Here is a 72089-nt window from a genome sequence, read left to right as displayed (position 1 = left end):
CTTCTTACACTGGGTTACATTTCTTTTGCCTTCTTTCTCCAATATTCAGTGAGAGTCAGAGGCAGAATGCTAGTCCAATGCTAGAGAATGAAAATCCTGCTAATTCTCTTAAATTAGAATTGGCTGCAAAAATGGCCTTGGGGCACACATTGCAAATTGAGTGAAACCATGCAGTTGGAGGGGAAAAAAATTGTCTTTCTTTAGGGAGAAAAGACATTACATATTCACACTTCAAGCATGCGTATCATTGCTAACTAATCCTTCTTATACCACAATGCTAATTTCAAAATAGCATTTATATGGCATGGTTTGCTCGGGAGGGCATGGATGAATCAGTTAGTTGCCCTTTATAATAAGCCCTATGCAACTGCTTCCTATGTTGCTCTTTTCTACAGCCTTGCCTTCTAGTAATCTCTGTGCCACATGCTTCTTATTCAAAGGGCAACTGTTGAATAACCATGCAGCAAAGTCACAGAGCAGGGGCAATAAATAAGGGGAGGCACAAGCGCACAGTACAGTTCAAACTACTACTTTTCTGTGGTCTTGCTGCAAGGGCACGTGGATTCTGCTGAATGTCAGTGCTGATGCTTGATGAGGAATGATAAGCCTATAATTTACTTGCATGGCTGTGCAACTTCTTCCTGCTGAGTGGGAAAGCCTAGAAAAGTGTTGTTATTCCTAATATTGCTGCAGCTCAAAGCCGTCCTTTGCACCATGGGCATCACAAACACCATTGGTTAAATGAACCATACAACACAACATTTGCTTTAATATTGCTGCCCAATAGCAGTTGAGAAGTCCAGAAATTGCAGAAGAAATATGTTTGCAGCCAGCTGATGTAGAAATAGCTTCTGATGGGTCTGAAATGCCGTACTGATTTGGAAACCTACCAATAGAGAAAATTACATCAAAACTGCACTGCATCATCAAAGACACATACCCAAAGTGCTAGCATTTTGCATTGTCAGAATGTAAGGAGATGGTTTTGCTTCACTTGGAGCTTTATTTAAGTTTGTTAACTCATTATCTTTCAAAGAACTGAAACATTGGTGAAAGAATCAAAATTGGAAGAAATGCAAAGAGCAGTTGAGCACTGGGGTCAGAATAAAGCCACAAATTCTCTTGGGTCCCAGACTAGATGATGGAGAACAGAAAGATATGTTCTCAAAGTCGAGGATGGGATCCTGCAAAGAATTTTTTTTTTTTTTTAAATGAGAGCAAGTGGGTCTGCATCCAAATTTGAAAAAGGCAGGCAAACTAATGTTTATCAAAGCATTCTCGTCAGTCTGCAGAATCCTACCTTTGATCCTTCTATGGATTTAATCCCTTGGAAGAAGGAATAAGGATTTGAGAAATAATTCACAGCAGATCCAACAACTTACCAGCAAATCAAAAGAAATTGAAAAGACATGAGATTATGACTAGAATACTTGCAAAGTTTTTACAAAAACACGATTGCACTGGATATAAATAAAGAGTTTAAAATCCTCAATGAAGTTATTAAGGAAGGACAGTTTTGCATTTTGTGGTTTAAAAAGTGGTGACTACAGAGTAGAATCTGTTCCACTTAGTAACACTGCAGGAGAGGGCAGAAAGGTTTACCATCTCTTATGGTTTTTAATAATATATTTGCTAAAACTGCTGTGAAATTCTTAGAATTAGGTGAAATGGCACGTCCTGCACTAATTTCTTTGATACACAGATGACCTTACTGTTGTGAGACAGGCAGGAAGTCTCATACAATCTATTGCATCAGTTGAAAGAAGTGACAGGAAAGATAGGATTTGAAATCAGTTATAAGATTGACAAAGATAAAACAAATGCTTCCTAAAATTTTTACATGCAGAAGAGTAGAGTTGTAGTCCAATGCTGAGTATGTCTTATGTTTTCAAAGTACAAAATCATCCTCTAATTTTCCTGGGATGTGAGACCAGCGTACCTACACAGAAGGGTGTAGATTTCTCTTAGATTTCCTGGGAAACAGCAAGACAAATTTCAGGCCAGTGAGGTTAAATTGTGTGTGAAGAAGATCTAGTAAGAGATTGCAGGAGTTTGACGAGATGGTAAAAAGGTAGATTCAGCAAAGTCCTGATATTTCTAGTAGTCAAGATTAAATAAGACAGTAGCTAAACAACCCTTGGGAGACCATTTGATTTTTTGGATGAATAAACATAGAAGGTGGCAGCACTTGCCAAAGGTCTAAGAATTAATAACCTTTACTGGTTTTCAGGCAACAGTACTAATGTGCAGTGTGTTTCAGCAACTTCCCTTTCTCTATTGGATTCAGCCTTGGTTTATTAATTCCCTGTCGTTGCAGGAAGGTTGGAAGACCTAGAGGGCATCACAGTGCCTCAAGCTATGTTTTGGTAACTGTTGGAGCTTAATGCAAGAGGGAAAATGACTATGCTGCACTCTGTTCAATGTTAGAGGCTAACAGTTAAGCTGGAGTGTGTTGTGTAATGGAGATTACCTGACACTGTAGCATCTTTTCCTCTTTTTTCTTGGTGCTTCCGTGATGTTTTGTTTTCATAGAATCATAGAATCGCAAGGTTGGAAACGAGCTATAAGATCATCTAGTCCAACTGTCTTCTCATTACCACTGCTACCACAAGCTACTAAACCATTCAAACCGTTTTCTCTGATCTTCTTTTTTTAGCTTTTATCCTTAAGAAGGGATTAGTAACATTTAAAGTTTTTGACTGAACTCAGAATTGTTCTTGAACAGAAGGCCATTCAAGTCTTATCTTTATGCTGTGACTAACTTTGAGAAAGCAGGACACACAAAGTTGGCTTTTCTAATGTTACAAAGACTTATTTCCAGTTTAGAAAGTACCCAAGGAAATAGCATGCAAAAAGCTGTGCTGAGAAAACACAGATTCCTGACTGCAGAGAACTCTAGAAATTGAGGAAGCTGAGAATTACAGTTCTGAAGCAGCTGAAATTGTATTCCCTTGTATCTATCCTTAACAATAGAACCTTTCAATAGGTGATCATATGATACAGATAAGATTTTCAAACTCTCTGTCATTTACTATGGAACATTGTTCATACCTGTGCTTAGCTTTCATAACAAACAGAGAATGAACCATTTCTTCCTCTCTGCTGAATAAATTAGGGTAGAATTACCTTTCATATTTTACAGCATACAGTAATAAAATAAATTTTAACTTTTCCCTGCTGAGATGAACACATGAGAAGATCGTCAAGATGAGCATACTTATCTTCTCTGATGCAGGCAGTAGATGAATGCTTTTCTCCTTTCTCCCTCAAGCTGAAGTAGACCTTTCCACCTCCATTGAGTATTGCATTTCCTGTGCTATTTTGTTCCATAAAAATCCCTGTTCACTTGGATGCAGGTCCTTGTCACCTCGCTTGCTCCTTCTCACCACGTTTTTCAGGATTGCATTTCCCTGCCTCTGACCTCAGCCCACATCTTGTTGTGCCTCACCTACTGGACAGAGAGGACTGGCAGCTGTGGATGGCAACTACTCCAAGAGGATGGGAAAACCTGGGTGAACTGTGAATGTAGATTGTAGGGCAAAGAATGGAATGAAGCAGAAGTGAAGCAGGACTAAGTCCTCTACTGTGTAGCAGTGCTAGGCACTTTTTATGCCACTAATGTTGTATAACACAGTTCTGTCAAGTAGTGAGGGGGACTGTATGGCAGCCTGGGAGATTAAGCTGCCTCACCCCAGAAAGCTTCTCTTCCTCCTTGCCACCAGAATCACTTGTGGAAGGAGCTAATCCCCTGGATTTACACAGTAAGAAAATTCACTGTTAAGCTTGGAGCTGCTTCTAAATCTCCAGTAAGACAGGCTCCAGAAACATGGCTCTGTGTCCCATGGAGCTGAGCTAAAACAGGGCCTTTCCCTGCAACGCAGTTTCCATCCACAGGGCAGCAGGTTTGGATTCCTGCCTGCGCAGTTCTGGACTCTTAACAAAATTCCATCTGTGTTTCCTGCCCTCCGGGGTGAATTCTTTTGGCTAACAGTGGGGTCCTGGAAAGCAAACAATAATCGCTGTACCAGGGCACTACTGCGAGGGCTGTGCATGGTGTACCTCTGTCAGTGTAAGATAAATCTTTTTTAATACACACACATGCCAAGACAGAGCTCTGATGCCATTGGAATGAGGTGATGAGGAAGCTGAGCTGTGGGATTCTTAACTGGGAATTTCCGTTCTCCAATATTGATAATTTTATAGACCAAACTGAGCACTTCTATCCTGTAAGAGACCTATCTGCAATTCATATAGGTCTGATGCTAGATTTCTTAAAAATCACTGGTGGTCCATCTCTGGCTTCAAGCAGGACTACTTTTGGGGAACTCTAACAAAATCAGGCTATGATAAGGCCTAACTACACACCAGTTGGCTGATCAAGCCCTGTGCTCGGTATTTTGGATAAGGGACTCTTCTACTTTAATAGGACACAGTGAGGTTTGTGCTGTGGAACTCACTGCAAGGGGACAAACCCTCTGCATGTGCCATGCCTGTTGGACAAACTGAGGGACATGGGCTTTCCTCTTTCTGTATCTTGTGTCCAACCTGAATGAAGTCACAATGGGGAGCGCTGCTTTTTAGGGCCTTAAGGTGGGTGTTAAAAATGCTTCAGCTTTTATTTCCAAAAGAACCACAGTGATTCTACTCATATGGATGTTTACAGTCTTCCTGGCCATTTAACTCTCAGTAGAAACTGAATAAACTGAAGAAACTGCTCTACTATCTCCTTGTATAGCTCTGGAAATGTGAAAATAGGTGAAAATATCCTATTGGTTCAGTCCAGTATCTCACAATACAAGCACTCTTCTAAAAACCCTCTCTGTGGTTTCTGGAGCCTGCTGCTGTGATCCTGATCAATACATGGCCTGGTCATCCATCCCTGTGACTGAAGCATGGCCACAGTCAGAAATTCTTAATGCTATTTCCTAAAAGTCTGAAGGTTAGGTAAGATCTGATCTATCGGATGCAGCTCCCATGCAGCACTGTAGTGTTAGGGGAATGGCAGTGTATCAGTGAAAAAGTCAGGAAGGGATTGAAACAGCACTGGGATGGAATCCTCTACTTTTCTTGTGCTATGAAGTTGGAGCAGGACTCACGTCTTAGTGCACGCCTCTGTCCCAGTCCCATCACACCCAGAAGTAGGGACAGCATGGACATTACTTGCGTGGCACTGTAAGGTGACCAGACTGGATGCTGGCAGCAACTTAGTCACGACACTGCAGGACTTGACTACAACAGATACAGAGAAGGCTAAGGTACTTGAGGATTTCTTTGCTTCAGTCTTCACTGGCAGCCAGGATTCTTATGTCCCTGAACCTCACAGCCCTGAACCTGAACCTCTAGATGGGAACTGGGGAGCTGGGAAGCTGGCTGATGTGGTTGCTGAGCCACTCTCCATCATATTTGGAAAGTCATGGCTGTCAAAGGGTTGGAAAAAGGGAATAAGGAAGACCCAGGGAACTACAGGCCAATGAACCTCACCTTCGTGCCTGAGAAGATCAAGGAACAGATCCTCTTGGAAGATATGTTAATGCGCATGAGGGATGATTAGGGGATCTGAGACAGCTTCATCAAGGGGAGGTCATGACTGACCAGCCTAGTGGCCTTCAACCAATGGAGTGACAACATCACTGGACAAATGAAAGGCAACTGATGTCATCTACCTGGATTTCTGCAAGGCCTTTGACGTGGTCCCCTATCACATCCTTTTATCTATGTTGGAGGGATATGGATTTGAAGGGTAGATGAATTCACTGGGTGAGGAGTTGGTTGGAAGGCTGCAGCCAGAGGGATGTGGTCAATGGCTCTATGTCCAGGTGCAGTAGTGAGCAGTGTCCCCTAGGGGTCTATCTTGGGGCTGGTACTCCTTAACATCTTTATAAATGGCACAGATGATGGGATTGAGTGCATTTTCAGCAAATTTGCTGATGACACCAAGCTGAGTGGTGTCATTGATACAACAGAAGGAAAGGATGCCATTCAGAGGGACTTTGATAAACTCAAAAGGTGGACCCTTGTGAACCTAATGAGCTTCAACAAAGAGAAGTGCAAGGTTTGGCACTTGGGTTGAGGTGATCCCAGATATCTATGCAAACAGGGAGAAGAACTCCTTGAGAGTAGCCCTACTGAGAAGGACTTAGAGGTTATGGTCGATAAAAAACTTAACATAGGTTGGCATTGCATATTTGCAGCCCAGAATGCCAATGGCATCCTGGGTTCAATCAAAAGAAGAATGGCCAGCAGGGTGAGGGAGGTGATTATTCCCTCTCTACTCTGCCCTCATCAGGTCCCAGCTGGAATACTGCATCCAAGCCTGGGATGCTTGATCAAAGGATCGAGCCTGGGGATCTCGACAAAGGAAAGATGTGGAGCTTTTGGAAAGGGTCAAGAGGAGTGCCACAAAGATGATCCAAGGACTGGAGCACTTCTCTTATGAAGATAGGATGAAGGAACGGAGCTTGATCAGCCTGGAAAAGTGAAGGTTGCGAGGAGACCTCATTGCAACCTTCCAGTATTTCAAGGGAGTTTATAAACATGACAGAAATCAAATTTTTACAAAGGTAGATAGTGATAGGACAAGGGAGAATGGTTTTAAACTAAACGAGGGAAGCTTTAGATTGGATGTCATGGGGAAGTTTTTCACTGAGAGAGTGGTGAGGTGCTGGAACATGTTGCCTGGAGACATTGTGGATGCCCCATCCCTGAAGGCATTTAAGGCCAGGTTGGATGGCGCCCTGGGCAATCTGATCTAGTACTTGGTCTAGCAGCTGGCAAATCTGCCTGTGGCAGGGGGTTGGAACTTGATGGTCCTTGAGGTCCATTCCAACCCGAGCCGTTCTATGATTCTGTAACTTGGAGTAAATGATGGGGCCAACTTGAGAAATAGGTAGGCGGTCCATCTGGGTTACAGCTGGTTCTTGTTCAAAGCTTGCTTTCCTGAGTCTGTGCTACAGCACAAGGGACTGCTGTGTGGACCCAACAGCACAGATTGAAAGGTCCCTACAGAAGAAAGACGGGGCTTCCTGTGTCATCCTGCTATATATTTGGTTTGGCTTGTAATGTATTGTATTCTCCAATGGCAGACTGTTACTACATGGACAATAGTAGTGGATAGGCTGCCTGCTCTCATGAAGACATTTTTCTTGTTGACACATAAACAGATGAGATTTCATTTTATTGAAGAGTTATGATATTCAGCATTAAGCTATTCTGGTATTTAACTATTGTGTTTGCATTTTTTTATGATTCTGAAGCTCAACAATAATTAATAATGACATGGGAGTCGTAAGGACCATTCTTTGTGCATGTTAAAATCTTTTTACTCTTGGTTCCACCCAGATATTCGAGTTTGAATATGCCACACAATTTACAGAAAACCTCTTTTTTCTCTAATAATAAAAAACATGGAAATTTTTGAGGCCATTGCTTATTTTGCTTCCAATTGTAAAGCCATGTGTTTTCAGTACTGTGACCCAGCTGTGCGGTACAGGAAGAAAAGCAGAATTCACTGGGAATAAATGCAGAGCACCTGTGAGTTGGCAACAGTTACAAATGTCATGTGTATTCACTGTTGCAGAGGATGAGCTACCAAGCAGTTGTTAAAGACATTGAATGAAATAGAGCATTCCTGGACTGGCATTTTTGGAAGTCTTCCAGATAAGTTATCAGAATTTAAAAGACTCAATACCACATTGACATTGTGACTATTAAAAATCAGGGTTTCGAAGCCATTTATTTCAACTTGATGAACATGGACAGTCTTGTCAAAATAAACCAGGCTCTCCTTTTTTAACTTTTAAACTCAGGATTAACTGAAATCTAAGGTAGCATAAGTAATCCTTATACTGGAAACCACACTCCCCGGGGAGATTCCTGGATATATCTAAAGCAGGCTAAAAAAGGAGTTTGCTCATAGTGGTACACTACACTATTTTGTGTCAATAGACTTTAGATGACTGAAAGTGAGGCCAAATGAGACCAGAGTTGGATAGCTCCTGAGGACACTAAAAATGCAAATGGCCAACAGAGGGATTTTCAGGAATGCCTATTCAAATGAGGATCCTAAAAAATCTTTGTAAAATTGGCTTTTTTCCCTTCAGTATGAAATTTGGCTAACAAAAGGCAAGGCTACCACTACATGTGGAACATATGAATAAAGAGAAAATCCAATCTATCTCGCAATGAAAGCAAGTCGTTCACTTCAGTTCTGTTTATACTGAAGCTTTAAATATCCTTAGTAACAGGACTTTCACAGTGCTTCTCTTGAAAAGACGCCTCTTCAGCTCAGCTTGCTTACCACTAGGATGGTTCCTATAGGCAAATTATCTTCCTTTAACTTGCTTTTATTTAACTTTTTCCGAGGGATCAGCCTGATGATAGTCACAGAAAGTGGCTCAAATTAGGTGATTCTTTAAACCAAAACTGAAGATGAGCTTTTACTGTAGCACCTAGATTTGCAGCTGAAGATGGTTCTTTGGACCAGTATTTGAACCATGAGCTACTGGGGTAACTTCAAGCACTGATAAACCTTGCAAGAGAAGTCACAGGGAAACAACACTGGTTTGCATTTCTCAGTTCCCTCCACCCTATGTTGCAACCATCACCAATACGTGTCATTACTTTTAAATGATCTGGAGTCTTTTAAACTGAAAACATGGCTTTGAATTAAAGAAGTTATCTTAATAATTATTTTACATTAAGCAAACCTTCCTTCACAGAGGAGGAGCGTGCAGCATACACCGAACAGTCTATGTATCACTCCAAATAATTCCTTTCCCTTCTTGAGGCTTACAGCTTTTGAAAATACCACACTTCTCCACCTCCTCAGGTGTCATTTAGTCAAGTCTCATAGATAAAGCATTTAAAATCTATAGTCATTGTTCATCCCCTCCTGCCAGTCCTCTTCCCCAGTTCCCGATTCATGTTGTTCTCTGGAACTGCTCTTCCTTTTACTTGTGTAGGTTCAAAAGCCAAGGTCAAAGGAGCTTTCCAGGGCATGTCTGCACTGCATAATGCAGTGTTATCCAGAAACTCTGAAGGAGTGGTGAATGAGCATTGGCAGCACAGTGGAGAGATGAAAGAGTCATTTGGATAAAGCATCCTATCTTGACTTAGTGACATTGAGAAATGGAGATTCACTTCTATTTCTTTCCTTGAGTTTTGTTTCTGATATTCAATAATATCTTGGCTGAAGTGTGTGTCTTTAACCTCATATTCAAATTCCTCATTCTCTTCAACTTCTCTTTAATTGCTGTGGACTCGTCCTTTTTTTTCCTTTTTATGTGGTAATCAGATAATTTACCCTACAACTTGAAGTGATGACATAGTCAAAATGGCAGGACAGCAGGTATTGGGATATCATAAACTCATAGAATATCGTGAGCTGGAAGAGTCCCACAAGGTTCATCAAGTCCAACACCTGGCTCCACACAGCACCACGCAAAATTCAAACCCTATGTCTGTGAGCATTATCCAAATGCTCCTTGAACTCCAGCAGATCAGAGTCGTGCCCACTGCCCTGGGCAGCCCGTTCCATGCTCACTGCAGACCCTGTCCCTAACCTCCAGCTGCCCCTCCCCGACACAACTCCATGCCGTTCTCTCAGGCCCTGTCACTGTCACACAAACCAGAGCTCAGCGCTGCCCCTCTGCTCCCTGTGAGGAGCTGTAGGCCGCCATGTTACTTCCCCTTAGCCTCCTCACATATAATTATCAAACACATTATCATCAAACGTATCATTGTCAAAACCATGCAACTGGGTAAAGAATGTAAAGTACCACTTTGCAAAGGAGTCCTGATTTTTAAAGAAGAAGGTGTCAGGAACTAAAATATGTGGTAACTCGGGTCACAGAATATGGCTCTTCTACACGAGAAGATTAATTCAGAGGGAACTCAGATGTGACTACAGTGGACTGGCTGACCACCACTAACTCACTAAGGACTTTTGTCTTTGTGACAGAAATGGCTTGCAGTGGGTGAGAGTGTTGAGTGCTCATGGGGCTGGATGTGAAGCAAAGTGGCTCTGACTTTGGCTCTGACTTCAGGGGGTGAGCAGCAACCCCAAGTGCATACAGGACATTGGATTTGCCTTCGCGCTGTACTCATGCAGTCATTCAGCTGCCAGCCTGTTCCTTGTCTGAGTGGGTGTTTGGGAAAAGTGGGGGCCAGGCAGGCTTTCCTCGCCAGAGCTCCCTACACCAGGGAGGTTCCCTAAAAAGGCCTTTTCAGTGGGAAGAACATGAGCTTCTAAAACACTTCTGAAGTGTGATTCATCTGACCCAGTTTAGGCTTCTGCTATAGGATGATCTGAATCACATCCTAGAAGTTCCCATTCCTCTTCATTGTCTCCAAAGTGAGTCCAGGGTTATATTCACAGACAGAGACATGCGTGCTTGAACAGGGTGGGTTCTGTATCCCAAGGGCACATGTTGTGTGGGGTAGCAAGCAGATCTGAGCTCACAACACACTAGTTTTGTTGAAAAGATGAGCCTCAGCAACATCTGAAGCTGGGGCAGAGACTCGTAAGCCCCATAGGCATATCCCAAAATGCTATAGCCTTGCTTCTCATTGCCTTGACATGGAGTTGCCATCAATGGTTTATGCCACCGACATCCCTTCCTCTGATCTGATGCCAGTTGTTTTCTGCAGATCCACTTTTCACTTCTTTTACGATTGCATGGTTTGCCTTCTTTCCCTCTGCACGCATCTTCTGAAGATGAATCTAATTTTTGTTATTTAATCCTTTGGTCTACTTTGCTGTCAGCTGGTGCTCACAATTCTTCCCAGTTTAGTATCTTCTCTGCATCTCATTACCGTGCAATGGTTTCCCTTTTCTAGACGATAAATCCAGAAGTAATATTTATACCTGCTTAACTCTAAAAGGCACTTCCCTTAAACTACACACAGATGTAGCTAGGTAGATTCTCTTTGAAATGCTGTTTACTTTCCTTAAAAAAAAATATGGGGTGCTGAGAATTGCAATGATGTCATAGCAACTGAATATGATTATGCAGGAGTCTGCGCTGAGGGGTATTTCAGAAACTGTATCTATATCTGTATTTATTTGTATGTGTGTATTTGTATTCATAATCTCTTTAGCTATATTTACACTTACTAATAACCTAAGACTCTTTTTTCTTTTTTGTGAGCAGTTTCACATTACAGTAAATTAGGAGTAACTCCATGGTGTAGCTGAGAAGTTGATGTAGTGATATTAGTACTATGAAAGAGAACAGCATTTGAATGTGCCTCCTAGACACAGTAAATTAAATAAGCTAAATTTGAATTTTGGTAGATGAAATCCTAAAAATCCAACAGTCTTTTTATATTTTTCACATGCTCAACATTCTCATGCTTTGCTTTAAACATTGTCTGGAATATTTTTTCAGACTGACAGATATAGCTACCCTGCTCATATATATTCCGAGAAAACACCATGCTAAAACTTTCAAGACGTGTGCTTGGAGGTGTGTGTGTGCATTAATGTTCACTCCAACTCACTCATTGCCATGATCTGCCATGCATGCAGACCCATACATTTTTGTCCCTACATGTGCATAGGGATGGTTGTGTGTGAACATGCACATTTCCCTTACCACAGTTTACAGAAATCAGTTTACAGAAATTTGCTGGCTGAGATCAATAGATGCAGAAATCACTTAGGCGGGGAAATTAATATAGAACTATAGAGAAAGGAGACGGATGACTTCTGTAGTGGTATTTAAATTTAAAAAAATAATAAATCTGTTGCAGGGGTATCATTTTCTGCGCCTATGCAGTCTATAGGATGGACTAAGGGGACAAGAGGGAAAGTTGTCCCGTTGTAGGGACAGCAGGACATTGCCACGGGGGTTTGTGCCTGCACGTATGGAGACAGCAGCGTGTGCATATATGTTTGCGGGTGTGCAGGGAGGGGGAGGGGGGCTCCTAACAGCCATTTTAACATATTTTCCAACTCCCGTTTAGCTGACAGCTCCCACCTACGGTACGTCACCTGTGCATGAGGCACACGGCATGCGGCGGCAAGAACCCCCGCTCCCTCGTCTCCCCTCCGTGCCCACCCCGTGCTCCTCCGCGTATAAATCCCACTCCCGACCGTGGCCGGGGGCTCGGGTGGGAGCGGGGCTGGGGGCTCCCGCCGCGTCCCCTCTTCCCAGTAGCCTCTGTATGGTGGGAAAGGCGTTGGGTAATTGGGTCCAGATTGGAGATGTTAATTATTCATGAGGCTGGCCAAGGGACCTGGGGGGGCTGCGGGGCTGGGCGTGGGGTGGGCCGGGGAGGGGACGAGTCGGGGAGCGCCGGGGAACAATTCTGGGCAGGGTATAGGGAGAGGCGGCGGGTGCATGTGCGACGAGCGGTGGCTGTGGACCTTCCAGTCACTGCTCGCTGCCCTGGTGTGTGTGCGTGTGTGCGTGTGTGCGTGTGCGAGAGAGGAGAGAGAGGGAGGGAGGGAGGGAGGGAGCGGAGAGGGTGGGGGGGAGAGATAAGAGAGAGAAGAGGAAAAGGAGAGAGGAGAAGGAAGGAAGAAGAAGGAAGGAAGGGGACAATACGATCATGCTGTGCTGTATGAGAAGAACAAAACAGGTAGAACTGCAGATTTTTATATTTCTTTCTGCTAAGAAATCTCCCAGGCTCTTGGTTGCCCGTGGGGTGTGTGTCTGCCCGCATGTGTGAGGGGCTTGGGTAGGGGCTGGGGCAAGGGGGAGGACATTTCAGCTGCTTTCAGCAGATGTCTCTTTTGCAATTCTTTAGCATCTTGCGACTGAAGGCTCTTTTCACACCCTTCAGCGTGACTGCTTTGCTTTTCCGGGGCTGCTGATGTGGGGACGGGGGTTGCCTGTGTCCACATTTGTGGAGCTACCAGCATCTCCCCATTACTATTAGTATTATTTTTTGCTTTAATTGTGATCAGATGCATTGCCTGGGATTTTCTCTCGGTGGTTCTGAGGGTGTGGATGTAGGGTGGGGGGTGAGGGGGGGGGGAGGCTGGCAGGAAGCGTGATGAGATCTGGCTCTACCTTGGAGATAAAGGAAGCGATTCTTCATCATATGCCAAGAAAAGAAAGGATGCCCGGTGAGCCTTGATCCCCGGTCAGAGTGCTTTCTATTGCTCCTGGCTCTGATGAATGGGAGATGCTTTACGGGCATGTGCTGTGAGGTGGCTCGGAGAACAGGTGCATTCCTTTTTTTTCTTCTTTTTTTTTTTTTTTTTTTTTTTTTTTGTCTTACAACAATCCGAGCAGGAATTAACTTGAAGCTTTTTTTTTTTGCTTTTTTTTTTTTTCCCTTCTTCTTCCAACCTATGGTATAATGAAAAGTATAATTAATAACAAAAGCATTGGCCAGGAGAGGGGAGATGCACCCTCTTTGCGGTACCCTTCATAGTACAACCAGTTAGACAACTGTGCACCAGCTGGTGAGGAGACAGAGGACCACGCCTCTGCCAGTTCCGAACTCGGGTGGGATAAGAGAGGCTCGCGGTGTGAACCTGTTGGAAACCAGTTCATTCTCTTCACTGGTTCCACCTGGCTTTTCCTGTCAGGAAATCGGGTTGATAAAGAAATTCGGGTGGCGGCTGATTGTCAGCGATGAAATTTTCATATCTAAAATGATATTTTTGAATGAAAAAAAAAAAAAAAAAGAAAAAAACTGTATGATTCATTCCCACCTTCCCTGTTTTTATTTTGTATGAAAGCCCAAACCTGCTCCTTGTTAAAATAGCCTATTATCATGGAGCTGCTTGGACTTTCTTGGGAGGATGTTGGCTTTATTCAGATAAAACTTGGAGGCAGGAGCTGCCCCCAGACATCTTTATGAGGCATTTGGGGAACTTCTCCTAATTACAGGTTGAGAGGTAATGACAAAGAGCTTGGATCCTTGTTCTGAGAGCAAAGCTCAACTCAGTCTTGGGTGTGGAACCACGGTGGTTACTTTATATGTGCATACATTGATATATCCCTTACAATATAACACTGCAGCACTCTCGAGCCACAGCTTAGCACATTGATGCAAGAAGCTCCCATACTATAGAACAGCGCAGTGCTTAAAAAAAATCCAGGGAAAGATGTGCTTCTGAATGGAGAAATGTGTGTTATCAGATGAAGGAGTGATTTTGTAGAATAATGGGGAGGGGCAGGCGAGCAGGGTAGAAAGGGACCCTGCGTCATCTTGTGTTTTTCCCCATACAGGTTTCAAATGCTCTGCAATTAATGATACGTTTGCTAAAATCTGGAGGGAGGGGGTGATGGCTGGGAGGAGAGGGGATCACACTGCAGCCAGCCAGCAGAGCATGTTCAGCTGGCAGATATGGGATGAAAAGAGCAGAGGAGGAAAAGGCAGGCAGACAGAGAGGCAGAGTGCAGAGGTTCATGGCAAATTTTAAAATAAAGTAAGTAGCATTGGGGTCTTCCGGAGTCAGAAAAAAAGCTGTTGGGGAATAATTTTGCCTACACTTTCACAGGCTGAGCATTTACGCTCCTGATTCAAACTGCAAAGTGCTGTTCTTTACATCTGTGTGCATCCGCTCCTATCACTTTGTATCCTAACATATTAAGAAATGCGTGGCATGCAGGTATCTGGATCACACGCGGTCCTCTCCCCCTGCTCTGTACATTAATCCACCGCATGGTACACACCCCTTTGCGCGTGCATGTGCAGCACACATCCGCGCTCTCTGATCGCTCGCAACCGTACTACACATATATGCACCAGCACACATGCTCTCGTTTGCACATGCTTTCTCCTCGTTATGCGGCCATACATCCTGAATGTGCCTGCCTGTGCATATTCCATGGATGTTTCTGGGCTCGGAGCCCAGCTCCCATTCCTATACCTCAATATACGCTGAAATTGCCAAACTGGCAATATAGCAATGCGGTCAGCGATGCTGGTGATACATTAGAGGCATATTTAATTTGGAGAAGAAAAAGATTGCAGTTTTCAGCTTGTGCTCTTCATCTGTCCCCACCCAGATCTTTCATGGAAGGACAAAAAGGGAATGAGTTAACAGGACAGATCAGAGCTTCCATCCCAAGAAATAAGGACAGCTCACCTCATATTATTTTTTGGGGGAAGCCCCCGGTGTCCCGCCTTTCTGGCAGCAAAAGAGCAAAACATTGAAATTACAGGCTTGGGCGTGGAAGGAATCTCTTCACATTTGTGTCTAGGTGTGCCTGTATGCGTCTGTTCTTCTGCCCGTCACAGACAAATACGTTCACACACTTGCAGTTTGCAGGTGATTCTTTCTTGTGGGTGCAATGCCAGCATGAGGAGCGAGGTATCTGACTGCACACCCATGAGAGATGTAGATAGCTCGGTGTTGTCATTTCTGCCCACAGCCAATTGCACCTCTGAATCTGTGCCCGCAAAATATTCAGCTAAAAAGAGGCATAACATAAGGGCTGTGTCAGGCAGTTTCTGAAAAATTGAATGTAACCTTTCCTTCTGGCAAGAGATGCGGTCAGTAATTTGCAGGGCTGGGTAGTGAGATAGGTGTCTAGAAATGCAAGTGTTGTATGCACCGCATACTGGAACAGATGGGCGTGATGGGGGTATGTGCTCAGTATTGGATTGCATGAGTGATTAAACAATAACCTGCAAGCAGGTTTCCCACTTGTGGGTGAGATGAGTCTCATTCATCACCAGCCATATCAGACGGCTTCCCTCCCGCTCCGTCCTCCGCTCCGCGCCCAGTGCTGGCGAGCCGCGGCTGCAAAGGTTTAAACCTGCCACACCCATCGAATCAAAGGAGGGAGGGGGAGAGTCAGTCTGCATTTCTTTCCCCTTCCACACGAGCAGCATGAATAAACAGGGCTGTATCTCTGAAGAAGCCGCTCAATGCAATCGGAGAAAGCATTAGGGAGTGTTTTAGCAATTGCATCCAGCCGGTGAGGTGTCATTCCAGGAACTGCAGAGGTGTGTGGGAAGGAGGAAATGGAGAAAAAGAGAGAGAGGAAGATGCACGCGGAGTTAAGGGTGTGTGGCCTCAGGATATTAAAATGTCTCAGATCTCATTTAGAACAACTTGATTATGCCACACGATGCGGATGCTTCCGAACTTGCGAGGCTTGGCCATGCCTTTAAACACTGAGATGGAGGGGGGAAGAGGAAGGGAAAGCAAAATGAAAAGTAAAGGCAAGGGTCTATTCACATCCCTCCTCTCTCCACTCACCAGCATGGTGTAAATCACCTCCAGCCATTGACTTCAGGGCAGGGGCGTCTGCACCCTAGGAGAACCAAGCCACTGCCCTGCTTTTCTATGAGGCTCAGAGCTGTTTCCGTGCTGCTTCCAGTAAACAATTGCTGCCTGGAAGTTTAATTACTTCAGGTCCTTACTATTTCTCTTCCTGGGACAAAACCACTGGGATTTCTCCTGAGAAGCATGTCTCCAGAGAAACACCCCTCCCATCACCCCGTCCTCCTCCGCTGCCATTGCTGACAATTAGAGGCATTGATTTCTCCTTGATCGCGTAAAGTAAAGGTTCTTAATGGTGCAGACAAGCCCCTTCCTCAGCAAATGCAGGCAGAGTTGCCAGGGAGAGGACAGCTTAATGCTCAATACAAGAGATATCAGTCTGTTGACTGAAATTGCTTTTTGCCACTTGCTCCTGAGTTGGAATCCCAAGCTTCCTGCAGCCAGGCGGTACCACTGGTACCTACAGGCTACGGCCTGGCACTCTTGAGTCTTCTCCTGCTTAAGGCTTGATCTGACAGGGAGCTCTCCTGCTGTTGTATGGCTCTCACTGACATGAAGATGAAAGTGCACAGAGATTCCTCCTGAAGTCTGCTCTCATTTCAGACCAGCTGTCATGGACTCTGTGATCTAGGAGCTGCCCTACACAGACACTGCATTTCTCCCTCCCCATTTCCCAGAGACACTGTGGAGGGAGAACTCCCCACTGTGACATCTGCCATACTGCAAAGCCTTCTTGTGCTAGTGGGAAGGTGAACTTGGCCCTTTGCCCACAGCAGGATAAAAGCAGGCTGATAGACTTGTGTGATGTAAATCAGGGATGTGTATACCTGCTTGGGTTCACTGGCCTCACACACAGGGACTGTGCCCCCCTGAGCAACTTGTTGCCTCCACATGCAGAGAATGTGGGGCATATGTGGGCTCAGCCTGGTCTGTACAAAGCAAGTACATACATGCTGAGGTGTTGCCAGCAGGCATAACCCAAAGGACTACCTTAGCTTTTGGGTGAGGTAGTATGAAGCAAAAGCTTGCTTTTACACCAAGTTTGTATAACCTGAGTTCTCTCATGCTCCCAGTGGTACATTACTGCTGGTGGTACATCACTGACTGCCATTTGCTCAGTCCATGTGTTGCTGGCCCTTGTATCCTTTCCTTTATATAACTCCCCTCTTGTCCCTTGCTGTTCCATTGTTTCAGGCTTCCTCCCTACACAGGGAGGGCTTTATTTGAGTTTGAGAATGAATGAAAGCTCTGATGACAGGTCCAGGCTAAAGCCACCTGAGGATGGGAAACATTTTGATGGCAGCCCCCTGTGCTGATGCCCTTTGGAAATCACTGTGCATTTCATTACCCATTTGCCTTGAGGCTGGCAAGTCTCAGGGAGGCATTAGGCAGCAGTCCACATCTGGCTGCATCTGAGCTATGAAGAACCAATTTCCAACTGTAAGGCAACAACCACAGCCCAATAGCTCCATCCAGGGTAATACTGGGCTGCTGAGAGGAAGTTAGCCATCTAGAAAGGCTGAGTGAAAGATGAATGGGCCGTGCTAGTGGGAATACCAAAATAGCAGAGCACGTATTCTGGAAGCAGGTACTGAAGTTCAAAGTTTAAAGTCCATATGCAGTCATTTCATCTCTAATTCCAAGATCTTCCTGAGCATGCTGGGAGGCAACGTGTAACCTCAGAGTTCTGTTGGCCTCATGTGGAGAAGGTGTTTATATATCCTTAGGGCTCTCTCTATTACCTGCTGAGTGTGTGTGTAAAACTCCATGGCTTTTCATGGTTGCAAGCACCACAGGCCGGTAGTTAGTATACAGGAATGTGTTTGGGGAGAGCTGATTTCTGATTTAGCTGATTCTAACAGCACTATTAACCTGCTTTCTGACTTGATGGAGGCAGTTTTTCTGGCTATCATGGCCCTCTCTGCAAGATGCTGCTTTAAAATGGAATCCAAATAATTAGAATGTGGGGAAAAAAAAAAAGGGATTCAGATGCCTTCAGGTGAAAGGTGATGTAAACAGGCAAAGTATTGCTGTATCTGTCCTCAGCCCATGCTGGGATGTTTATTAGCCACTTGTGTTCCTCTATCACAAAGCACTGAATTTCTCCCCAGACTCATTTTTAACCATGATGAACCAGAGTCTGAGAGAGGGTTACAACTTAACCTTCCCCCTGCCTTTCACTAGTATGCTACTCTTCTTCTACTGTCACAATGCACCAGCCTGTACAACCTACATTATGTATGTGGGGTGGAAATACTGATGTAAATAATGATTTGTTTTCCATATAAAAAAGGGAAATTGGGCTTTTGGAGTTACATTGATCCTGGTGACTCCTACTGTTATTTGTTTTGTCTCTTCTGTTCTTCTCCTTGCCTTCTTTCTGCTCCCTTGACCATGCAGTCCTCCTGCTGCTGCTTCTCTCCTCCAGCTGGGTACCTACCAGTCCTCCTTAGTCTATGCTTCTTGGGAAGTCCTGCTGGCAGCAGCATTCTCTACTACCATCAGCAGCCTTTTCCCTTCACCCTCCTGGCTCTGGAATGAGCAGGGAAACTGCTAGAAGAAAATACAAAGGTTCTTCCTTTGTGCTTCCAGTTGGCATTTGTAGCATCCCCAGGTCTCCTCCACTTGGGTAGGTGTTGCAGCTGAAGAAAATGAATGTCTATAGGCAGAGACAGCAGAGTGGTTCATTCTTACCTATTTCATTGCTGTCACATAGGTGAAAAACTGCTCAATCCCAGCAAACAGCTGGGGAGGACTATGGCTGCCATAGAAGCAGTTCATACAGTACATGCTAGTATCAGTTCCTGCTTTCCTGATGGTTCATGTTTCCTCTGGGCCTGTCCCTCAGCTGCTGATGCCACTCTTAGGTGTCAAGGTGTGTTCTAGCTGTCTTGTTAGTCAAAAGTGTGTCCAGAGATTGCCTTCTTCCCTCTAGGGCTGATTGGCTTTGATTCCTTGAAAAGGAAGCCAGGATGTACTTATCTTCTTTCAAATTATAACCAATAAATGTCAGTCTCATTCATTACTCATCTTACTTCTGAAGTTTCTTGAATTAATTCCAGTTATAATCATGGTATATATTTATAGAAAACCAGGACATCTCATAATATTTAAACGTTTTCAATGTAGGAGACATGTATCTCTGAAGGCTGGTAATTAGTAAAGCTAACAGACTCTGAAGGAATCTTACTCGCTTGGTTTGAATGCCCCTAAAATTTAACCAGTCAGAGGAGTGTGTTTGGATCTGGACCCAGCTCTGAAGCTAGTTTTATTCCACTCTTCTCGTAATTTCCTAGGAGTGAAACTGTAGTCCCAGGAACTTCTAGTTTTCATCGTTTGGGATAGCTTCTAATAATTGATGGTGTTTAGAATAATTTAGTTTCGATTACTCTTATAATTAAGACCTATCAATTGGCATCCAGTTCATCACAATATCGAATAGAATCTAATCTATTTGTTTTATCAATAGTATCCAATGACCTTATAAATCTGCAGTGTTAAGTACTCAAGGATGAGGATATTGGGGCAGTATGGTACCATGCTTTTCTCTTTTGTTTACCCACAGATTTAGGAATAAGTTATTCAGTGATGGATTTATCAAGAATTTCATTAAAGTTATCTGTGTTTCAAAACGTAGAACTAAGGAAACAGGTGTGACTTGTTGATTTGCTGAAGTAAAACTTGCAGGCATTTATTTTCATGTAAGAGTGAGATCCACTGCTGAGAAAATGCCTGGAGAGCATCGTCTGCTCTGCTTGAGCAGGGCATGGTGTGGCTGGAAGGCTGCACTGGAACTTCAGGGAAATGGAACAACAGGGAACTGATTTAAAGGGGCTTTTGCAAGCTGACCCAAGGGTTTGTGCTCAGCAGGGACATTTCACTGTAGACTAGAGGGCTACACTGAAATTGCATTTTATGTTCTTCAAAACCAGAAACATTTTGGTGTTATTATTTCCTTCTTAACTTGTTTCATTGGAGTAGTCAGATTGGCAGCTTGCAAAGGGCTGGACAGCACAGGCTGAGTCAGAACCTGTCAGAATGGAGACTCTGCCTGATCAAGGATGAAGTACAGTATTTTTAACCCTTCCTGCTCTCTGCATTTCCAATGGAAGACCCAGGGGAAGCCCTGAGAAGAGTTTTGAGGACAGACATCCACAACAGAAAATTCATGTTTAATGGTGGCAGAACCTTTAAAAATGCAGTAAAAAGCATGACAGGGATGCAACCAATCCCTCCTGAAGTGCAGGAACTAGGACCTAGTGCTAAAGGACCTTTCCTATGTTTCCAAAGCCCAGTCAGAAATACTGGCTAGAAGAGATTCAATCTGGAGGGAAGGAAGAATGGAGCAAGGAAGAAAGATACCCTCTCAAAGTAACAGAACTAGACCAAAGTAACAGAAGCTAACCAAAACTTCCATGAAGTAAATAGAATTTAGATCATTTACAGAGCACAGTTAGAAAAGTTAATGTGAATCCATACCCTCTTATAGGGTGAAACTAGACATGCAGCAAAAAGAACCTTCCATAATGATGCCAGTGTATATGACTCTTGGAAGATAAAAGAATTGACAAATTAGTAAAAAATGAGCCCAAAGGGCTTATAGGATTAGCAAATCTTCCTTTAAAGTTCAGTTATTTCTGTTTTATGATCTTTGTTTTCTTCCTTTGAGTTATGGCATTCTACAAGGCAGGAAAAGATACCATAAGACAGTGCCTCATCTTGTAGAATTTCATTCCTTTGTAATTAGGATGTGGCTGGAAAGAGAAGTCCAAAATGTATCACAGTATTTACCACTGTTCTGAAGTCAGAACAAATCAGCGATTTATGCTGTTCTAAGTTCAACTACCTTCTTAGAGCTGTCTGTCTGACATTGTAGAACTTTAGATCTTCCTTCCTTTCCAACTATGGAGGTAACTCAAGTCCTGAGGTAATGATACATATACCTGTAGGTCTCCCTAAACATTGAAAGATTTCTTACTAGAATCCCTAAATAAATAATCTTAGTTTTATAAGCATTAATCAGCTCAATACCTACTTAACAGCTAAGCTACCTTGGGATCAACAAACCAAGTATTCTTCCAGTTGCTTTCCCTGCTCAACCAAAATGGGTAAGTTTGTCAGATCAAGCCTCTGCAGAGTGCATCCAAGAGGAAGAGAATTTACTACCTTCCTGTAATCCAGAAACACTTTGGTTGAAGTAATCACCCAGAAATGCGGTAAATATACCGTTACTCCCAGAGTAGATCTGAAAACCCATCTCCAAGGAGAATGTGCTATTAGTTTATATTAGACATTATGCAGGGACCTACTTAACCTGATGTTTCTTGGACACAGTGGTCATTTGTTGCATGGAAGAATCAAATATTGTTTGGGCCAGAGGAAGGAAGTGTAAGAATGTCATCATAACTCTCTACCTTGGTGTTTACAATATTCATAGAGGGGAGGGAAGAGCTTCAGTTAGAACTTTACATCATGTTTGTTGAAGTATTTAATGCTTATTTTGCATGTCTTTAGTAGCATGGTCAACTGCTAGTAGATGGCTAAAATGGCGTGCAGCCAAAGGAAGAAGGTCAAGATGTAGGAACGGGTAAGAACAAATCAGAATGTAGTGATGTAATATGATTGATTCAAACCATTCTGAGTTGTTTATTAAGATGGTGGAAGCAATCTGTGAAGATCTGAGTGCTTTGAAAACTCGTGAGGACTGGATGAAGTGTCTGAAAGCTGAAAAAGAACAAGGAGGAGATAAGAAATTACAGACTACTCAGTCTAACTTCATTCCTGGAAAAGAAAAAAAAAAAAAGGTGGAAATAATCTAATAAAGAAGATGATTAGGAACCAGCACAGATCTGTCAAGAATAGATCATGTCAAACTAATTTAGCTTTCTTCTATAACAAGCCTTGTGGATACAGGGGAAGTAGATGTCATAGCTTGTCATTTTTAAGGATTTTGACATTATCTCACTAGCTTTTATCGTAAGTGAAGCAAAGGAGCATGGTCCAAAGGAAAACATTACAACAGAGATGTATAACTGATGTAGATAATCCTACTCGATGAATAACTTTTGCTGATTTCCTGTCTAAATAGAAGACTGTATTGAGCAGATTGCCACAGCTTGAACTGTGGTCTGTTAGTGCTTAACTGTTTTCATTAAGCACATTGTACCTTATATTTTAATTTCAACCTGGATGACTGGCTAAAAGAAGCGTTTTTTAAAAAATACAGATAATGTGAACCAGGTATATGTTGGTGAAACTTACTGGTATTTAAGACAACCTTGTCAAACCAAGGACCTAATGTGAAAAGCATCAGAATGAATCCAAGGTGCTCTGCATGGGCAGGATTAATAAATTGCACCCAGTTATCCACGGAGGCCGACACAACAACCAGCTATCCTTCAGGAGGGGAGACAGCATCTCTAGATGACCACAAGTTCATCTTACCAGGTTGTGCAAATAGGAATAGAGGCTGTAAGATGCACATAATAAGCCTTCTGCTCTGATCAGGACATGTAAGTCTCAGCTGAAATGCCATGCTTTATTTTTCATTGCGCTCTAAGAAAGTCTGGTCCAGTGAGGCAGGGTGCAAACTGGGACATGAGAATGGCTGGAGGTCAAGGGAAATGTAATCTGTGAGGAAAGATTGAAATAATTAGTTTGTTTTTAACTTAAAAGTAGTAAGGCAGAGAGGACTTAGGATAAAGGTCTTCAAATGCATAGGAAACAAGTACAATAAAATGAGAATAATCTCTTCTTCATGTCCAGAGTGGATAAAACAGGGAGTAAAGGTTTTTAATGGGCTATGAGACTGATTCAGACTACGGTTTAGGAAGAGTTTTCTCATCAAGAAGATACTGATGCAGTGGGGTAGATTGTCTGAGAAAGCTATGGCAGCAGCTCCAGTCACTGTAGGGCCCTTGCTGAACCACGAGATGGACTAAATGGTCTCATGTGGTCTCCCAGGAGGATTTTCTATGATTAGTATCAAATATTCACTGAAGCAAGAACTGGACCCAATCTGCCCCTTTGCAGAAGAGTGCTTAGCCACTGGACTGTAAAGCTAGATTTACTTCTGTGCTGTCTCTAGTCTCAAGCTAATTTAATTCTTCCATGAAAAAAAAAAAAAGCCTAATATATTAAGCAGGAAAAGCTAAAAGTACCTTACTCTAAACAGTCTTCTGTAGTAGGAAAAGTAAGACTTGAGATCCTTTCAGGTAGAGTAGAGAACTGGGGCAAATCTCCCATAATTTAGGTACCGTAGTTTGAGCACTGAGATAACTACCTGAAAGCCTATAAATTGCATGCTGTCAGAGAGGACTATAGTTATGTCCCTTTTTGAGCAGAGATTCAGGAATTGGAGTCCAAAACAGTTGCTTCACTGATAACCAGAGCAAGATGCCTAAATCCTGACAGTTTAGATGTCACTCTGTCTTCTGCTTTTAGCATGAGCATATAGGTTCAGAAGACATTCATTTGGTGTATTGTGATAATGAGTTGTCTAGTTCTGCACATATTTTCTGGTGGCCTTAAAGCTATGATTTCTGCAAGTCGTCTCATCCTAGATGTAACTCCGATATCTGTCTTCTGAACTTGATCATCTGCTGGAACTCCACACTGATATTTCCTTTTCATCACCCTCAGGAGAGGATTAGTAGGGATTTATCAGTTGGTGACTTCTTCTACCTGTCTGACGTGAGTTATCTCAAAGCATTTATATGGCAGTAACTCAGGAATTCCCAACTGGAGCGCTGTACCCCTACTAGCACTCACCTTTAGTGCTTATTCCCCTCTATTCCCATTATGATGTGTCCCAGCGGTTGCTGGGAGTACTAAATAAAACATGCTGAGATGTAATATTGAAGAGATTTCACATTCTTTGGATAAATTCTTCTACAGCAGAAGAAATACTGTTGCATGAGATTATGGAAGAAATAAAGCTGATCTGTAGTATCTTCTATTATCATGTGCTGAGTCCATACAACCCTCAGCAAGATATCCTTTTCTTAGGTTCTTCCAAAGCCTTTTCAAAACAGAAAAGCTGGAACAAAACATCTTCCCTGTAGTCAGGATTACCCAGCTTTTAGGGGATGAGATAAATTGTAACAATCAAAGATGGTCTTTTCAACTACGTGGAATTTTGCTGAATTTTTCCTGTTTGGACAAGAAGTTCCTTGGTAGGTATCTTCTTCAAAAACATACTGTGATTTTTTTTAATTTTTTTGTTCGTTTGTTTGTCTGTGTCTGAAGTTGATATTAGAAGAAAAAGTGTAAGAGTTTTGCAACCATTTAATAAGTAAGAACTGTAGCTTTAAAAACACAAGGAAACGCAACACCATTATAGTTTCAAATGATAGAATTTCCTATTTCCTTTCTTTTTCATTTGCATTTTTAAAATAGGAAATTAAACACATCTTAAAGCAAATTTTGAGTTTTCAAAGCTAGACACTTTGAATGTAAATAATTAATTAAGAGTTGTCATTCCTTCCTTCTGTAATTTGCCCTCTCTTGTATACAGGCATAATGGTTTGGTCCTTAATTATATGGTCAAATAGTGTGTTGATTTTTTTTTTTTTTTTGGGGGGGTGGGTGGGTTAATTTTTTACTAGGATCCTAGTCTCATTCAATGCACAAAATGAGATATACATGGGGACTGAATGAGTTTTGCCATGAACAAAGGTTTTCTATAGTCTCCTGTTTCATTTATTGCCAGCGATGAAGGTTGTGTATTGAACTGAGCAGAGGGCTGTTTGAAAGCAGAAGAATGGTCTCATGTTATGGCAATTGAATTCTGCTCCTGAATTTTTCCTGCCTCCTGCCACAGGTTTCTGTATGATACTGAAAATGCCTATAAATGAGATTTCCAGGGGTGGCCACTAATTGGTGTGTTCTCATTTTCTGGTTTCTCCATCTGAGACACCTGGGCTCTCACTGGCAGAAATGCAGAGCTGGTATTGTGTGGAGTTCTGCTCCCAGTGTGCACACAGAGCTGGGGAAATGCTAATCCAAGGCGTCTCAAATTAGGGACCCAAAATCAGTGGATGCTGCGGACTTTTTCACCTTACCCTCTTTGTGTCTGATTTCAGTGTCTGTAAAGTAGAGATAACAACCCCACCTACCTCCCTGGTGAGAACATCTGTTAAGGCTCATGGAGCACTGAGATACTGAGGCAAAACAGTACCCTAGAAAAGGCAGTGAGGTAATTAGTAATTCTGTATTCAGTCCTGGCTTTGAATGATGTGTGGCAAATAAGGCAGTTTGCCATGCCTGAAATTAGGATAAAGGGAAATACTGAATAGCTACCCACTCAGTGAGCTTTGCCTATCCTTTATAGTAGCTGGGGGTGGGGAGGATTTGCAGAAAAAAATAAATGACATGGTAAAAATTATCATAGGGCGTACTCAAAAGGATGTGAAAGCCAAGTTTCAGAGTAAGTCTCCATTTTACATTTTCTACATCAGCTTTCAGCATGTGCCCATAAAGATGATTGTAGGACAGGCTTTTTATGTAATGCACGAGTCACGCTACTGTGTACTTGTGCCTGTGAATAAGGGGTTGCAAAATTACTGGACAAAAATGGGCCAAATATTTTGTCATTGAAACTAGTACTACCCTTTTCCATAGTATCATACTAGATCCCTAACACTCTTGTTATTATTCCCTTTGTGAGTGAGGAAACTGAGGCACAGGAGAAAGTGGAATCATCAGCAAAAGTCATTCTGCCTGTTTTCTCCTCTGTGTACCATCAGTAGCATTTAAACTAGTATTTACATTCCTTCCATGAACTAATCTAGAAATAATGGGAAACATACTTTTCTTCTCCTCTTCCTTTCCCTTGCACCTGCAAGATGTGGCTTGAGTAATGTAAATCATTTCTTTGCTTAATTTGCTGGTCATTTTGTGTGTGTGCCTGTGTGAATGGAGCATGTATCTGTCTGTAGGATTGTGTGGGAGGATCTCCTGAGGAAGACGTAGGTTTGACAAGCGAGAAAGCAAGTCTACGGCATTGTAGGTTCTATGTCCCAACCTTGATGCTGCTCTCTTGAAGTTTAGACCTCTGTTCCACCAGGGCACAAAGCAACCTAACATGCTCAGGGAACAGTTTTGTCTTAGCAGAGGCTGAAATGGAAATAGAGAAATCCCACTGCAGATATTCAGAAGTCTTTGAACAAAAGTAATTCTCCTGCACTCCAGGCATAGAAGAAGACTTGAACCTCTGTTCTCTTGAGATGTGTCAGCGTGGCATTACACTGTAAACCTGACAAATCTAACAACTAGTTATGAAGTCTGTGCCTTATGAGGGCACCTTGTCTCCTGTTTTCAGTACCTTCTGGCGAGATTGCCCATCATGGAATCTTAAGAGACTGCTCCTCTCGTTAGTCCTCTGACTGTCAGGATTTTTGCAGACTCATTGGCCATGGCTGAGTGATCTGGAGAGACACTTTATGGAGGTGGCTATAAGAGAAGGTTTTGATATGAAGTCTGGACACAGGATCCCCCTCCTTGGCCAATTAGGAGTGGAAGTGGAGAGGCTATCAGTGTAGAGAAGAAAAAGGCCTTGCTGCAAAGTGTATCTGGCAAAACTAGATGCATGCTTGCCAGAGGTAATGAAAATGCAGGTCTTGTGTTAGCATTTATGAGGTGGTGGGAATTTTGTAGTTCTCACTTCTTTCAGATCAGATGGGATTTCATCCTGGAGCAACTCCGGCTCCTTTTTTGGTCACCAAAGCATATCCACTGCCACAGCACAGAAATGTTCTACAACTGAATGGGCCTTCCCACACTGAGGTTAGCCTTCCTGTTTTGCCAAGTACAGTGATTGATCCCAGATTGGTCTGGTTTTTTCTCTTTTTCTTCTGTGGTTATGACCCAGTCCCACAGAAAGGAAAACATGTTTCTCATTGCTCTGCCTCCTCATATCCAGCCCATCCAGCTCTACCTTTCACATATAATTCATTGCATCTCAGCCTCACACAGCGTGGTTGCATTGATACTGATGTCTCCAACCTGTAATGTTACAACTTCTCTCTTGGGTACTTGCCTCTAAGCTTTTCCTGCTGTCAAGTGCAGCAAACAGCAGAGTATGCTGAGTACCTCTTTGGAGTACAGAGCAACTGTGCTGTTTGGAAATCTATTTGTGAAAACTCTGAACATCGCAGAAATGCCTGGAGAAATGAATCACAATTGGAGATGGGCACAGTTTCTAAAAAATGCGATTTTCAAGTACTGCAGTGTGAACAGGAGGTCAGTTTGCTGCCAGTGGCAGTGAAATAGCACTCAGTTATACAGAGCAGAGAAAAATGCTGAGCAGGATTTCTGCCATTCCATTGTTCCACTTTTATCAGCATCCTGTGCTCTTGCCCTGCAGCACCTTTGCTGTTCCAGTTCTGATACTGCAGGGTAGCCACTGAGTTGCTGGAAACTAGGCAAGGATATAACTGATTCTTTGAACAAAGTAATTCTCTATTCAGTAGCTTTTTGTACATATTAAATAGTGAAATCTTAGGGGGCTTTTCCCTGATGTAGTAATTGTGCATTCATTAAATTGCCAGTTAAGACTTACTTTCCATTAATTTATTTTTTTGCTAAGAAAAATATCTCATTTTCCACTGATAATTCTGCCTTTCTTAATTTGACTATGGCCAACCTGTGGCTTCTAAGCCACACACAGATATTGAGAAATTGAAGTGTGACTCCTACTATGGAGATATGTCAGATTACTGACAGCACACTTTGCTGGGCTACTTTTTAATAGGGATTCCCATACAGGAGGACAGTCTCGTGGTCTTATAAAATCACAGAACGGCTTGAAAAGGTCTGCAAAGACCGTCTAGTTTCAACCCCCCTGCTATATGCAGGGCCGCCAACCACCAGATCAGGCTGCCTGGAATGCCTCCAGGGATGGGGCATCCACAACCTCCTTGGGCAACCTGTTCCAGTGTGTCACCACCCTCTGAGTGGAAAAATTCCTCCTAAGTCACTTGCTGAAAATCCCTCACCTCATTCCTGGTACCTGCTATGGGTCTGGCATCTCTTGAACATAGAAAAATTGAATAACAATTATAGAACAGCTTGAGTTGGAAAGGACCTTGAAGATCATTAAGCTCCAACCCTCCTACTGTGGGCAGGTCTGCCACCCACCAGCTGTGGGGTGAATTATTGAATGGCTTGGGTTGGAAGGGACCTCAAAGCCCATCCAGTTCCAAGCCCCCAGTGTGGGCATGACTTTGACCCACCAGCTCAGGCTGCCCATGGCACCATCCAACCTGTCCTTGAGTATCTCCAGGGATGGGGCACCCACAGCTCTTCCAGGTGACTTTTTCCAGAGACTCACCACCCACTGGATAAAGAATCTTTCCAATATCTAATCTAAATATCTCTTCTTTTAGTTTAAAGCCATTCCCCCTTGTCCTATCACTGTAGAAAGTTGTTCCTTCTCCTGCTTATAAGCTTGCCTCAAATACTGGAAGGCTGCAGTGAAGTGTCCCTAGTGCCTTCTCTTCTCCAAACTGATCGAGTCTAGAACCTGCCCAAACATTGGCAGGTGTTTTTGTTGGCCAGGAGGTTTGAACTCTCATGATGCAGTTCACTGCATTTTAGAAGGTGAAATCAGGGTAGAAATGGAACTATCCTGCATTATTAGGAGCGGAAATATATTTAGATTTTAGATGCAATGTGAGCTAGTGTACGTGTGAAAAAGATCACAGAGAAACTGTGTTAAAAGACAGTTATTAAGGCTGCTAAGTTAAGTACTGGAAGTGTAGTTGCCTGTGCAAACTCAGAACGGTCTCCTCTTGTGTATGTATTTTAATACACATCTAATAGCAGGAGTACATCTTATTTTTCTATCCAGGGATTTCTGCCACATTCAGGTCACAGAATGGACAGCACTCACTTAATGAGCAGTTATTCAATATTTTGTTCACTCATAATAAGTCAGCATGTGACCCCACAGCTATATTCAATAAATACTCTTCAGATTCTGCTCTGAAATCAGAAATACTAATTTTCTCCTGGTCTGCCTTGTGATTCTGTGAACTTCCCTGACATTACTTAGTTAATCTTTGTGACACCTATGTGGGATAACTGAATATTTTATTCTGTTTTTGCAGATGGACAACTGAGGCACAAAGAGAGAGTTTGGTCAACAGGATTCCCTAATTTCAGGTGCCAGTTCTGAGAAAAGACGTGACTCTTACTACTAGCTTTTATTTTTTGTTGCACATATCTGAAAACATTTCCCTTTGATCTCAGCTGCAGTTCTGAGTGCTCAGCACTGCTCTGAATCAGACTCAAAGCATCTAAAGCCAGCTAATCAAAGGTGAGGGACATGCAACGAGGAGTTGCCCTGGGCCAGGCTAACAGAAGACTTCTGCAAAGGTAGAGCAGGGCTGTAGGAGTTTGTCTGCCTCCTGCATTTTCACTTTCCACCTTCTGACTGCAAAAATCGGGACCAAGATTTTACTGTAATTCTTTTATGCCCCTGAGTTTCCTGAGCTTCAAATAGCCAGAATTCCCTCTCAAGCGTTGTCTTCTTTAAGCTCCTTTGTTTTACTTTGCAATCTTTCAGCAGATATTTACTGTGCTGCTTTCCAACAGTAGCAAGATGGCATTGGGTAATTTACACAACTGTCCTGACAAATTAGATTTATATAGGCAAGAGCCCAGGAGGTTTTTCGAAGAGCCTTGGTGCTTAATTCTCACTGGTTTTAGCAGGATTAAGGCAAGGAGGCATTTGTGAAAAGCCCACCGCTGGTTCCTTAAGACCTGACCCTTTAATTCTTCATTGAATCAAGTTTATACTGACCCACTAGATCTAAAGCATATAAATGTGTACTAAAATGTCAGCAATTTATTAATGTCTGTAAAGTGCAATCTGGAAAGCATCTTGCTGAGGAGAGAGGAGGATGCGTTATATTTTCTTGAGGCTTTGAAGTAAAAGTTTCTGCACCTAAAGCAAGAAACAGGTGGAAACTGTTGTCCTTTGCATTACACTGAAATAAAGATGTTAAGTATCTGAAAGCCCCAACAGGGTCTTCACATCTACATTCAATGCTGTTAGGTATTACTAACGATTAGTCAGATCGTGAAACCCTGAGTTAGAGACTAGTTTGGAAGAGTACAGAAAGCATTCATGCATTTGGAACTTGTTGTTTCTTGAGGGGCTCAAAAAACCCTTGTGGAATTTATTCTGTTTGGAAATATTCTGTGTCTGTGCTTCATTTCTGATTTTATTTCAGCAGGATTTAGTGAATAGGTTATGTTGACTGAATTCAGGCAGTAGATTGCTCCCATATTATTGATGTATTCCTCTATTTATATATATATGTGTGTGTTTGTGACATGCAGTTTGTGATACTCCAATGATAATTTCCTCTTTCTTACTGAAGAGGAATGAAATAAAAGGTTCAAATGAACAAAATCCAAACAGCAACCCACAAATAACAAAACAAGCAGATTTCAAGGCTAAAATATCTGATACAGTAACCATTCACTGTAATAGTATATATGGGATTCATTACTATTTTCATGGCTAAGCCAACAGTTCATCTGAAAAGTGGAATATAATTACTGATGTAACCTCCACATAACATAGAACGTAATCTTTGCATACCATAATTTTTGCTTCATTTGAGCAGACCTGCAATTTGCCTAATTCCAGTAGCGTGTCTTGCGAAGGACTAAATGTTACTGTTGATGAATAAACAAATTGGACTCACAAGAGCCAGCTTTGTCCTGTGATTTCCCAAAGAAGCAGAAATTGAGTCTTTCTGCAAAAAGACTGTCTTTTAGATGGTGCTCTAAGAAAGCAAGCTGGTCCCTACAGTATCTCAATTGTCTTTCCTTCTTAAACCACTGTACTGCCTGTGAACTTTCTTGTATTCAGCACACTCTCATTGTCTTGACTTCTGTTGCTTGCTTCTTTGCTTCCTTTCCTAGCACCATAAGGGAGATATATCCCAAGGATATAGAAATAATTACCATCGTCATCATCATAAATCCTCCTGCATTTGGCTCTTCTCACAGCAGGCACCTCTCCCTTCATCTGGAAACTCACTGTTAATACAATAGGAGCCCGGATGAAAACTCTAAGAACCTCTGAAAAGTGGCTGGCTTCCTTCCACTCCATCTTCTTTGTCCTAGCCAGCTTCAGCTATCCAACCTTTTGACATCCTCCGAAAACTCCTAAATGTGCTGAATGGCATTTGGAAAAGGCTGACAGGAAATGGAGCAGTCAGGCTTAGGACTGCGTTGAACAGTCTGCATGGATTGCTATCTATCTATAGGATACTCAGCCATTCCTAAGTTCCCCTGAAGTCTTTCTTTTTTTCTTTTTTTCTAAAGTGCTGAGCTATTTTCATCACCATTTATGTTAGTGGCTGCAGCTTTTCTTACTGCCTTTGGTAGTCTGATCCACACACATGTATTTTTAGTACATTGCTAATTATTATTTTCGTGAGTATAGTGTTTCGTTATTCATTAAAGCTGGGGTGATGTTTTAGTCATTTCTCATCAGAACAAGTGTGAATTCAGTAAGTAAGTAAAGTAGGATCCCTGAATTGAGGTTAAGACTTGTAACTCTTTAGTTTACCGAATGAATAAGCTGTCAGAGAAACCCAGAGAATCATCTTTTGGGGGAAATGAAGGAATACTGGTAGGAGGTGCTGATCTTACAGAGTTGGTTAAATATGAACAAAATCAGCCCTGCTGCAGTGCACAGAGAGAGCTGAGAGGACCCTGGATTGCATCTAGCTGGCCTTCAGGGCTTTCTGTTTGCTCTTCATTCTATGACAAAGCTGAGCACTCTATGTGTGCTGGCTCTTCCTGGAAGACTAAACACAAACGTTCCTGATGTTAGACAATCTACACGTGCATGCCATTGCTTTCTGCCTGACTTTGCACTGGCTTGTGAGAGAAGAAACCACAAGTTCTGATCATGATGAAAACTCACTTCTCATAACACATCCACAGTAGAACACAAAGAAGTAGAAGGAGCTTTGTGCACTCTGCCTGTCCAGCCATCATCTCATTCTCTCCAAGGGCCTTCTTGTCCCCCCGTGGTCTGCCAAGCAGGCTGTTGAGTAAAATCCTGCACAGGGAGGTACAGGGAGGGCTCCAGGGATGTCTGGATGACAGTATGCCTGTTCATTGGGCTGCATCACCAGATAGAGTGACTGCACTCCTGGAGAAAACACATTGCAATGCACACTTGTGTTGAGACTACTGCCATGTTTCCTGAGTGAAGAAACTCTCAAACAAACCAAAAACAGAAGACTTTAGGGCCAAGATATTTAAAGCCATTTGAAGCTCTCTTATAAAATCTACTTAATGATGGCATGTCCAGGAGAGCAAGACAGAGCTCATATACAGCAGGAAGCTTAGGGAAAGCTCTGAGAGACTTTTTACATATGTCTGTGGCATATTAGTCCTTATAAGAGGCAGATCCGAACACTTAGGCTTTTTTCCCAACATCTATTCAACATGTTCCTTTTGGCTGGAGATCTTTACAACATTAACTCAACAGTGTCCACAAAGGGTCTATCTCAGCATGCACTGCAGGCTTGCCTCCCCCTCTTCCTTTTTCAATAGAGTTGTGTACAGTAGAGGAGCAAAGTAGGAAACAAAATGGCTTGAAGCCACATGTGCATTTCCCATAGCTCAGTGCCAGTCTCTAGAATAAGTGATTAAGCCCTGAGGCTGCTCTGTGTCACGTTTTCTGCCTGTGGCCCCAAAGGAAAGTTCCCATCAAAGCCCTGTCTGTGCTCTGGTGACAACCCTGCATGAAGGACAGGAGAGGGGTAAGGACAGCATTAAGCCATGGGCGCTCTGCCACCAGGAGTGACAGCTGCAATCACAGGTTTGATTCTTCAGCTTTATGCACCCTGCAAAGCATTAAAGTAACACAAATGGTGCACGGTCTCAGTCAGTCAAGCCCAAATACTTGAGTGAAAGAAGCTGTGTCATACAGGTCCCCTCTGGAGGCCTTTTCAGGTTCTGACAGACTCTCATTCCTCCTTTCAGGATGTTCTTATCCTACGTTGACAGAAGGGAATAGATAAGAGCAAAGCTTAAATATTGCACAATACTTTGTCTTGCTACAACACAATGCATTTGAGACTCTCACAGCACTACAAATGCTAACTCAATTAGGATCAGAGTCCTTTTGGAACATTGCAATGTCATCTTTCCCAAGCAGTTTGGAGTAGCGGACTACAAAGGACTTAAAAATATTATCTCAGGTGAAAATTACATTGAAATCAATAGAATTACACCCCACTTTAGCCACCCAACATTGCATTTGGCTTTGAATTTCCAATAAGATCTCAGTGCAACTGTTTCTTAATGAGCTGTACAAACTTTGGGCTAGGAGGAATAGAGAGATAAGGTCCAGGTCTTCTCACACTTTTCTGTGTCAGCAATATCTAAGAGCTTATAGTGGGCCCAAGGACCCATTCTCCTCTATGATATTTCAAGAGTAAGTTTTATTCTTTCCATCTTCACTTCAATTAAGATGAGGGTTAGTAGAGAAGAGATACACATCTCCCTCCTTTTTCTGCTTATATTTTAAACACATAAAAGGAATGAAAAGAAAAAAAAGTAGGCCAAGAATAATTTCACAGAAGGTTTCCTTTAAGGTCTCTGGTATCCAAGACATGCTGTTGGTTGGCAAAATTCAGATCCATAAGAGCTGGCCATGTCTTATCCACTTGTAGTGAGTCTATATGCATACTGTAGTGAGAGCCCTATTTGCTTCATTGCAGAAAGCCTGTGGAGCAACCATGAGCACCAATGGTACCACTGAAGTAACGGTGGGTGGAGAGGAAGGCCGGGGCAAGCCAGAAACAAAAAAATGCATCTGTGTGGATGAAGAAAATCCCAAATTACCATGAAGAGCCACAACACAAATCAATAAATGGAGGTGCCATGCAAATCAGAGCCAGCACTCAGCACTGCCATCCAGATACAAAGCTGAGTGCAGTCTTAGTGGAACTAGGGCTGGTGTGAGCAGGGTTAGGCAACACTGCAGAGCAAGAAGCTGAGCCAGCGAGCTAATCCTGGCTGGTTAGGAAAGGTAGGGCCACCAGGAGCCATTGAACCCTTCAGAACTTTAAGCCAAGTAAACAAGCTGCACCTGTAAGGAGATGGAATCTGTACCAATAGGTAGCAGCCTTTGCTATGAATTCCTCCTCTTTGGGGATACAAGGTCACGATATATGCACTGTTCAGCTCTGCAGGGAGGTTGTGGCATTGGTCTATCTGAAAAAGAAGCTGAAAAAGTTCTGAGAGATGCTTCAGAATGATCTGGTTTAGAGCATTTTTCAAGTTATGTAGGAGACCTGCAAGTCTGGTTGCTTGGGCTTTGCTGGAACTACGTAGCTCTGATGATTAAAGAGGTTGTTCTCTGCTCCCTGTGGAGCACGAAGGTGTTGGCTGAAGGTGATCCCATGGCTCAGACTCACTTTTGGGAGATTAGAAAAACAAAAGACAAAAATCTGACTGGGTGGATAATGAACAGTAAGAAAAGCAATATTGACTGTCTTTGCCAGATTCTGATCAAGAATCTTGGTTGTGACTTCTTCGGGTCTGCCAGTAGGATGCAGCACCCCTGTGCCACCCATCATGGCTGTGGGCACAGGAAGCAGGTATAGACTATCACCCTATCAATAGCTGAAGTTGAAGAGGAGAGAGACCTTTTCTTCTTTGGGCAGATCCTAGGTATAAAGCAGTGGGGGATGCACTGTCTTATAGAAGCATCATCTTGTAGAGCAGTTTACTGTAGAGCAGTGTGGGGAAGGCAAGGGAGGCTATTGCATAGCCAAAGAGTTTTCCTCACTGAAGCCTCGGTTGATGTGAGCATGGTTGATGAGGTGAGCATGGCTGATGGGGGTGGTCTGTGCTGAATGAAGTGGCTTGGTTCTGACAAGGTTTTACTACTTCTCCTCCTTTCCTTTTCTCCTCCCAGCTTAATTCTTTTGTACTTTCCAGTCCTACACTCTCATTTCTTTCTCCCTCTCCCTCTCAAGCTCTGACATTGCACTGCCCTAGCCTTCTCCCTTACCAGATCAGCCCTGTGCAGAGCCCCTTCTTTTCACTGTGAGCTTCATCTCCGCAACTTCCTTGCTCAACCAGACAGTGGCAAGGCCTGGGGCTGTGCTGGGAGGGGAGCTTACTGCTGCATTGGCAGAGCCCACCCTCTGAGCATATTCCCAAGTCATGGGGAATTAATATGCTCTTTGCTTTCCTTAATTGCTTGAGATGTTTGTTTGACTTTAACAAACCTGTGAATGCTTTCTCAGATGGTAATTGCCCCCATTTTCAATGATGCAAATTAAAATAATAATAGTAAAAATAATAAATACAGCCCCATGCTTATTAACAGGGAGGGAGCTACTTGATGCTCTACTCTCTCTCTTCACAAGATTGAGTGTTTAGTTTGAAGAGTTTACTGGCAAGACTAACAAGCAGGTTAAGAAGAAGGTTTAGGGATTGGATGGTCTTGGGTCTTGAGTCTTTCACTGTCATTCTACTGGCTGCAAAAACCCTGGGCAAATTAGCAGGGAGCAATATTGTGTGCGAAGCTAGTAATAGGGCCTCAGACTGGTTGCTTATGCTCTATCAGTGCCAGCACAAAATGCCTCATAATTCCTTGGTGCAACCTAGTAAGGGTCAAGTGAACCCCAGAGACCAGCAGTGGAAGGACTTGTGGTATCGCTGCCTGCAGTTTGCTTGGGTTGGGGGAGAAGCAGGGACACTTCCCTTCAGCAGAGCGTGATGCAGACCTGTGTTCCCACAGAGGGGATGAGTAAGAGCTGCAGGATACAAGCTACTGCTTCATGTAAAGGTGTTACTTTAAAAGGTTTTGTCCCTTGTCCTGAACACCTGCTGGCTGGCTCCTTCTGGAGCAACACAGGTATTTCCTTCCAAAAAGAAGACAAGGCACAACTGGTAGCATGGCATGTGCCAGGATCCAACCTAGAACAAGAGCATAGATGCTGATTATGGCAAGCACTCAGAACCTTCAATACAGTCCACACAGAACTTGTGTTCTCAGGTACCCTCACACACATAAGCCCTCAGAGTAAACATACATCCTTGACATTACACTGTAAAAGCATAATTTTGGTGGGCTGTAGCACCAAAGTGTAGTTTGGGCATTTGGAGCTGAAAGATGAGTGAATGCATCTTGCTCTCTGTGGCCACAGCAGCAAACCCAAGTAGTATTTCCCACACACACAAGTGCTATTTCCCACAGACATCACAAAGCCATTCTGCTCCAAAAAGTCTGAGTGTTAGACATTGGGCACTTTGCATCAGCTTCAGGTACGAGGCTTTGCCTTCTCTGACCCAGCCTGCAAAGGCAGTGTAGGTATTTATGGTGCCTTTCTCACTTTAAACACTGGAACTACAGGGAGATCAAGGTAGTAGATGACACCAAAGTGGAAGTGGATTTATTGAGAAGGCACACTGAAAATACTTACATAGATCTAGTTTAGGTTATTTTCTACCCCTCTTCTCAGTCACCATACACAAGTGTATAACATCCATCTATTGCCTGACTATCATAAGCCTGTTCCATTTCAGGTATCATGAAATAGAGGGGAAATTTTACATGTGTGAGAGAATCTCATAGGGAAAATAATGGAAACCCAATAATTGCTCGAGTATTAAAGAGCATAAAGTATGAAGAGCTGATGCCCTGCTGGTTATACGCTGGGGAACCATCTTGCATAGCCTCTGGAGACACAAACTAACCTTTTCTCTTTCTGGGGTGTTTTGCTACCATCACCATTGCCAGCCCGGGAATAAAAGAAACTCTGTTTGTTTCCTCGCCTTGCAGACAGGTTGTGCTAAGAGATGCCATCCCCTATCCAGGTGTCTTCACACCATTTAACTGGGTTAAAAAAAAAAGATGTTCTCTGTGCTAAATTGCTTCCTCACTTCACAAGATGTGAAAGTCTTTTCTCTCTCTCTCCCTCTCTCATGTGACAATGTTTCACTCCTTCTGGGGAGACAGATGGTATTTTTTTTAATGCACTCTGCTCCTTAAATGCTGTATCTGAGACAAATCAGGTCATGCAGAACCAGGTCCACAAAAGCTTTGAGGTGACTCAATCTTGTGAAATCAGTGAGAATCAGGTGCCTAAATCTCATTGCAAATCAATTGAATGATGTCAGTTGAATATATGTTGTACAGTAGTCAAGATTAGAGCATCGTGGACTGAAGTGTATCTTCCTCAGAGGGCTGATGAAGAAAGGCTGAGGGAGCTGGACGGTTCAGCCTAGGGAAGAGAAGACTCCCCCAGGGGAGATCTCATTGCAGCCTTCCAGTATTTAAAGAGAGCTTACAAACTAGAGGTAGACCGACTTTTTACACAGGCAAATAGTGATAAGACAAGGATGAATAGTTTTAAACTAAAAGAGGACAGATTTACTTTAGATACCTGGGAGAAATTTTTTTACTTAGAGGATGGTGAAGTGCTGAAAAAGGCTGCCCAGAGAAGTTGTGGATGTCTGATCCCTGCAGGTGTTTAAGGCCAGGTTGGATGGGGCCCTGGGCAGCCCGAGCTGGTGAGTCAAAGTCCTGCCCACATTTGGGGCTTGGAACTGGATGGGCTTGGAGGTCCCTTCCAACCCAAGCCATTCTATAATTCACCCCACAAATGCCACCAATGATTAGCTGATTCAGCACTGTTTCACCCAGTCAACTGAAGATTTCTACATATACCTTAGTGCAGGTATCATGAAAATTGAATTACTTAAGGTCCATATATCTTTTCACTAAGTACAAGGTTGTTTTCTTTTTGTTTGTTTTTTAAAATGAGAGTAACATATTCCCCTTTTCCATTTAGGTTGTCTTGGAGGTTAAAACAGCTTTCTTCATTGTTTGTTATGTTTTAATGCCTCTGTAAGCTTTGGAGATGGAAGGTAGAAAAGTAGCCAGAGATTAGAAATCTTGGGGCCTTGGGTCAATGAAATTTCCACATTCTTATTACCTACAAACTAACCTCTACCCTGTCTATGTCCTAAGCATTCATTTCTCATCTACTACTCTGAGCTATGTGACAGCAAGGAAAGTCTCACTTACAAGAACTGTCTGCCTGGGAAGGAATGTCCTAGAAAGCTGGAGGTGTGGCAGACAAGCAGATTGAGATGGTGAGAGGATCATCTTTCCAGGATTGGAAAGATGATGTGGGCTGTGCAGATAGAGACATAAATCCTACCAGTATGTTTCATGAAGGCAAAGCTTTGTACATTGACTTCAGAGGGTATGTGGGGATGGTCTAAATGAAAAAGGACATGTTTGGCTCTGTATGTCCCTATATATGAACCAGCCGTAGTATTTTCAAGTTCCATGCACATTAACAACATCATGAATATTTCAATATTAAGTATTAGTATGAGTTTATACATAAATTTATAGATGAAGGGGGTGCATGACTGAATAATAATACATGAAAACTCTCCTTACCAGCCTGTTTTTTTGGTTAGGGGCTCTTGAGTCTGTACAAACACTAATAATAATTGTCACTTTTCTACTAGAATACCACAGTATTACAACCAAGATGTCATACATGCATGGTGGATAGATAAGACAGATAGATTTCTTGTTTTCCACTGCAATGCTTTTGAATACATCCTGGCAAGGCTGACTCACCCTTTCAGCTTTCGAAGGAAGACAAATTGCTTTCCAGGAGTTTCATTGTGTACAGGTTATTTCTGAGCAGCTTCCTTAATTAAACCTTATCTGTTGTGTGCGTAATCTACAGATGAAGAGCCCTCATTTTTTTGTGAGAACAGAAGTTTACCTCCGAACAATCTGCTTCTTACCCAACCCATTGTTACACAACATGACATACATACTAGATGGATATCGTGTCCTATCCCAGAAGTAGCTTCAGGCCAGTAGCCTCAAAATAAGTCATTTCAAATGCCTAGGATGCTGCACTGGAGAAAAACTGAATAGAAGCGGGATTCTTGAGGGCCACTAAGAGCAATTTGAGTTGACACAGTCCAACTATTAGAACACTGTTTTTATTCATGACCTTAAAACCCATCTCTGACCCAGCCTCATGTTCCTTATCTTTTATACCAGAATTGATGCTGTAAGTGCCTTGTTGGAAATACATTCTGCAATTGTGAACCTTGCAGTCTGGCAGGGACTCAAGCTGATGTCATCCCAATTGGTATAAGGGGACAATGATGTCATTGGAATAGCAGTGAGGCTTTTAGCACTGAAATACAGTAGTTGCGGGTATGAGGTTCCAGTCTGACATTCCAGAAGAGGAAAAGCTCCTGGTCAGGTTAAGGGTGGTTGGCCAGTAAGCCCTGCATGCACCTTGATCACAACTCTCCTGTCAGGAGAATCCATCCTGCAGCAGGAGGGAGAGAAGCTCTCACAGAACTGCATAGCTCTGGTGACAGGGGATCTGCTCTGGAGGAAGCTGTCACCAAGATATGCAGCAAGGCTACATTTCATCACAGCTGTCCTATTGGCAAGAGATCTTTCTTTTCAATTCAAGCAATAGTTTTCACCTTTTGTCCAACGACTGAAATTTTGTCATGTTCACTATTGGTTTGACAGGAGTCAGACATATAGTACTGAATCTTTAGGATCTTGTAGTTATTTTTCCAGTTTCCCAATCATGCTGCTGTTTGAAACTGATCACAGACTTTTGTGATGTCAAAGCTAGGGCATGTGTTACTTGGTGCTAGAAAGGAATATCTACGTCTGTGTATCTGTGTCTGTGTCTGTGCTACTCTGGCTTCAGTATAACACAGATATATTCGAGCTCTTCTTAAACCAACTTGTCTACACATTAGTAGTAATGTTGCTACAGCAACACAGGACTTAGTGCAAACTGCAAGGCTTGCCTGAAGAACAGGGTAGGTGATCTTGTGCAGAATTCTGCTCAGCTCATCTGGGTCACAATGCAACGTTAGCTGTGCTGGTGCATTCAGACCCATCCTCAACCCTACACAGCTGTGTGGAGCAGCTCTCTTCCATGATCATTTGGGGCTGCTGGCTCCTTGGCCCCCATCTCTACTGAAGTTCACCCCTGTTTATCTGGGGAACAATCCTGCTTGGACACCAGGACAGGGGACCTTGTCCTCATTGGTGGCCCCAGAAGGATGTGGTGGGTAGTACTTCTTGCTTACTGGTGGCCAAATATTGGGTCTGCTGGCACTGCTTTGTTCACATGTGCATGCCCATCTGTCTCACATCAATGTTTTCATTCTGCGTGGGAACAATCCCTTATAGTCTGTTTCTCAGTGACTGCTGACCGTAGCCAGTCCACTGTCACCCTCTTCACATGCAGTGTTTCTACTGTTGATACAGCAGTGTCACCTCCCTTGTTTGTTCCAGCTGTGGTCTTTTTGGGCGTATTTATGAACTTCTGGTTCTGGTCCTTTCCCCAGATGGCATCTCTCAGTTGCAGTGGCCTGAGGAATAGTTTCTTCTTCCCTTGCAGAAATAAACACTTGCTATCTTTCTCAGCGAGCTCATTTTCTTTCTTTTGTGACCTGAGCCAGCATTGGAAACCAGGCGCAGACAGCAAAGAGGCCAGTGCCTCTGCTTCTGAGTAGCTCTTTTGAATGCTTCCCAATGGGAATATTAATAGAACAGTGTCCTTTCATCAGTATGCAGCTGAGCTGTTACTTGCCCAAGAGCAGCTAAAGTTATTGGGGTGAAGAATGGTATGACCTGTAAATTCAGTAGGATTTTACAGACTGAGCATTATCTGTATGCAGCAGACCAGCATGAAGTATGGGCTCTGTTTTGGTCCCATTTAAGTCTTTAATGCATGGCTTAAGTCTCAAAAACAGGAGGAATGCTTGTTCTTTGTTGTAAAGCTGTATTCTACCCATGTCAGAGAAATAGTCATAATCTGCTGAAATTGGAAATACTGATATCTATCTGTCCATTATTTTTACAACGAAACCAAGAGTGGGGAGCAGAGAAAAAGGGCTCAGAGTGCTTGCAGGCAGGCCATTTGTGAGGAGGATATGTGTATGTGTGTAACAGCACGCATCTGTGGCAGGGCGGGTGGCAGTAATGGTCTCTGCAGGCAAATCTGAGTCAAAAAGCCATAAAGCGTGAAACACTTGATGTAGCTAGTCACATACCTGTGAAATAAAGTTTCATTAAAAAGGAACAAATATTTGAAGGCATAAGAGGATCTAGACAGACTGTGGAACACTCCTGTGGGAGAGTGTTTTGAAAATGACTGGGGGAAAAAACTGAAAGATTTCAAAATGGATGGGAAAATAAGTCATGCCAGCAGTGACAGTCCAGCTAGTGCAAGCCTTTCCATGCAGGCAAGTTGCTCTAGCATCTCTAGCAGAGATGATGGGGTGCTTTAAAATCCTTTTGCCAACCCCCTGTGTCTGCCCAGACGTAGGATGAAATCAGAGCCACTGGCCTCAAACCCATACCAAATGGAATGGCTGCTTCCAAACTTGTCATCTGTTAGCAGGAGGGTAGGGTTGGAATGTCCCAGTTAAAGAAGAGTCTGGGCTGCGTCTGGAGTAGTCTTAACTTACCTAATCATAGAATTGCTCAGATTGGAAAGGACCTTAAAGATCAAGTCCAACCACAACCTAACCGTATTACCCTGTTTTCTCCTCTGCCCTCCTTCCTTGTTCTTCTTCTAAGGTTGAAAAAAATGAGGACGGGGACCAAAAGATTGAGCAAGATGGCATCAAACCAGAAGATAAAGCTCATAAGGCAGCCACCAAAATCCAGGCCAGCTTCCGTGGACACATAACAAGGAAAAAGCTCAAGGGAGAGAAGAAGGCAGATGCCCCTGCATCCGAGTCTGAGGCCGCCGACAAGAAGGATGAAGGCCCTGCTGGCGGAGCAGCCGAGAACAAAGAGAGTGAGGCTTCTGCTGCCACAGAGGCCAGCGCCGCAGACAGTGCCCAGCTGGATGAGGGCAGCAAAGACAGCAGCGCGCCAGCAGAGGAGAAAAAAGGAAACGGAGCCGCTGACACAGGCTCAGAGCAGCCAGCCCCTCAGGCTGCTACTCCTGCCGCCTCCTCGGAGGAAAAATCCGCTGCCGCCGCCGAGACGGAAAGTGCCACTAAAGCTTCCACTGATAACTCGCCATCCTTGAAGGCTGACGAAGCCCAAGACAAAGAGGAGCCTAAACAAGCCGACGTGCCTGCTGCTGACACCACTGCCACCACCACCCCTGCCGCAGAGGATGCTACTGCCAAGGCAACAGCGCAACCCCAAATGGAGACAGTGGAGAGCAGCCAAACCGAAGAGAAGACAGGTGAGTGAGCGCCTCGGTAGGGAGTGGGCCTGTCCAGAAATGGGTGCCTGCCTTGTTCTCATACAGATGCCTCCGAGACCTCTGATTCCATCACAGGAATCAGAGGTTGATAGGTTTTGTGGGTGGTGGATGTGCATGCTCTTCCTTAACATCCTCTCCTCTGCTTCCCAACATCTTTTGGAAAAACTGCATCTCCTCTTGAGGCTCTTGTTTCTCTAGGTAGGTGGATGTGCCATCTAGCCCTTTTCTGCATGGTGTCGAGAGAGCGTCAGTCAGCTGATAATAGGATCAGGTAGGAAAGGAAAGATTAAAGGCCCTGACAGCTCAATGAATGAGGACTGGAGAGAGAGAGGTGAATGCAAGTAGTCAGTCTAGGAAGTGTTTTCCAATTCTTTCTCCTAACCAAGCTGCAGGTCTGTTTAACTAGTTCCCCTGGGAAGAAGTCAAAAGTTTGGAGAGGCAAAAGTGAACATTTTTGACAGTAGCATATTGTTTGCAAACCATAAAGAAGAGTTGTTACTGAATTATGATACTGAGATAGGTAGAAATCACATCAAAGACCTGAGGACATTTTTGCTCTTGGTCTTTACTTTCTGTAAATTATCAAAGAAAAGCAACATAAATAACAGAAACAGTACATCAGAGGCAGGCACCATATGAAACTTGATCAAGAGGCAGTGCAAAGTATAACTGGCCTCCACGTTCATGAGGCACTCAACTGTTATCAATAGCTTGTTGAGGAAAAAAATGTAGTGTATCACCTTGATTTTCATAAACAGGCTTATGTAAATGTTAGAGAGCATCTTCATCCAGACTTGCACTCACTGATGTTTTTTCCTCATTCCATTTGTTTGAATGACTTCTCTTCCAAAATGATAAATCCAATTCTACAGTTAGGCTTCCAAGCTTCATAGCTAACTCAGAGCTTCGGGTGACTGCACCCACTCAGCAAAGTGGAAAGATAAGGAAGTACTTATCCAAAAGGACAGATAAGTAGTCAGAGAAGAGCTTGCGCAAAATAATTCTGTTTTAATGTGCAGACAAGGGGAACTGCTTTGAGGAGTGTGACTCTAAGCTGAAGGTACATAACAGCAAAGGGATGCTTATTTTACCTCCTTTCATTTAAGCATTTCTAGAGATAAATCTTGAATTTGCATTCAACCATGTTGGCTCTTTGTGATCTCCATCCCTTCTGTCTTTCACTTTAAATGATGAGTCAAGTGGCAAAATAAACGGTATATGATTTGAGAAATCTAATTTGGTATGTTGCATACTGTACTTGCATTGTATTTATACACGAGCAAAGGTATAAACATCATTAGTAAAAACAGAACAGAGTAAATCAGTGTTTTGGAGTCCTGTGTACACCGAATAATGAGTGCAAATTAACTTTTGGTTAAGATTTGGAGTGCCTTATTCCTAAATAAGAACAGTTATTCTGCTTTGAATTAACATCCTATTTTTATTCTGTGTAATACTCTGTAATGGATAGAGATAGGCAATTCATAGCATTAAGACATTTCACTTGCTTAATTTTACCTGTTTTCAATGATCAGTAATCAAATAATGTTTTTGGGTTTTTTTTTGCACCCAGTATTCTGAGTCATTTGCAGATATCTTCCCCACGGTCTTGTTGCCCTTAACATCATTTGAAATGAGAACATTACAATTTAATACACATTTGCACATGATACTGCTGCTTATGTAAATAACTAGCCAACGGAGTAAGTTACAAAATCTACAATCAAATATGTGTTTAAAAATGAGCTTTCAGTGATTATTTGATTGTTCAAGGCCAGTATGTGCATCTATTCAGACTCACTTAATATGCATGCAGTAATACTCAAGCTTACAAATGTTTGCAGAAAGCAAACATGGAAGGTGTGTGGCCACAGTTAAACTGATATTCTCTTTAAAATGTTAATGAAAATAGATTTTTTTTTTCTAAATTCCTATTAAAGGATGGCATCAGCCTTCTAGTCACAAAGTCAAACAGCTGGGTAAATGCCCCCAGAGCAGTGCAAGAAGGAAATGAAAAAAAAAAAACACAGATTAAATAGGCCTTCTTGTCTATCTCTTTGAGGATGCTAGGTTGCGCTCTGCAACATGCTCTATAACACAATGTCCAGAATAGTAAGAAGCAGCTTTCTCTTCACAGCCTCTTCCACATAAGGGCATCATCACAGTATGAAAGATCCCACAGACAGAAAGTATTTCATGTAGGGATGCCTAAATTCTCTTTTACTTATTTTCATTCTGTTATTCCCTCTCATCTCTTTAAAACTCTCTGTTTCTCTCTCTTGGCACTTACACCTTTCATAGTCTTAAAGACATGCACTGTGTCTCAACCTTTCTCCCAGTCTTCACCCAGTAAACATACCATTCACTGGTGGTTGCTGGCATGACTGAACTAGTTGATTGTTCTTGAAAGAGGGAGGGCTACCAAACATCTGTCACTCCTGCACTCTGCTAGCCTGGGGACAGACCCTGTTTCAGCTTCATCAGTTCCCTTCTCCCAGAAGTTGTCCCCTTGGCTTTCAAAGGTCATCTCTTATCGTTTCTGTGATCGAAGACTGGCACAGTAGTAGAATGCAGTCTCAGGCTGCCAAAAATAAATCAAATTGGCTCCTCGCCAGTGTCATTGGTTGGCTGGTTGCCATAGCATGCTTGGCTGCTACTACCGTGAGGCATGCCGACCGTGCTACTTTTGTGCAGTCATGTTCATCTGCCTTGAATTTTACTACAGGCTGTAGATACAGCCTATATCGTGTTATCTGTGGATATCTTCCATGGACAAACACAAGAAACAGTCAAGGAGATTTTTTATTTTTATCAAAAGGCAGGACAAAGAAGATAGGAAGAGAGGAAAAGGCTAATTAATGGATAAAGAGAACTGCATGATTTTAAAATGCTTAATATTTAATGTTTCTGGAGTAGGAGTGAGGCTGGGTGATTCTTCATACAATCCTCTAATTCCCCTGACAGACCTCAACCTTCTTTGTTATTCAGTTCCATGTACTCGACCTGTATATTGGTAGTGGCTTAGGAAATGACTTCAACCAATTGTCCTGCATCCAGTCTTAGTTGTTCTCATATCGTGGGCATTCTCAATTGTAAAGTAGGGCAGTTTCTAAGCAATCCTCAGTGAATCGTCTCTGAAAAAAGTAGGAAGATTCCAATCTGAGGAAACCATGAAATGAGTCAGTGGGATTTGTTCAGTGGCTATGGGGGACTGATGTAAGGAAGACATATTTCTTTTCTCTTCATGACTGGTGGATGACTTGCATGTCAGAAAGGTATTCTCTTACTTGAGCTTTCTTGCCAAGACTTATTTTTGTTGACTTTCTAGTTATGATCCAACTTTTGCCCCTTTAGTGTTGGAATTATGCTTAGAGAAACTGACTTAAATGACAATCTACTCAACAGGTCAAAATTCAAAAGTGTCTGGAAGAAATTTATACCTTACATATGGATGGAGAGGTGAGACATTAAATCTAGGGTGCACTAACTTAAATGTGGAGAGTGTCCATCAGAGTCATTGGAAAGAATCTACATTAATACAGCTCTGAGGTGAGATCAGTGTCCAGCACAGCAAATTATAGAAGAAGGGATACTGTGAGCCTTATGAGGAGAAGAGGTGAATATCACACAATGTTAGATTCTCTTTGTAATTTACCAGGTTTTCAAGGCTCATCTCCAAATTTGGCTAACTCTCACTTCAAAAGCATTCTCAAGTTGTCAGGTAAGGATACAACAAAGCCCAGAAATGTGAAAGAGTAAATTGTGCCTAAGGAAACAAATTGGTCTTCTTTTGTTGAGCAATGAAGAATGCTTTCTCCTGATTGATGAAATAGCTTTACAATGGGGTAGTTTCACGGTTGAAATGAAAAATCAGCCAGATGTCAATTGTCTTGCATGCGTGCAAGCCCACAGTTCTCCCTGGGGCCTTGTATCCTGCAAGCAAGGAACACAGGGAGGCACCATCTTCACTTCCTTAGAGGCGGCAAGTCCCTACAGATCCTTTTTCATGGTTTATAGCTGAATAAGTTTTTGTTTATTGCTCAATCAGTGTATTGATTGAAGGACAATAGTTGCTGCATCTAGAGAGCACTGGCTGTATAGAGATTTGGAAGGGAAGACTGTCCCATTGTCATGTAGGAGCTAGAGAGTACAGCTTGCGCTATGCAAGAGGATTGCAGTTGTATAACTGGAATTTTAGTCTTGGCTTGTGGGTAGCTGGCAGGAGACAGAACAACCTCACTGACATTCGTGTTTCACTGGAGCTTATCTCCACTGCTACACCTGGCAGCTGAGGAACACAATGCAAATGCACTAGTCCTCCCATGAGTGCCCCAGAGGGAAAAACTCTTAAGCAAGCATACCAGAATTTTCCTCTCTGTAGTATTACTCAAGCAAAAAAGTAAGAATATAAATGCAATTTAGGTTACCTGCAACATGGTTCAGGGTGACAAAGTATGTGCCTAGTCCTCAGCTGCTCTGAAAATTTTAATCTTTGCATTGTGCCTAGGTGGGTATGTGGATTGCAGTCCTGTGAGGAGCAGAGTTTTCCAGAACATAGGAAACTTACATATCACCTGTAATAGATGCAAATTTCCTCCTCTGTTGCAGAGTTAATTATCTGTGGTGCCATGTATGTGTTAAATTTGCCATTTTTAAATGAGATACTGCTTGCCCGGTATACATGTGAGCAGTACAAAAGATCTGACCGCTTTTAATGAAATTCTAGATGGCATTAAACATATTTACTGATACCGTGTGGGATGACTCTGGAAAATGCCTCCCAAGGAAAGCAGATTAACCACTGGTTTAGGCCAAGGAGGCCTCAGTTAGAAAGAGTGGTGAACTGGTTTATTTTGTGAAGGGTGGAAATTATAGGAAAGATGACACCTTTTAATGCTGAGAACCACAGCTGTTGCAGTATCAGGTGAGCCACTCCTCACTGATCATGGCAAACTGCATGGATTTCCTATCCAAGGGGAGGCTGTAAACAACAGCCTCACTGTTGTCTACATCTATATAGCATTCTCACAAGCGGACAAAGTCTTGGATATGTGCAGTACTGAACTTTCTAGGTGATGCATACAGTGAGGTTTGCTGAGAGTACTATACTGCTACAGACCTCTATAGGAAAGAGCTCTTGCAAGTTGTTCATGCAGATGGAGTTGAAGGCAATACATACTGATGTCATGTACATTGCATAGTGGTCACTCACACTAACACAGGTCTCTACAGCCAAAGTCCATGGTTAAACTGCCTAGGTCATTCTTTCAATCACTATCTCCTTGTTACAATCTTCAGAAAATGCTCCAAAATCCCCACATGGAAGGAATCCCCTCTGCCATAAATGATAGCTAAATTTTTAGTGTAGGAAGTTTCAAATAGCAGACTCTTGGACAGAGCAGACAGACAATGAAATTTAAATGGCAGCTGTTTGCTGTAGCTCCCAGCTGTGCTCTGCAGCACCACCAGTGTCATCATCTCTTTACACTGGGATCAAGTAGGCTGAACTCTGCAGACAGATATAAGCTTGCAGAGTATCAGCTGGGATTTACAGATCCAAGAAGCGTCACTCTAGAGGTAGCAGTACTGACTCAGTGGTATAGATGACTGCAGAAAGAAATGGGACTGGGAAGGTTCAGCAGGTCAGAGGGATCAGATTAGTTCAACATTCCTTGAGTGCTGCATAATAAGTGCATTAATACTGGATTACCAGTGGCAGTTCAGCGATCGCTTCCAATCTCTGCAGCAGCTCCATGGAGTCTAGCAGGGTGAAGTTATAGAACAACTGTAGAGGGACGTAAGAGCTGCCAATACAAGTGAGACCTAACATTCATTTACTGTACTTCTGCTGCGGCCAGCACCAAATGCTGCTATGGGCTCTCTACAGCTAGTACCCATCCCTGTCCTCTGCCACTTAGAATTTGATTTAACACCTAAAGCATGATATATCATCTTTTTCAATACTAATTATAACTAGAGCTTTATGTGGGTATATAAAAATACACAATATCTGATTAACTAAGTGTCAACAGCTTTCCCAACTCCAATCAACTGCACCATGTCTGGAAAGATTACCAATGAATTGGACATCACTGCCTGAAATATCTTTCTTTACTTGTGTTCATCACAGGGAGAACAAAAGATTCTGATAGCCCTACATTATGCTGTTGCTTATGGTATATAGTGTATTCTATATGCATATGCACAGATGGCACAGTACCACAGACCTTGCTATTTCACTCTTTCCTGACATAAACACAAACAATGTTTTCAGTTGCTTTTTGTATGAAAGAATTATCAGGCTGTTTCTTTCTCTGAACCCCCCTTAAATCTACAAATGTTCTTTGTGAAACAGGGTGACAAACACTATATACATTAGTCCAGAAAAGGTTGTACTTGTTATGTATTTCCAGAAAGGCAGTATTTCTTCTGCATTTCTCTTCATTCCAGCCCTTTTACACACTAACATCTTTGTTTTTTGAACACAGCCACTCAGTGATCATGGATGACTGCAATGACATGCAGGTCCATTTTATACTTGAAAGGTGTCTTTTTTGTAAAAGCACAGCACAAATATTCAGCCATATAGTTGTCTGTGAGACTGGGCAGTGGTCAAGAGATCCAAAGAAATGGAAATAGTTGCAGAAGGCCTACAAGTCAGTAGCTGACATGAAGACAACCTACTAGAGTAGGCTTTGTGGGTAGGTTCCACCTCCAGTTCTGAACTTTCAATAGACTGTCCTAAACCCCAACTCATGCAAGCTCAATTTGAGCATCTCTAAGCACAGTGTATTTCTCAAGGCTACATTAATGCTGCAGGCAGACATAAAGGAGAACTTTCTAATTCCCTAGCTTTTCTCTCTGTTGGTATTGAACGTTTTTCAGGCAGAAAATAGAGGAGATGGTTAATGATAATGTATCGGAAAAAAAAATTAAGTAATAAAGAGTGCTGCTAGCTTTTCTCTGAAGGGGAATTTTATTTTGCAGGCAAGTAGAACTGTGGCTTTCTTCCCAACTAGAGGATCCCTTTGCATATCCTTTAGCTCTAATACCCTATACCATACAAAGAGCTTTGGCTTTATCATCTTCAACTGTGAATAAGTGGTCTGTGGAAATGCTGTGGAAATTTTTCTTTCTGTGGCCTTTGTAATATCACTGTCAGCATGCAACACTGGACCAGGACTTAAAATCTCATCTGAGGTTCTGGCAGCCAGGTGCTCATCTTGGACATTGGCTCTTTGCTGGGCTGCAGAGTATTCAGGGAAAGAACTAAAGAACTGGACAAGGACAAGAGATGCAAAGGAAAATGTTTTTATCCTAATGATAGGAACAGTGAGACTCAAGGCTTCATGTAAATAAGCCTTAGATAGAGGTCAGAAGGTCCCAATTAGCCAGTGTTCAAATGACCACACGCTTCCAGCTGTACCTTAAGGCAACAGCAAACGAGTTCTCTTTTCATTATGAAAGAAAACAGACACTATTCAACCTCTTCATTCTCCTCCAGCAAGAAACAGTAATTGGAAATGCTATTAATGATGACTGGACATTACCTGTAACCTACAGGGCTTAATGAAGAAGAAAATTTCTCAAACATTTAGAAGAGCATCCCAATCCCTATGTTAAATCTGTGCAGTACTGCAGAACCAGAACTGACAACGCATTTCATGTGCAGAGAAAGGGATGAGAGGGCGGGAGTGAGAGCAGTGGCTGGTGTGCAGTAGCATTCCCCAGTGCTGCTGACTTTGGCAGAACTGTCCTAGCAGCTGTGAAAAACGTTTCAAAGATCTTACCAGAAGATAGCTGGTGGAAGACATGGAAAATGGGATAAAAGTAATTAGAATTGAGGTGGTGCAAAGTACTTTCAGAATATCCTTTGTGGTTCTGAAGGGATTTGAGCACCTGTTGATTTGGAAATGATGCAAACCTCTAAGAAGGAGGAGGAAGGTTTGAATGCAAGCTTGTGTGGATGAAGTCCATAACTGTCTATATTTTGATGAATTTTAATACTTTATCCCCACAATCTGTCTGGCTTTAGGCATAAAACAGTATATAATCTAGCCCTGACAACCTGTGTTGCCTATCCCAAAATTTCTCTTCAAGCTCCTGTTCTTCCTCCTTCCTTACTTCCATCTTTTACAGCCTGTTTGGAAGCAACACTCACCAATGGCAGCTGCAGCTTCAGGGCTGAAATATAAACCTCACCAATTTAAGTAAGGCTAGGATTTCACCTGTTATTTTAGCATCGGTGTTGTAAGAGATTCAGAATAATCTTCAGTCACCAATGCTGAAACGAGAGAAGCCATTGGAGATCCAGCCCTGGGCTGGAGTCTGCTCTGCTGCACTTCAGAAAAAAGTGTGAGTTGAGGAAATCTGTGGTCTTAATCTCAGATCTGCTCACAAATGATCTATTTGTTTCTTCCACTGTGACGTGCTCAGTGCACTACTGTAATACAAAAGAGGAACAGCCAGCAGGGTGAGGGAGGAGGCTGTCCCCCTCTAGTCTGCTTTCCTGAGGCTCCATCTGAAGTACTGCATTCAGCCTGGGGACTGCAACGCAAGAAGGACATGGAGCTGTTGAAGCAAATCCAAAGGAGGGCCATGAAGATGACCAGAGGGCACTTCGGCTGTGAAGAAAGGCTGAGGAAGCTGGACTGGTTCAGCCTGGAGAAGAGAAGGCTCCACAGAGACCTCACTGTGGCCCTTTCAATACTTGAGGGGATCTTATAAACAAGATGGAGACCAACATTTTACATGGTCTTATAGTGATAGGACAAGGAGGAATGGTTTTAAACTAAAAGAGAGGAGATTTAAGTCACAAGTTAAGAGGAAGTTATTTACTCAGAGCATGGTGAGGCACTGGCATGGGCTGCCCAGAGAAGCTCTGGATGTCCCATCCCTAGAGGCATTCAAGGTTGGGTTGGATGGGATCCTGGGCAGCTTGATCTAGCTACTGGCAACTCTGCCCATGGCAGGGAGTTGGAACTGGATGACTGGACAAGGGGAAATGTTTTAAAACTAAAGGAAGGAAGATTTAGGTTAGATGTCAGGAGAAAGTTTTTGACTGAGGGACTGATGAGGTGCTGGAACAGGTTGTTCAGTGAGATTGTGGATGCCCCATCCCTGGAGGTGTTCAAGTCCAGGTTGTATGGGGCCCTGGGCAATCTAATCTAGTACTTGATCTAGCTGTTGGAAACACTTCCTGTGGAGGGAGTGGGGGATGGGGGGACTGGAATGTGGTGATCCTTGAGACCCTTCCAACTGCCATTCTGTGATTATATGATTCTGTAATTCTATGAATACTGGCCTTCTGCTTTCACTTGTGGAACCTGTAGCAGAAAGTGGCAACCTTGCTGCATTCACAGAGTTCTGCAGGTTGGCAAGCGAGTGGGACTGGTAAGATCCTGCAGCAATGTAAATGGTTTTGGCACATCCTTAAGCTTTTTTTATGTGCATGAAGGTAGTATTGCACAAACCCTTCCCCTCACTACCGTCAGTTCTTTGTTTGGAGACCTGACAATGTGGCCAAACACATGCCAGACACAGGGACTAAACTTCACCTCCTGTCCATGAGGTGACACACAACCCCTCCTAACGCACCTACAGCCCAGCAGCAAGGCACTGGGGAGAAACACACAGCAATGCCACTGTACAGCACCAGTGCTGTGAGTGAATGGCTAGATTTGGTCTCAAGAGACACTAACCCAGTACTGTTCACTGCACTCAATAAAGACACACAAAATGAGAAATAAAATGTTTCTTTCTGCCTTAGGCTAGAAACCTTCACAGCTGAAGCCAAATGACTGAGAAAGATGGATGGAGTCACTGATGTCTACCTGAGGGAACAAGGAGAAAATTCCAGTCATTCCTGAATGATGTAGCATGGTTCTAGTCCTCATTTCTAGCAAAACAAGTACACGTGTTTCTATCAGACAGAGGGCCTGAGCCTTACTGCAGTTTAGACTGCCTCCACGCAGAGCTTCTGAGTCCCGCCAGGCTCTAATTTTTTCAGTGAAACTTGTTTTCATTAAAGATCCTTTTAATTTCAACATCTTCTTCAATAACATAGATGATGGCATGAAGTGCACTCTCAGCAAGGTCGCAGATGACACCAAGCTGAGCGGTACAGTTGATACAGTAGGGGGAAGGGAAGCCATCCAGAGGGACCTGGACAGGCTGGAGAACTGGGCCCATGAGAACCTAATGACGTTCAACAAGGCCAAGTGCAAGGTGCTGCACTTGGGCCAGGGCAATCCCAGGTATTTATACAAGCTGGGGGAAGATCTCCTCGAGAGCAGCCCTGCAGAGAAGGACTTGGGGATCCTGGTAGACGAGAAGCCGGACATGAGCCAGCAGTGTGCACTTGCTGCCCAGAAGGCCAACTGTGTTCTGGTCTGTGTTAGAAAAGGAGTGGCCAGCAGGGAGAGGGAGGTGATTGTCTCTACTCAGCTCTTGTGAGGTCCCATCTAGAGTACTGCATCCAGACCTGGGGCCCGCAGAACAAGAAAGACGTGGAACTCATGGAACGGGTCCAGGGGAGGGCCACTAAGATGATCAGAGGGCTGGAGCACCTCTCCTATGAAGAAAGGTTGAGGGAACTGGGATTATTCAGCCTGAAGAAGAGAAGGTTTCGGGGAGACCTCATTGTGGTCTTCCAAAATTTGAAGGGAACATATAAACAGGAGAGGGAAAGACTGATTACAAGGGTGGATAGTGATAGGACAAGGGGGAATGGATTTAAACGGAGGCAGAGGAGGTTTAGGTTAGATATTAAGAGGAAGTTTTTCACTCAAAGGGTGCGGACACATTGGAACAGGTTGCCCAAGCAGATTGTGGATGCCCCATCCCTGGATGCATTCAAGGCCAGGCTGGATGTGGCTCTGGGCAGCCTGGTCTGGTGGTTGGCAACCCTGCACATAGCAGGGGGGTTGAAACTAGATGGTCACTGTGGGCCTTTTCAACCCAGGCCATTCTATGATTCTATGAATTTGTCAAAATGAAAGTAACACACCAGAATCAGGAACTGTGGGATTTCTGGATGAAAGTAGTAAGAGAAACCTTTGTCTGCTTTTATAGTAACAAGCATGTGAGGGTCAGGTACTCCCTGAAGTGGCAGAAGACAACATGTGTCCGTGCCTTACATCAGGAAAATGAAATCCAGTAAGCTTAGCAGGGAAGACATCAGGCTGTTGGCTGTGCTGGATGTTTCCCTTGATGCCTCTTGCTGTAGTTGTTCCACTTCATATAAATTATTTATTATTTATTGGGACCAAGATGTGGAGCTTGATCTCCCCCTTTCCAGATGAGTGTCCTCACTACCAGACTATGGAATCAATCTTTTTCTCTGGCCTAATGAATATTTAATGACTTATGGAAGTGGAACAGCTTCAGTAGGAGAGGAAGAGCGAGAGAGACATGTTCATTCACATGGATATCCCACAGCACCACTCTATGACCAGCATGCAGGACCTGAGCCAAGAACCTTTGCAAGGGAAAACATCAGCCAGAGGACCAAGGGAGACAACATGAGCACAAAGCGGTGGCCATTGTCTGCTTCAGTGCAATTTCTGAGCTGCTCAGGCCTGGTCAAGTTTATGCCTCAGATAAGAGTACATGAACCATACAAATGAGCTTCAACTTTGCCAGAAACAACCAAGATGACCATACTGGGTGTAACCTGGCTGTTTCCCTGCAAGATGTCATTTGTAGCATTTGCAGCCACTCTGTTCAAAGAGACCAAATTCATTACTTTCCTAATTGAACTGTTATTGTGAAAAGCCAATTAAACTGAAATGGCTATTGTGAGGCAGCTGCCCTGATGCACTTGGTGCAGTGCTCACATTGGAGGACAGTAGGTCCCTCCTATGAGAGGGATTCTCTCTCTCCTTTCTGGGAGAAGATTGCTTTGCTGTGTTTTTTGTTGTTGTTTTTCTGTTTGTTTTTTTTTTTCTTTAAAGCTGCCATATTTGGACAAAAACTAGAATTAGTGATGCTAGCTGCTGCCCCTCTCACATCAAGAGATTTTTTAGGGCAGAAGAGGCAAGTATAATACCTGGCCTTCTGCTGTAAAATAAGCTGGGTTCTCTCACATCACAATCCTTAGACATTGTCATAGGCACCCAAGGGAAGAGGTCCCCTACCAGGGAGGATCAGGCCTTTGCAGGGTTAGACTGAAAAGTGTCATTACTCATTCACCTTTTCGGATGGGTGCTGTTATTCCTGCTCTTTCCTGCCATGGAAGGCCGTGATTAAGCAGTCCCAAAGAAGGGATTTGGATTTGAGAAGAAAAGTGTTCTGCACCACCAATGCCATTTCATGTTCTCTCCAGATGAGGATTTCCCTAGCAGACTACTTGGTTCACAGTGTCTTTTCCTGCATCCAGGTTGTCACAACGCATGTGAAAACCTCCTCCCATTGAAAAGAACAGCAAAGGCTCCCATTAATTTCTGTGGGAATAGTATTAATCCCAAACTGCCTCCCAGAGACCTGTGGGTGTGTTTTGATGCCTATTCTGCACAAAACGTTGGGACCCTACAGGTCAGCATATGGGAAATACTAACATCTTTGATGCAAAGAGCTCGTGTTGGTGACGTTGCAACTGCAGGGGGCAGTTATCAACAAAATGGCTGTGGAAGGCCTGACATGAAGTATTTAATTCATTTTAGCATCAAATTTGCAGAGCCTTGAAACAAACTAATGATCTCTAAATGAAATTTTTCTTTTGCTTCAGCAGAAAATTGGAAGATGGCAAAAGGAAGAAAAAGAGACATTTTATTTCCTCTCCTTGATTGTAATTCCCTGCCTTCAGCTAGATCAATATCATTTCTGCTGGAGATGGAGTCTGCCTCTGGTTTCCATGGCAATCTGAGTTGTTGGAGGCTTGCAGGCTCCGTGAATCCCCAATTTATCAGCCTTCCAGGGTTTAATAATGGAGACTAGCAGTCAGGCAGCTTATGAATGGCACATGTCTTTTGGACTGGGGGAAGGGAGGCAGGAGTGTGGCTTGTAGTAAGGGCTGCAGTAATTTGTTTTCCTGTCAGTGACAGCTGAAAGGGGAGGAGAACAAGGGGAGGAGCAGCACATTAATTCTGGATGCACCAAAGGAATTTCTAGACCTTTTTGCTGCAATTACAGAAAATTTCCTCTTCTGGCCTCTTTTCCCTTGCCAATATTGCCAAAGCAGGGGAGGAAAGCAACACAGCCTGTCCCATGTGACAAGGTGGGTGGGAGCTGAAGACTGAGACCCAAAGGCTCCAGCTTTTCCAGTTTCCTTCCTCTCCTGAGCCCTTGTTATTTCAGGATCAGCAGTGCATGAGTGCCAGCAGGCTGCCACTGTTTTGGGTTCATTTTTTCCCCCTACTGATCCTACCACAATTGCCAGGCTGATCAGCAGAGCTGTCACTCTCTGTGCATCTGCCAGGACTCTCCAAATGTGCACCTCCATCTCCAAAGTGCTGTAAGCTTCATTCCCTGAATTAATTACTTTTCTGGGATTGTCCTGGTTGTACAGGAATCACTAGCAATCACTTCAGTCAGGCTACTTTTGGCTCACTTGCCCATGATCAGCTCCAAGTATTTCCATTCCCTCTTATCTTTCCTCTGATATCTCCTCTATGATCTCACAGGTCAACAACAGTAGAGAGGCTAAAGAATAAACGGATGCATCTTGAGACGACCTTGGTACTCTTTCCATTCACATTCCCCGTTTCCAAACCATTCTCCAGCATTTAATCCAATTTAGGAGGAAAAGATGGCTGACACAAAAGAGTACTCTTGTATGATGAGACGGGGACATCTTGTTTTTCAATGCATATGCCAAGAGCAGCTGCCAAGTATTACATTCCACAGCTGGAAGCCAGTAAAAACCTCTGTATTCAAGCTGTTTAAATCACAAGGTATTTAATTAATTAAAAACAGTTGCCTTTATGGTGTGCAGGACCTTTGTGAAATCTACTGGAGTAGTGAATGTGAAGAGCAAAGAATAACTGCTGGGTTATTTCTTCTCAGGTATTCCTATTTCAGAGAGGTAAAGTTATGAATGCTGTTCTTCTGCCTGCTGTCTTGTGATGGCTGGCTGGTAATATTGATGAGATTGCTGCACTTCCAGTTTTAGCTTGAAATTAGGGAATTTCAGAAATCACAGGCCTTTTGCTGAGCACCAGGACCAAGTTGCTGCCCCTATGAAAGTGCTGCTGGAAGAGGAGACTCAGCCACATGGGAATACCACAGGCTCTTGTGTGACCACATCCCAGCTCCTCATACCGTGTCTCTAAAATGCGGATAAAAGCCCTTGCTTCCCCACTGGGAGGACACAATAATTAAATACCTCCATGATTGTGAGTTAGGTCATTGTTATGGTGACAAAGATCACATAAATACATTGCTGTCTGGCTGTAGATATTTGGGAAGGTCACAATGAAGAGGGCTCTTAAGTTTCACATAGATCTGGGTGCATCATAAATGCATGATTTAGGTATTATATCTTATAAAATAAGCTTTTTTAGAAGGGATAGGCAAAGTAGGAGAGGCAGGGGAGTTGCACTCTATGTTAAGAAGTGGATACACTGCAAAGAACTGCCTCTGAGAAACATTCCTGACCAGACTGAGAATTTGTGGATTAAAATTAGGGACTGGACCAATGAAGGACACCTGGTGGTCAGGGTCTACTACACTCTGCTTGATCATGGGGAAAACCTGTTGACTAGGTTTTCTTGCTTCAGCTACAAGAGATGTCATTCGCAGGTTCTCATACTAATGGGAGACTTCAACCACCCAGATGTCTGCTGGGAAACAACACAGCAAGCTGCAAGCAATCCAGGATATCCTGGGTTTCGTTAAGGATAACTTTCTGGTCCAGGTATTGGACAGATCAGCCAGAGGTAAAGCATTACTGGACTTGGTGCTCACCAGTGCAGCAGATATCATTAAAGATATTAAGACTGGAGGCAGTCTGGGCTGTAGTGATCATGGCATGGTCAAGTGTGTGAGCTTGAGCAATGTGGGCCTGGCAAAGAGCAGAGTCAGGAGTGAAATTCTGGCTGTTTCAGGAGTCATTGGATGAGATCTCCTGGGAAACTGTCCTTAGGAACAAAGGAGTGGAACAGAGCTGTCAGCTCTTTAAGGACACCTTTCTGAGAACACAAGAGCTCTCTCCTCGGCATAAGACATCAAGCAGAGGAGGCAAGAAACTGGCATGGTTGAGCAAGGACCTATTGGACAAACTGAGGTAAAAGATTGAAATGTACGTGCACTGGAAGCAAGGATGGGTGGCCAGGAAAGAATACAGGGATGCCATTCAGACATGCAGAGATGGGATCAGGAAAGCCAATGTGCGGATGGAATTGAAGATGGCAAGACATGAAAAGCAACAGGAGAGGATCTTTTAGATACATGCATCAGAAAAGACAGGCAAAGGAGAGTATATCTCCTCTGATAAATGAGAAGGGAGATCTGGCTTCAACAGATATGGAAAAGGCTGAGGCACTAAACAAGTTCTTTGCCTTAGTCTTCACTGACAGTCATGCTTTCCATACCTCTAGTATGTAAAGTCGATGGGGTTAGACAACATGCATGCCAGGGTCCTGAAGGAATTGGCTGATGTTGTTGCTATGTCATTTTCCATCATATTTGAAAAGTCATGTCTGTCAGATGAAATCCCTGTTGACTGGAAAAAGGGAAACATCTCTCCCATTGTTAAGAAAATGAGCCTCATATCTTGAGGATTATGGAACAGATCCTCCTGGAAGAGATGTTAAGGTACATGTGAGCAAGAAGGTGAACTGAAACAGCCAGCATGTTTTCACCAAGGGTAGATCATGCCTGACCAATCTGGTGGCTTTCTACCGTGAAGTGAGGGCATTAGTTGACAAAAGAAATGCAATTGATGTCATCTGCATGGACTTGTGCAAGGCTTTCGACATGGTCTTGAACCACATCCTTGTCCCTAAATTGGAAAAATATGGATTTGGAAGCTAGACTATTTGGTAGATAAAAAGTTAGTTGGATGGTCACAGTCAGAGGATTCTGGTCAATGGTTCTTTGTTCAAGTGGGGACTGGTGATGAGTGGTGACCCCAGTGATCCATCTTCGGACTGGTGCTCTTCAACATCCTTATGAATGACATAGACTGTGGGATGAAGTGTACCATTATCAAGTTTGCTGATGGTATAGTTGACATAATAGAAGAAAGGGATGCAACCTGGAGGAATCTGGACAGGCTTGAAATTGGGCCCACATTCATCTAATGAGGTTCAACAAAACCAAGTGCAAGGGGCAATCCCAGATATGTGTACAAACTGGGAGAAGAATTCATTGAGAACAGCTCTGCAGAGGAGTTAGATGTCTTCATGGATAAAAAACTGGACATGAGCCAGCAGTGTATGCTTGAAGCCTGGAAGGCCAACAGTATCCTGGGCTGCATCAAAAGAGAAGTAGGGAGAGTGAGGTGATTGTTCCCCCTCTCCTCTGCCCTTCTGAGGTTCCATATGGTATACTGCATCGAGGCCTGGAGTCCCCAGCACAAGAAAGGAGTGGAGCTGTTGGAGCTATCTGGATCTCAGAGGAGGGCCACAAAAATGATCAAAAGCCTGGAGCACTTCTCATATGAAGAAAGGTTGAGAGATTTGGGCTTGCTTAGCTTGGAGAGGAAAAGTCTCTGGGGAGACCTCATTGCCAGCCATCTGCCTCTGAGGCACTCTCACACCAAAAAAGGCTCCTTTGCCTCCCCTTTAACTACTGCATTTGCTGTAGCTGTGATGGCAGCTGAGAGAGAACTATGACTGAAAACCTAACCACTTTGGTAGGCTGTAGGCTTCTTCCCAGTGTAGCTGACTGCAATGGCCTTGCCATAGGTGCTGTATGTAGGCCCAAAGTGCTGTCAATAGACAGTGATCACACACCTGCCAGCAGCTGGCATGTCATTTGTCTCAGCCTTCATGTTTGGCTGCCTCCGTGTGTGGGAAGGAAACAGCAGCAGAAGAAAGGACAGCCACTCCTTTCCCAGTTCTCCAGGAAGCAGAAGTATTTGCAAACGTAGCTGTAACAGGGTTAACACCTCCCATTTGCGAAGAGCATCTCCCTTTTTCTCTCCCCACCCTCATGCTGCACCACTCCCTTTTCTCTGGAGACCCCGCAGCTTCTGCCCATCAGCCCAGTTGAGTGTTTCCATGGCAACCTGGCAGCTGGTGTCTAGACACTGGGAGAAATGCTGGGCCATGGAGCTGCAGGCCCTTCGCAGCCCCTCCCTGAGCCCATCACCCACTCCTCCCTTCCCACCTCCTGCACGCACAGATGCCGACACAGAGTGAGATTTCGGTGGTGCTGGGGAAGAAAGGGAAAGGGGAAATCTTTGCCCTCTGGACTGAGCTGGGCAGCCAGAGAAAGCACAAAAGTGGCTGGGACGACAGATCTGGGGCTGGTTGTGCTCTAAGGATTGAACTGAAGTGAAAGGAGAAAGTTGCCCAAGCTGGGCCCGCAGTCATCAGCTGTGGCACTGGCAGAAGTGGCTTTTCCTCTCTCTGCTGGTACAACTGGGGTTGGTATACATGAGGCTGAAACAGAGGTAATGTGGTGTAGGAGTGGAAGGCCAAAAATGCCATGTGGTGTGGCCACATTCACCTTTTTGTTCTAACCCTCACCCCTTCCGTAGCATGCCATGTGCCTCTTTTACCAGCAGGATCTATGAACACAACACATTCTACTACCCTGTTGCTTTTCCTTGGGTCTGCCCATAGCGAGCAAGGGATTCCCTAGGCTTCTGGGAAAAGTCTCTCAACCCCTTTCCCTAGAACAGGAACAATCACTCTTCCAAGTTCCACAGCTCTTCACTTCCCAGCATAAATTTGCCAATCTACAGAAGCAGTGAGCGGACAGGGCGTAGGATTTTAGCGCTGTATATGGTGCATAGCGGGGCTGACTGCAATAGGCTAACTTGGATCAGGAAGGGAGCTGTATAAGCAACAGCTCTGAACCCGAGCTGCATCTGATTTCAGCAATTTCAGACCTACCATAGACTGCCTGGAAGCAGCTTCTGGCTGGCAAGAAGGACAGATGGATCGAGACAGATGAATCAAGCTGTGAAGCCTGGATCCAAATCTGGACCCAAATGTCATTAAAACTAGGAGATACTTAGGTCACAGATTTCAAATGGGGCCTCCCTGTATTCCTTACCTTCCAAAAAATGCTCCTCTCTGAGGTAAACAAAGGCTGCTTATAACAGGGCAGCAAAACCCAGATTAATATTTGGAAGCAAAGAGGAGATCAGACAAGGTGCAGGCTTTCACTCCCATTTCTGGCCAAGCTGCATCTGGCAAAGGGCAGAGAGAAAAAGGAGTGAGTATGGCAAATGGACCCACATTGTGGCCAATGCTTGAGAAAGAGCAGCTGTTGAGGAGGGATGGGCGATGCGTTAGCATGCAGACATGTTCAAGCCACACAATCAATATCAGCAATAATTATGCAAACAGTGGGAAAGCAGCAGAAGCAAAACTCCTGCATCTGTAGTAGAATCCCACAGTGTTTGTGCAATTTCTTTTATTTTGGCATCAGCTGTGGTAATTTGAAGATCTACAATGGAACAGAAAGGAAAAGGAAAACAAAACCCAAGCCACCAGCCACAAAAGAAAAGATCAGCAAAGAGGTTACTGCTACTCTGGTCATAAACTGATGTCTGCTCTGATTTAATTAATCTTGGCAAGTCGGATGGGAGCTGGGCAGGTCCCAAGAGACAGTATTTTACCCGGAAATCCACTCAACCTAATTTCACTAATGTAGGGCAGTGGGGAGACTTGGAGAGAAGCCTGCATGCTCAGCCATTAGAGTGCAGCACAGGCAAAGGCAGCTGGAGGTGCCACCATCCAGCCATGCTGTTGCCTGCTCGCCTGCTGTGGCTCCACAGCATCCAGAGCTGCATATCTTCAAGACGCTTGCTCACCAGCAGAGCTTATGGATATGATTCTCATCCTATCCAGGAAATAAATAGAGTGCCGAGGGGCAGAAGCTCCCTAAGACCCTATTTTAGCAAGGATCTGTAGTTTATTTATGTATCATTTCTCTCCCATAGACAAATTCAAGCACTTAAAATTCTCTGGTACCAGTTTGAGCTCTAGGTATGAGGCAACTGTCAGGACAGAGCCCCTAAGCTGGGAAGCAAGCACACTTCAGCCCTATCCCTGAAGCACTTGCATGGACACAGCCTGAGGTTTGTCCAAGGCTGTCCAAAAGGTTTCTGTACCCACTGACATTCACTGACAATGTCTGAACATTTCTGAAGTCCAAAGAGTGGATGTGAGCACAGTGAGGCAGTGGGTGGTGTTTCAGGAGTGGCAAAAAAAGCATTGGGGCACCTCTACTGGTGCAGATCTTGATGAGTGTGGCATGCAGGCTCATGCCAAATCACCAACATCCGCTTTTGATGTCATGGGCCAGTGTAATAAAGTATGAGCCATTACTTTTGAAGCAGCCCTCAGAGGTTCAGTTAATAGCCTCAAAAATGCCATGTTTATCTTCAGTAATTGGAAAGGGAGAGCAGGGTGAGAAGACCAGCTGATGATGTCTGTGCATTGCTGCCAGATGATGAGTAGGGTCCCTATCCTCTCTATCCTCTCTTAATTCAACATTCCTATTTTGTGGTGTCTCCCAGTGCATCTTTCTGCTGCCCCGGTCCAGGTCCATCTTAAGGGATAAGTCAGTGCCACTTGTTTGTTCTCTCCATTGAGGGTGGACATGGGCACTCTGATCTTTCTGGTTGAGGCTTCACAATGCTTGCATGTTCTGAAGGGGCAGCTTTAAACAGGTGGAAATTTGACCACCTGGGATGGCATGCTGTTGTTCCTCAAGCAGGGTGCAGAACATTTCACCTTGATGCCCTGAATTCTCACCTGCTTTTTTTTTGTCACCCTTTACACCTAGTTCAACATAGTGCAAAGTGAATGTGTAATGTCAAGGTTGTACAGGTCTGGCTGCGTAACTGTACCTGTCCACTACAAACCAACATGTGCAACTGCCCAGAGTTCAAGGCAGTGGGAAATCTAGCCTGATATCCAGGAAGAGAGGAAGAGAGCTCCTCTCTGATCTATGAGATCCCCCAGGATGTCTGTAATAATCTCCCCAGGGACACCTAGCAGACTTTACTGGGACGCTGAAAACTAGGTTGGAGAAAACCCCTGAGAACATACTGTAGAAATAGCCTGCATCAAACAAACCGGTGAAGGGTGAGTCAGGAAAAACCATCTCATCTCTCCTTGTGAATTATAAACTGCTATTAACTGGCCCTGATGTCAGCAGGGTTGTGCTGCAATGCTCCCATTGCTTGGGGAGAACCCTCTTTTCACTGCTGTGATTTAGCAGTGCCACAGCTTGAACTTCATTTTTTATGCTGAATTGTTTATCCTTTGTGATGTTACTTCTTGCTGAAGCTCATTACTGAATAATAACACTAGGTTGCTTCTTTTCCCTTGTCTTAAAGATCAATGGAATTGTGCTAAAGCTGCTAGGAAGTGAGACTTAGGTTAGTGGCAGCAGGGTGCACGTGTGGGTATGGTATTCCCCTGATTGCTTCAAAACCATGTAAAATTAAAAGGAGAGTGGCTAGATGAATTTCACTTGATAGTTCTTGTTAGAAAGATACAGCTCTTATTTATACTTGGGCCATTAACAAAAGGTGAAAAGTGACTCAAGGTTGTGTTCTGCATATGTTTGGTTTTTTTTGATTCCTTTCTGTTCAGCACAAGACTTGAATATGTAATGAAGTGACTTCATAGCCTTTCTGCTGCTCCCTGACCCTAGAGTCAGTCTAGGCTATTTCAGCATGGCAGAAGTCAGTGCAATGTCTGCCTTCTGCCAATTGCCTCCAGAGAAGTACAGGGGGGGACAGCAAGGCTTCTCTGCAGCAAGGAAATTCCTCTGCCAGCCAAGGCCCTCTAGGTGCCACAGACACTCCCTGGAAATTAGATTTGCCACTGTGGTGAGCCAGCAGGGACAATATCGTGAGCAATCCCACATCATTCCCCCATTTTGAATGCAACCAGAATTCCTGTTCACGTCACTAGAACAATTGTTGAAAGCCTATACTACAACAGGATCCTACTTCTGTAGAACCAGGACCCCAGTTTTAACTGCAGTGAGGGAATCTTTGCAACTTAATGGTTTGTATGGCTTGGCCAGGGCTCTCAGTATGGACAGCAGGAACGCAGGACCTCTCAGTGTCTGTCCCTGTGCTTGTTGCATTATGTGCCCTTCTGTTACACTGTCTTGAGAAGGCTGTGGGGACTCTTGGTTGAAATCTGTGTGCTGTTTCACTAAGAAGATGCAAAAAGTTTTAAACACATGTTTAAAACATGAAATGTAGCTGGGACTTGTGTTCCTTAAGCTAGTTGCCCATCCTTTGCTGATCTTCCATTTATCTTGCATTTATGTATGGGAAAGCAAATCTTTTGTCTTACTGGGATCTAGACTAGCAAGGCTGCTGGCTAATGATATTGTTTTGGCCTACACTGAGATGTAGATGGCCATGCATGCTCTCAGCTCCATAATTCAACATGTGCTCTGCTACAAATGCCTTGGAGAAGAGCAGGATTAAAGAGATTCTGTGGCCTCTATGGAGAGTGTGATTGAATCATTCAGAAACATTAACCAAACTAAGGCAAATTAGTCTGCTTTGCAATCCAATCCATTTTTACATTCCATTTTTATCAGTAGTCTATTTTGTCTTTGGTTCATTGTTGTAGCTGTACTATATATAGAAAGAGTCTTTAAGAAGCACTCTGCTTTGCTGCTCAGTATCAGGGGAAAGCAAGTGCTTAGAATCTTTTGCTGGCAGGCAATGCAGGATCTCAGGCCATGGTATTGGGTGATGGGGATGTTCTTGAAGAATTTTTCTTACTGGAAAATCAATGTCTGAAGTTCACTAAGACAAAAAGTGCTTTAAGTTCCAAAAGCAGAGCAGTTGATGAAGTTGATTTAGGTTGGGATGTTACACCTTAAAGGTGATGCACGTGGAAATGGTGCATAGAAAGGCATATAAAAGAGAGGCTAAGGAGCTGAGGCAGAGAGGGGTGTGAGAGCTGCGGCACCTGCTGCCAGTGCTGGAAGCAAATACAAGTCTGCCATCTGATGGCATCAAATGGACCAGGCAAAAATGCATCATCAGTCTCAGTCAGGAATGGTTCACATCCCATTTAGTATTCTGACTAGTGATAAACATGGATGAGAGGATGCTTACCTTCACAAACTAAACGTTGTCAAGTGAGCATCTGTAATGTTAAACTGACAAAGTGGGCCATAGAGTGATTTTTGAATATTCCAATTAGCTTTGCTCCAGACAGCTCAGACACATCCTCTCTTGTTCTGGAGTGCAAGGATTTAGCCATATGGACCTGAGTTGAGTGGTGCCATGTAGCTTCAGGGCAAGAGAGCAAACCCTGGCCTATTTTATTTGCCATTGTAACACAAGATGATAGCCCATCTCAGAAACCAGGAAGTGGTTTGTTCAAGGGGACCCTTGAATCCACCAGAAATACATTGATGATGTAGAGGAATATGAAGCACCAGTGCTGCAGTATGTGACATACCAGTCCTGTGCCCCATCCTGCACCACCCAGCCCTTTGGCACTTCTTTTCTCCATTGTTTATAATAAATCTGGAGTGATGCTCCTTGCTTGACTTCTCCACAGTGTCAGTGCATATGTTTAGGTGGGTTGAGGAGTAGTAAGCAAGGAATGGGGAGAATTGGCAGACCAACCACTCCAGTGCACTAAGACCTTTTGCATTATCCTACAACCCTTCGATGAACCACTGTCTTGCTCCTCCTGACTGCCTCTGTCTTCCCCTCAGTGCTAGCTCCCTGATGGTTTGCTTACTGTGGAATTGCAGACCCACCCTCCATTTGCAATCACTGCTTCCCCCCACGCAGCTCTGCCTTTGGAAGGAGAAGCCAGAAAACTGGAGAGAAGGACAGCCTTCTGTCCAAAGGCTCCCATTCATTATTTCTGGTGTAAGAGAAATCTGAGTTACAGGTTACAATTTTTTTTCCCTCTTCCAAGCTTCTGAGAAGTTCAGTAGCAGTAAGTAGAGCTGAGAAATTCAATGGTGATTGGCACAGCCAGTGGGTGTGATAAAAGGATAATTCAGACATTGGATCTAGCTGGTTTCACCCTACAAGCCAAGAGCTTCATCAGTGCATGTGGTGAAATGAATGAGAGTTGCCTGACACATCAGCAGGAGGCTGGGCTTAGGGCTCTAGGCAGCTCCTCCCAGTTGCAGCAGGTTTCTGGTAGGGCTGGAGATTTCATGTGAGAGCCATGCACTCGTCTGCTAGGCTGAACCTAGGCATCTTCTTCCCATGCCACAGAAATGCCAGAAACCTTGAGACCTGGGTCTCCTTTGGGAGAGAGAAGCTGAAAGCCATGCAGTTTTGTCGTGCATGACTGCATGCATATGCAGGATGCTCTAGATCGTGGCTGACTAATGCTGAATCATCTCTTTCCCCACTAGATGCTGTAGAAGAAACCAAACCTACTGAAAGTGCCCAGCAGGAAGAGGTGAAAGAAGAAGAGAGCAAGGCGGACCAAGAAAATGCCTGAACATTAAGAAATGACTCCCCGTTGCCCCTCCCTCCCTCCCCCTATCCTCTATCCTTCCTTCCTGCCCCGATCTTGATCTCCCCCCTTCCTGCTCACATCTGTGAGCCTGTCCGTCCCTCTCCCATTCCCACTTAAACCCTTTTTCTCTCTGTGTGGCAAACATTTAAAGAAAAAAAAAAAAAAAAAGCAGGAAAAATCCCAGTCAAACAGTGTGGCTTAAACATTTCTTTGTTTCTTGGTGTTGTTATGGCGAGTTTTTTGGTAATGATGATCCAATCATTTTGGGAAAATTCTTGCACTGTATCAGAGTTCTTTGACCGGGCGCGTGCGTGTGTCTGTCTGCCCACCGCGAGCGCTCTCTCTCTCTCTCTCTCCTCTCTCTCTTCTCCAAGTGTGTGTGTGCAATGTTCCGTTCATCCGAGGAGTCCAGACTTACTGAGTGAGTTAAAACAAAAGCAAAGCAGGAAAAAAAGAATAGTAATCCTTTTCTTCCTTTTTCAATGTGATGGAATGAACGAAAGAAAAACAAACAAACTTAACAAAACAAATGAACAAACAATAGTACTAAATCCCATTTTCTTTTCAGAACTAGAACAACAACAACAAAAAAATGTGCCAATTAGCATAATGCTTGGCTCCAGGCTCCTTTTTCAAACTGAACAATAATTATAATAAATGAGAATAATGATCATTAACATAACCGTGTCGCATTTCTATGCTGCTGTACGTCCTGCTGGCCTCTGTGTGCAGACTGCTCTTTGGTGGCCTGCTTGCTGTGTGGCCCCACTCTGCTCTTCAGCCACTGCTCTACCATCGGTCAGCGGCCGAGCACTCTCCTCCTTGGCATCACTCAGGGGATTTTCAAGGGAAGCAGGCTTCAATTTTGAGTGAGGCATCAGCACTGAGAGAGGCATTAGCTTAAGAAAAGTAGCAAAATTGATCTTGGGAAATAACAAAAGAAATGTGCTTCCAGGAGTCCTCTAAGTCCTGTTTTAGGGGAGCAGAGTGACCTCAGAGGAGTGATCCTAGGCAGCCCCATGGGTGCCATCTGAGGGACCTGCTTTGGTCCATGCTGAAGCTCTGAGGCCTGCCAAGGAATGCACTGAAGGCCAGGAAAGGCCAGGTCCCCACTGGTGTTTGCCTCACTGGGATGGAAATGAAGAAGTTGTTGACTGATGTGGCATTGTTCTCCAAAGATGTTCTGTTTGGCAAAATGTCCTGGGGCAGTGCAGTAAGTGCATAGGCATGTGGTCAGGGCAAGGTCTAGTGGTGTCAGAGCCAGCCAGAAGCACTTGGAGAAATTTTTGTCTCTTGCTGCCTGGTAAAACCTAGGTTTAGTCAGCCAGCTTGGGCTTCAGCTGTCATTTATGGCCACCTCCTGCAGCCTGCTCTAAGCACAGCTGAGGCTGGGCTCTTCATCTGAGCACCACTGTGTATACCTCCTGGCCACTGCCTACAGGATGCAGAATTGTCCCCAACTGCCCACAGATTTGGTCTTCCATGGTGAAGGACGGGCAGCCCAGAGGCTGAATGGCTGCTGGGACTGCTGAACAGTGCTGTTGGCAGGATCAGGATTAAATTGGCCTAAAAGGGTAGCACCAAAAAATGAGTCTGCTGACAGCCCCAAAGTCTCGCTAATTCCCGCTTCCTTTGTTCTCCTCCATCTCTTTGTTGGAAATTGGGAGAAAAGATGAACTGTGTCTCCTCAGAGTGAATCCCTTTGAACTGGAAGTGCCATCAAAATGTGTAGGGATTCATTTCCATGCGCTTCCTGGCCTTGTGTAGAAATAAGAGAGAGAGAGAGTGGGAGGATTGAAAAAAGAGAGGGAAAGAGAGAGTGGGAGAGAGATTGGACAGAGATTTTTTAAAACAGGGATTAGAGAGAGGAAGGGAAAAAAAGACTTTAGAGTGGATAGATGGATGATAGGGAGAGAGAGGGGAGTATAGCTAGAGTAAGAAAGGTTAGAGTGAAAAAGGTGAGAGAGAGACAGGAAGAAATTAGGTAACATGGAGCAATAGGTGATTGATAGCGATAGTGAAATGTAGCTAGCTGAAGTAGATTAGACAGACTCAATAGGTAGAAAGATGGGCTGACTGACAGATAGGTATTGTGTCATACTTCATAAACGATATATATGCTAATATTCCCATGTCATGATGGGTAGTAAACCCTGAGACACCTTCCAGCCTGACCTCAACTCAGCAAATGTAGCGCGGACATCAGGCACTGCTTGGACCGTATGCCAGGTCTCACAAGCCTGCGGATGGGGTATGGGAGGGAGAGCGCTCTGATGGGCACGGGGCGCACCAGGAGAGGGGCAGAGTATGTTTGCTGTTCGTGGCACGCTGGGTGCCCGGCCAGGACGCTGCAGACGCTCTGTGACTCTAGCACTGCACGGAGAGGAGCGAGGTTCAGCTCTCAGGAGTGAGGGAGAGGTGTTCAGGAGGAGGCAGGAAGGAGAAAGCATGGCTTTTATTTGACCTCATTTCCTGTCATGACCATTTAGAAGGGTTTACTTAAAGGTTGCGTGTCTGCAAGGACCGCTTGGTATCCCTGCTCTTCTGACTTCAAACCCCAAATTTTCCCTCTTCCCTCCATTTTATTATTACTATTTTTCACTTTATCAGGAAAAGAAAACAACCTCTTATGTCTTCCTGGACATAGACCTTCCTCCCTCCTTGATAAACAGAAACATTTGCTCTCCCCTGGGGATGTTTTATCTTTGCATTTTGCATGTTGCTTCCCCCTTGGCTGATGGCTGGGGCATCGCGTGTGTTTTGCCACCATTTATAAGAACATACTTTGCCATGTTGCTTAGAGAACAAAGGGTTGGGTTTTGTGTTTTCTTTTCCCCCCCACGAAGAGAACGGGGTATGTGGTTACCAACTGCAAACCTAAAAAAAATTTGAATACTAATTCCTCTCCCTTGGTTCCAGTTTAAAAGTTACTGGCTGTAACCAAGCACCCCCCTATCTTTCTTATTGTACCATGTCCTGATCCTGCCAGAGAGTCAGGGCAAAGGGAGCGTGAGAGAGAGCGCACAGACAAACCCTGCCTTGAGCACGAGGTGGTTTCATGTGTAGTACACAAGATTTGTATAGGAAGTTGGGCTGTCTGCAGGGTACAGGAAGAGAGCAGAGAAAAGCATTTGGATTTCCTTGCGTTGCCTCTTCAGTCAGACTTTAAAGGCTGAAAGGAAGCAGTTCAAAGGATGTAGCACAGGACGGAAACTGGAAGGAAAACAGGGGTTTTGGGGGAATGAATTTTCTAGCAGGGTATGATGTGAGCTGAGAGCGGCACAAAAGACAGGAGGTCACAGAAGTGAAGAGGGGAGTGAGGAGTATCCAGCAGAGTGGCTGGAGCTTTTCTACTGCTCCTAATGCAACAACAGACGTGTATCTCTTTCTCTTTCCCTGAAGAGCATATATCCTGCCTGAAGGTGTCTGTGGTTGTTGCTTTGTGTATGGAGAGGGAAGGGGATGAGAAGGTGACTCCTACAGGGAAAATGGTGCCTGGCTTCATGCACAGAACTGAGTTCAGGAGGGACTTTTTGGTTCCTCTGTAGTGAGATGTGCTAGTGATCCACATCTGTACTGAATGTTCCTAACAGCTGTAGGCCGGCTCTTGTCATTTCACCTCATCTAGATTAAGCCTTGGAAAACCATAAAAAATCCAAAGCTAACAGCCCCCCCATCAGTGCAATGAATCATTTGCTTGAATTTGGTCTGCTTTGCAATGCTTATGGCATCCATGGACTTGATGCATTGATAGCATATAAAAAACCACAACACCTGGAAGCATTGCATCAGCCAAGAAGATCCTCTGTGAGCAACTCTCCAAAGGGAGGGAAGTGCATCCTGCTGGGACACCTCCAGACCCTGTGTTTTCCAGCACCAAACCCTAACACAGCCCCATGAGAGGCCTTAGCTGGAAGGAACTCATGTACGGTGACTACATAAGCACTGTCTCTAGGGGAGCATGTTGCTGTAGATGAAAGAAATGACCATAATTTGGGAAGAAAGGAAGGAAGAAAAATATAAAATGAGGTAGTTCGTTTTCTTTCGGTGCTCTCCAAATGGCACATTGTAGCACATGAGGCTTTCTGTACCAAAGGTCTGGTGTTTGTCATAGGTGTCTTTGGAGGGAAGCAGTGAGGCTGTGATTTGCAGAGGTGGAGGGAAGGCTCTTTTGGACCCTCTTGGCCAAGAGTCCGTTCAGTGACCACCTGAGCTCAATGACTTGGGGTGGCGGTGGCGGGGTCCTATTCCAGGCCTGTGCTAGATTCCCCACTTCTCCGCATTGCCACATTAGCACTTTCACTGGATATTTAGAGCACCTCAGGACTGGTTCTCCTCTCGCTCACACTGGGGTAACTCAGGAGTCGCTCCACTGGAAGCAGTGGTGTTAATCTGGTGTGAAAATAATGCAAGAGGAGGATTCAACTCCTCGGGGGGAGTTTTCCAGGTCCCCGAGGGGGAAAAAAAATCAATGGGAGTTACATGTCTAACTGCCACTTGTGCCTGTGAAAGTCTGCCCCTTACCTACCAATATGTATATAGGGTATAATTTTCAGAATAACCCAAGTGACATGGGTGCTTGAGAGTATACATTTCACTGGCTTTCAAATTAACTTAATGCTCCTAAGGCCCAGATCCTGAAGGATGTCCAAGCTTCTATCTGAAGCCCATGTCAGGGCTAAAATTCTCAAGTCATTTTGGAAAAAGGAGCTAAAGATCCCAAGTCATTTAGGTGGCCCTGAAAACACTACCCTCTATCCATTGTTCAGGGTGTTGATCTCAGGTCATGTGCGAGCCTGCATTCTTACCTACAATGCTTTATTACCACATTCCTCTGTTGAGCAATACTCGGAAGAAAAGGTGAAGGCTGAGATTTGCAGAACCGGATAGTGACCAAGTGGTTCGCATCTAGAGCGCCCAACTTGGAGACTCCTTACTGGGGCACAACTTTGAGGTCCTCAACGTACTGTGAGCATCGAGATTGATTTATTACAAACCCAGAACCACCGGTCACTTCCAAAAATCCCAGCCCGAGATCCTGACTGCTCTCATAAAAGAAAATCCTAGGATAACCGTTCATCCAATAGCTTGGTTTTTCTGCTCATGCCTGTTCCCAATGAACAAAACACATCCCTATGCATCACCTAAGCCCTATTTTGAGGAGTTACACTGGCATACAGCTGAAGTAACACAGTGGTAAATCAGGGCCCGAAGAAGAAGGCTACAGCCTAGAGAGTGTAAAGAACTGTGACGTGTCTGGAAGCTAATAAGAGCAGAACTTGACGATTAGAGCAGCCCATTTCCGATGCTCTTGTGTGAGGATCTGGAAAGAGTCTCTCACTCATTGTACTTGTGCATTATGAATGTGTCCATCTGCAGAGATCTAATGTACACATATGTCCTGAATATTGTCCTAAGGTTGCAAGCTTCAAAACTGAGCAGAAAACATTCCCGAGAAGTGAGAATAATACAGATGTCTGTATTTGAAAAATTGGTTCAAATAAAGTCTCTCACTTATAGATACGTGTTCTTGTGTGCAGTTATTTGCTCCTGGAATAGCAGTTTCTCCCTCGTGTAGATTTTCAGTGCTTGTCCGACAAATCTCATTCCATTTTCCCTCAACCTTTCCAGTTAAGTCCTGTTACAGTGAAAAGAAATACTTTCTACTTATTCTCTCTGGGCAAAAAAAATTATGTTAAAATGAAAGGGTGAAGTAAAAGGCCTGGTATGGTTTTACTGTTGTTAAATATCCATTGAGGTGGAAGACACAGGACCAAAGCAAGATGTGGTCTTCCCATGCAGAAGTACCAGATACTTATATAATAAGAAACACATCTAGCCGCAGATTCTCTTGACCTAGGAAAGGTCTGTGGCTGTCTGGGTGCTCCCCAAGACGTGGCCAAACTGAGGAAAGCTGTGCCTTCACCACCACATATCTGCACAATGTCTGCAGTAAACTGCTGGGCCTGGGATGTTCTGGGTAGAGGAATTTGCTGGTGTGTGCAA

General features: G+C 43.8%; 2 protein-coding genes across 2 annotated transcripts; both read left to right on the top strand.

Annotated features, from left to right (window-relative positions):
* The first annotated feature begins 12430 nt into the window (after positions 1–12430).
* On the top strand, positions 12431–66107 carry GAP43 (growth associated protein 43). Its single transcript, XM_010719351.4, has 3 exons — positions 12431–12582; positions 41847–42468; positions 65977–66107. Exons 1-3 carry the CDS (start codon positions 12553–12555, stop codon positions 66063–66065), a joined length of 741 nt encoding a protein of 246 aa, XP_010717653.1. The 5' UTR covers positions 12431–12552; the 3' UTR covers positions 66066–66107.
* LOC146545460 (uncharacterized) lies at positions 50406–57547 on the top strand. Its single transcript, XM_085216779.1, is given in 4 exon segments — positions 50406–50433; positions 52520–52927; positions 52930–53192; positions 57344–57547. Coding segments are annotated over 4 exon segments (903 nt in total).
* Positions 66108–72089: the final 5982 nt, after the last annotated feature.

This window comes from Meleagris gallopavo, chromosome 1 (assembly GCF_905368555.1).
Source record: "Meleagris gallopavo chromosome 1, MGAL_WU_HG_1.1, whole genome shotgun sequence".
NCBI classification, from domain to species: domain Eukaryota; kingdom Metazoa; phylum Chordata; class Aves; order Galliformes; family Phasianidae; genus Meleagris; species Meleagris gallopavo.
Note: the sequence above shows the minus strand (reverse complement) of the source record. Positions and strands in the feature narration are given on the sequence as shown.

Excerpts from the sequence above, each read along its gene's own strand:
- GAP43 (XM_010719351.4), top strand. The coding sequence starts at position 12,553 with ATGCTGTGCTGTATGAGAAGAACAAAACAG. Across the intron at positions 12,583-41,846 it reads GTATGAGAAGAACAAAACAG|GTTGAAAAAAATGAGGACGG; the intron begins GTAGAACTGCAG and ends TCTTCTTCTAAG. Across the intron at positions 42,469-65,976 it reads CCAAACCGAAGAGAAGACAG|ATGCTGTAGAAGAAACCAAA; the intron begins GTGAGTGAGCGC and ends TTTCCCCACTAG.